Source organism: Ochotona curzoniae, unplaced genomic scaffold, assembly GCF_017591425.1.
Source record: "Ochotona curzoniae isolate NIBS_2020 unplaced genomic scaffold, NIBS_Ocur_1.0 contig_883, whole genome shotgun sequence".
Lineage (NCBI taxonomy): Eukaryota > Metazoa > Chordata > Mammalia > Lagomorpha > Ochotonidae > Ochotona > Ochotona curzoniae.
Window position 1 is genome coordinate 53,176,977 of NW_024466599.1, and position 60,948 is coordinate 53,237,924.

At 45.2% G+C, this 60,948-nt stretch overlaps 1 protein-coding gene and 1 gene segment (V, D, J or C); both read left to right on the plus strand.

Moving 5' to 3' along the window:
- The first annotated feature begins 31,762 nt into the window (after positions 1–31,762).
- On the plus strand, positions 31,763–37,371 carry LOC121165084 (tyrosine-protein kinase RYK-like). Its single transcript, XM_040993556.1, is given in 3 exon segments — positions 31,763–32,693; positions 32,696–33,528; positions 36,849–37,371. Coding segments are annotated over 2 exon segments (1,050 nt in total). The 3' UTR covers positions 32,815–33,528; positions 36,849–37,371.
- LOC121164976 lies at positions 34,080–37,171 on the plus strand. The segment is given in 2 exon segments: positions 34,080–34,137; positions 36,849–37,171. Coding segments are annotated over 2 exon segments (381 nt in total).
- Positions 37,372–60,948: the final 23,577 nt, after the last annotated feature.

The following is a 60,948-nucleotide window of genomic DNA, read 5'->3' on the forward strand; positions in this document are numbered from 1 at the left end:
AGGCAAGAGTGGGAGCACTCACCTTCTCCTTCCGCAGTAGTCTCCTCTTTCTCAAGCTAATGACAACAGCATAGAGCAATATGTTAGGTTCCAATACATTTTGGACCCAGATTTGCACATTCATATCTCACATCTTGATCTTTGTGCCAGTCACCCAGTCTGCATCACTAGAATGGGAAAAGGAAGTCACCATCTCAGTACCTAAGATTCTGGAGACCAGTGAACTGCTAGGTATTACTGAGGCACAAGCACAGGTGACCAAGAGGGCTGCAATCACCTCACAAACTCCTGCCACACACTGGGGTCTGATTTGAAGGGAACCTGATACCAAAGAAAAAACCTGCCAAGATCAGAAAGAGGAAAAATGCCATTCCAGCTGGAATATACACATCATTTATTGAGTAGAATGGTAGGACCACCCCATTCTCTCTCCTTCACTCTCCCTCTGCTGACTCCCTCCACTCCTATCTGAACCGCACTGAGCTCTCCAAGCTGGGCAGAAAGCTCCACCTGCACATGTGCAGAGCACAGGGCCTGGGATGAGCAGCCCTCAGGGAACCCTCTGTGCCTGAGAGCAGGAGGAGGTAGGTGCTAAGCATCCCAGCTCCCTCAGCTCTCAGAGGACTCAACCCTGGGCTAATTCCTGTATTCCATGTGGGCTAACATCTCCTAATCCTCAGCTACAATTTACTGACTTAGGAACCTTTCCCGTCTGTTTTCTCTGTTTCACTTTCCTACCTCATTACTCCTCCACTCCAATGTAAATATACTGTCAAAATAGACTGCGACACTGGTGGACAAATTCTAATTGTTTCAGCACATATTTGGGTGAATTCATGTCAGGTCTCCCTCTAAGTGGTAGGAAGGTTAAGAAAATTTAAAAATTTAATTTCTTTATTCGGTCCATTAGTCTGCTCTAACAGACATTCCATATTTATCACAAAGCCAAAGTGGCTCTTGTCCTGTATTGTAGACAGAACACTCCATTAGAAGCAGCAAATACAACCCCCACAGACAGTGAGGGATTTGATTTCAGATATCCTCCAGCTCTGTGCTCCATAGAACTTCCTTGTGATTTTGAATTCTGATTTAGCAGAAGGCAGTAAATGCATGGTAAGGATATATAAGGAAGGCAGAATAACACCCCAAAATCAGACATACAAGTACTAAGTTCTGGAACATTGGACTGCTACAACAAATATCAGAAGGTTTTTGGCAGATTGACTAGCTAATGACTGGAATCAAGATTATTCAGAATAGTGGCACTCTGGAGCTGCAAGAAACGATTTGGATCCTCCCCCTTGGAGCTGCTGGAAGGAACACAGCCCTGCTGCCTCCTTGGTTTCATCCCAGTGAGGCCTCTGACCTCCTCAACTGGGATGACAACATGTCACTGAGATTTAGCATTTAAAATTGCAATAATTTAATACAGTAATCATTGCCAAGCTAATACAAATGCACATAATGTCTTTCATATCTGTGAGTGAGTGTCTGTCCTGTAAGATCCTCAAATGTCATTTTGTTCTCATTTGGTGACAGTTATAACAGTGCACAGAGAGTACTTTTTTTAAAAAGATTTATTTAGTTTTATTGCAAAGTCAGATATATAGGGAGAAGGAGAGACAAAGAGGAAGATCTTCTTCAGACAATTTACTCCCCGAGTGACTGCAACAGCCGATACTGCGCCGATCCAAAGCCAGGGGCCAGGAGCTTCTTCCTTGTCTCCCATGTAGGTGCAGGATCCCAAGGCTTTGGGCCTTCCTCGACTGCTTTCCCAAGCCACAAGCAGGGAGCTGGATGGGAAGCAGGGCTGCCAGGGATTAGAACAGATGCTCATATGGGATCCTGGGGCGTTCAAGGCAAGGACATTCGTTGCTACACCACCACACCGGGCCCAAGAATACTTATTTATAAAGGAAGGAGCACAAATTCCTCTTAGATGGAGAATCCCTTAAGGGAATACCTTAGTGATCTCTTGTCAGCCAGGAATGTAAAGCCTGAGGATCAGCTTCAAAGAGGAGGTTGATTTGTGTGTGTATCTGTTTCCATAAGGTGGGTAAAGACACAATGACAGAGAATATGAGACGATGGCACAGAGTCCTAAGGATGGGAAGGGACACAGCAGACGAGGGAAGAGTCGGTGATGAGAGATGTCCCAATGCCCACAATCACAACTGACAGCACCTGTGGTGTGTGAAGGATTTGAGAGAGTTGTCTGTGTCAGGCAACAGTGCAGAGAGGGCTGGCTTTAAGATGCAAGTCAAGACGAACAATACAGGGGTAGCAGGAGCCATAGATTCACTTCCTTCTGAATTTGTCTTGTGCCTTTACTGTAGATGACAATCTCAAATATGGAGTGAATGTGGCTATGTGCAAGGAGACATTTAACAATATATTGGCCTGGGTTCAAATCTCATATGTCCACACTTGTTCACCACGAGTCTTCATGCAAAAACAAACAAGCCCTGAGAGTGAAAATCCACAGAAAATAATTTTGTACCATCCATCTGCACCTGCAGGCACACCCATGGACAACGTGAGGATTGGGGAATTCACTGTAGGTAGCACAGCAGCTGGGAGATTCCGCTCCAGGGCAAAGAACCACAGGGATCAGCAGCCTGTTCCTTTTTTGTCAGAGGGACATTTGTTGTTGGAAAGCATAGAGTCCCACTTTTCTACACTCACCATCCCTAACCCCCACAGGTCTTGGAGCCTGAAATCTGGAGTCCTAATAAATTATATGAAGCTATGTTACTGTTTGGAATATCTACAAAACATACATTCTTGCTCTATTACCAATAAAGATTTTGTCACATGCAGTGGTCATACTATTTACTTACCTTTAAAGCAGTGGAGGATTAGTCATGTCTGTCCTGCCATTGTCAAGGAGATCAAAACAGAGAGAGGCTGCACAGGAGCCGCATTGCCCTCCCTCAAACCTTCCAAGGAGCTTCAAGCATTAATAGCCCTGAGAATAACTCCATTATCAAATAGAGACCCAAAGTAGGAGCAGAATGGGGAACACAGATATATATTTCTGCTTTCCTGAGTGACATTCGATCAGGCTTGTAATACTTTGGGAGGGTAACTGCTACTCTGTTTGACAGTAATAAGTGACAATATCTTCAGGCTGCACCCCGCTGATGGTGAGAGTGAATGATGTCCCAGATCCACTGCCCTTGAACAATGAAGGGACCCCAGAGGCTAAACTGGATGCATGATAGATCAGGTGTTTTGGAGTTTGCCCTGGTTCCTGCTGATACCAGGATAACAAATTGCTAGTGCTCTGACTCGTCTTGCAATCGATGGCTATGACTCCCACATTTGTAGACACTGTGGAAGGTGTCTGTGTCACCACTAAGTCACATTTGGCACCTGAGTAGGGAAACACAAACATACACTCTCATCATCATGTCATTACAAGAGAGACAAAATGTTTCAGTCAGAACTGAGCATACTGGCTCAGTAAATTCCTGGTGTTGTCCTTCCTCACCTAGTAGTCAGAGCAGCAGGAGCCCCAGGAGCTGAGCAGGCACACTCATGTCCATGCTGTGTCTTCAGTGGCACGACTCCTGCACAGGCTGTGATCACCTGCTCATAAGTGTGCAGGGCAGTGGGCTGTGTCTGGGCACATGCAAAATATCAGCTGTGCTACAGAACTAGATCCCATTGCAGGATTGTCTTAAGTGAATACCTCAGCAGATGTGCAATGCCCCCTGGGGGACCATATAAGATCCAGTGCCACAGATACAGGTTTTCCCACCAAGAACAACTATACCCTTGGGCCACATGAGACATCAGTCTGGTATTCCATGTATGAAATATCTTATTGCTTGTCTCATGGCTCAGGGCTTGCTTTGCTACCAGTATCAAATCTATGACAAGTCTGCACAAGACAAGAACGAAGACAACCTCCTCAGTGTGGCTTCCATAACTATCATTGAAGCCTGGGAGGCTTACACTTTGCTCTGGTTCCCCAATGCTCTTGGTGTAAATTATTAGAGCAATAAATAAGAAACATGAGGTGAGGAAATAGAATCGTTATGGAGGAGCTGTATCTATGAGCACTAACATCTGTCCATAGCTAAGCAACTGACTCCTCATTTGAATGCTCTGTCCCCTCCTTCCTTCAAGATGAGGCAGTCAAGTGTTTTCTCCCTCCCTAAATGAGGGGTGTGGTCACCTTCCCAGCTCTGCTTCCTACCACACACTCCAAGCCAGATGTTCCCAGAGCCTCAGCTTCTGACTGATGCTCTCAATCACCTGGATAGTGGCACCTGCCCAACAGCTCTGTCTAGATGGAATGTTCCTTTTACCCCAGCATCCACTATTATTTCTGAACATGCCTACTGTTCTATCACCAAATCTCTTTCGGTTCCTCTGGTATCAGTGGCTGATTTTAGGACATAGAGGGCCAGACCAGGCAAAAGCAGAAGCAGGAAGCAGCAAGGCAGAAGGCCAACAAACAGTAAGCAAGCTATGCTGGGGCAAAGCAGCTGTCCTCATATGGGAATGCCGAGACTGTTGATTCACTGGGTGTTGGGGCTGTGGCAGACACAGCCTCACTCCAAATAGAAACTGACATCACCTAAAGGGGCCAATTTATACCATGCCCCACCCAACAACATTCATAGAAAACAGAGCACCATTTCTGGATATAACTGCAGGGATGGGATTAATTATGTCCCCTCAACATTCACATGTTAATGTCACAATCACCAGTTTTGCTGCCAAATCAGAGACTATCGGATCAGCGCCAGTGTTGAGGCACAGTGAGTCAAGTTGCTGGTGACATCCGTACCTCATATCAATCAGGGAATCAATTGAGATCATATTCCTTCACATTGGATCTAGATCCTCACTAATGTGACCAGAGCAGCAGATGGTTACCCAGGTATTTGGGTCTCTATCACACACTTGGATCCCAGGATGGATCCAGAATGGTTTGTCCTGGCCCAGTCCTAGCTGCCATAGTCATCTGGGAAATAAACTCCGGTCTCTCTGTCTCTATAATACTCTGTCTTTAGTATAGGTAAATAAATAAATATGTTGAAAAAAGAGAGTAGCCAGGAAGAAAAATTTTACAAAAGGTAAATGCGAAACACAAAAAGAGACATCCTGGAAAAAAATAAATGAGCTCTGCATTTTAGACATCTGGGGTTAGAGCACTGATTCCTGTTACTGACCTGCAGGTCAGCTGGTTTCATGTGTAGCAACTAGAGACATTTTAAACGCTCTTTTGTCAGTGAGAGGACAACTTGTATGTTGCACCATTAATGAGCCTGACTCTCGGTTCATTTTTCAGGAAGCATAGGAGTGGAACAGCCCTGCTCCATTCCTTCTTCCACTGCCCCTCCCCTGTCCATCCTGCCACAGGAGGATGCACTAGGTGGATGAGGACACACACTGCCCACTGGCCCCTGCAATGGCATTGCTGCAGAGGAGGTCCCTCACACAGAGTAGGGTGGGAGCAGAGGCAGCACATGCGTTGTCTTTATTATCTGTGCTGGCAGCAAAAATGAAAGATGTATGAAATAAAGTATTCCATTTGATTTTCAAGATATTCAACATCTAAGGGAGACTATAATACTGTTGTTTATTTGCAACCAATGATACTATTATTGATGCAAATCTATGAGAATGTTCTGTTTGATTTTGAATTGACTGCTCTACCAGATTGAAAGCTGAAATGACTTCCCTTCATGACCTCCAGGGGGAGCCATTACACCTTAGATCTGGTAGTGAATGGGGGATTAGGGAGAATTTGAGACTTACAGACCTGGTCTACCCTCCTAAAAACAGCAGAATTTTTTTTTTAATTCTTTTATTTTAATCATATTTATATAGTTGATTAGGACACAAAGGGTCAAGGGCTACAGGAAAATGGGTAAAACCATTGTTTCCACATTACTATTTTTTTTTTTTCTGTATACGGGGTAGGGGAGAAATAAAGGGAAAAGCCCTACCCAGCCTCCCTCCCATCCCAGGTCCCCAACATGGGGCATGATCCGAGGTTCCTGCTCATGCAGTTTTGATAATTCAACAGTTCTGAATTGCTGCCAATCTCGCCATTCCAAGCGTGATGACATCTCTTCAGAATCCACTGACTAACATAGTCTCTTCATGGTTGGGGTTCTGAGATCAGCAATTCAGTTGTAGTGATCACCAAAGAAACTTCATTTGAGATGTTCCTAGAGCTGATTCTTGCGTGTGCTTGCCAGTACAAGGTCTGGCACAGTCCATTGCCTCAATCAACTTATGCACATGCTGGTCATTGCAATTGCTGAGTCAGTTCTATTTCCAGCCTTGTCTTCCATGCGAACCAATGGGTGTTGTAGTCTAGCTCTATCCTACCCACTTCATACTTGGTCGTCACGCAGACCAGTGGGAGCTGCAGCCTATTTAGGGTGACTCCCCAAAACCCCCACCAGGCCTGCCCCCTACCCTGGTTCCCATGTTTGCCGGTATGTACAGCAGACCGGTCTAGTCTGTCCCACATTCCATTTAGCTCTCGTACATTTCAATGGGCATTGAAGCCTAGTTTAACCCAACCTGCCCTACTATCCAGCCCACAAGCATGCTGGTGGGTGCTGTTCTTGAACAGCAGAATTTTACTTTGCATTTACTGAATTTTTTATTTAGAGGAAGAATAATATTGGTAATACATATTAAATTCAAAGTATGCCACTACAGAGCAGGGGGACAGGAGGAGGCTTGTATCCCAACCCTGGAGACTCTCGTATCCTCACCAAGGACTATCAGAATAGGCATCAAGGACTACATCCCAACTGCCAAAGAGACCACGAGGAACTGGAGTGCCTTCGGAGGCCTAGAACTCTGAGGTCACCCACCCCCATTTGGATCTACCACATGGGATGAAAGAAGCCCAAATCCTTCCTCACAGGATCCAAGGTCATCGGAACAACAGCCAGGAACCCTGAGCACTCCACAGAAACAGAACAATAAACTTCCTTTGGGACTAGGGAGAGGAGTTTTCTCCGGTCCTTACTTAGTTCCAACTTTGGATCCCCACCCTCTCTTGCAATGACCATCAGGGTCGCCCCGGCCCCCCCAAAACACACACACACACACACACACAAATTAGAATAGATAAGCAGAGAACAACAAGGAAAGCTGAGAAACAGACAGGAAATGGTCAGCATGGACTCACACATACCTTACTAGGTAAGACACAAAGATAAATTAATTATTCCTCACTAAGGTGTTGAAGATTTCTCTGCACACCCCTCCTAAAATTGTTCTGCACCTAAACTGTTGACATATGTCTTGTTAGAGTTATAAACCAGATTAGACTACCCGAAAAAAAAAAGCCAGGTTCAGCAAAATTATGCTTCAACGCTATAAAATGCTAAATATTATAATGAAAATCAACATGAGATGGCTGAATAGTACCCTATAGCCATTTTAAGGGGCATAGCAGCCAGTTCTGTGTATAAACTAAAATTGAAATGTCAATGAAGTAGTCACAGGATGTGGTTAAGAACTTGCATTGTTTTTAACATATTGGTTACTCAATACTATGTCAATTAATTCCATAACATTATAAATTGTCATTGATGTTATGTTGTGGCTTTTAGTTGATCAGGATGATATTCTGCCAGCTCTGCCTTCAGACCAGAGAAGGTCTCCCCAAGAAACCATTGAATTTTCCTGGACAATAAGATGCTGGACTCTATGCTTGGTATATGCTTGCAATGAAAGAATCTCAACTGAACTTGAACTGTGATTATGCAACAAGGTGGAGGAATCCACCAGGGGGGAGGGTACAGGGAGGGGTTGGGGGATCCCCAGAGCCTATGAAACTGTCACATAATGCAATGTAATTAATAATAATAATAATAATATATATATATTATTAAAACAGTATGCCACTACAAAAATTAAAGGAAATTAACAAAGGAAGGAGATATGGATGGCAGGGTAGAGTAGGTAGGATAACAATAATCAAAAAACTATACTAAATAAGTTCCCTTTGTATAGATGAATTTCAAGGTAAAAAAAATTAAATATTGATTTTTTTGTACTTCAGAGTCAAGTTAAGGAGAGAGGGAGAACTAAAGATTTCCTCTACAGAGTCACTTTCCAAATGATCACAATGAAAAGGGATGGGCTGATATATAAGTTGGAGACAAGGAATCATTCCAGGTCTTCTATATGAGTGCAGTAAAACTAGGTTTTGTCCATCTTCCACTGTATTCCCAGTCTATAAGCTTGGAACTGGATCAAAAGTGGAGCACCTGGATTCTAGCCTGCTTAGAAGTAATAACCTGCTATGCCAACACTACAGTCCTGTAAAAAATATTTTAAAAAATTAGTAATTGAGGGGTAGCCTAGTGGTTAAAGTCCTCACCTTGCACAAGCTGTGATCCCAAATGGGTGCCACTTATTTTTTAATTAATTACATTGTATTATGTGACACAGTTTTATAGGTACTGGGATTCCCACCACCCCTCCCATAACCTTCCCCTCATGTTGGATTCCTCCACATCATTTATTGAGTAGAATGGTAGGACCACCCCATTCTCTCTCCTTCACTCTCCCTCTGCTGACTCCCTCCACTCCTATCTGAACCGCACTGAGCTCTCCAAGCTGGGCAGAAAGCTCCACCTGCACATGTGCAGAGCACAGGGCCTGGGATGAGCAGCCCTCAGGGAACCCTCTGTGCCTGAGAGCAGGAGGAGGTAGGTGCTAAGCATCCCAGCTCCCTCAGCTCTCAGAGGACTCAACCCTGGGCTAATTCCTGTATTCCATGTGGGCTAACATCTCCTAATCCTCAGCTACAATTTACTGACTTAGGAACCTTTCCCGTCTGTTTTCTCTGTTTCACTTTCCTACCTCATTACTCCTCCACTCCAATGTAAATATACTGTCAAAATAGACTGCGACACTGGTGGACAAATTCTAATTGTTTCAGCACATATTTGGGTGAATTCATGTCAGGTCTTGGTACATCACCAGATTTAACCACAGCACTGGATTTTCAAGCACTTTTCCTTCTGTTACTCCTTTGCCCTCCAAACAGCCTCTTCTTCTCCCTGTCTCCTAATCTAAATTCACATTGTTTTGCCTGATACTCTTTGTTTCAGAATTGGAAACACAGCTCTGCTCCAGGAATGTTACTTTAAATAACAAAAGGACTTGGCACGTTGCTTATCCAATGACTCTACTGGAGAGAGTATCATGAACCATTTGAGAGTAATAAATATAATGTAATATAATATAATATGATATTCCTCCTTAGAATAGAATGGTGGGTCTAGTTCAAAGAGGAGGTGTGACAGTGGAGAAGGTAGTTAAGAGTGAGGGTATGGGAGGTCCACAGAGCAGGACACGTGGGGCATCCTGACGCTGCAAGAACAGGGACTTGGATCATCCCCTCTTGAGCTTCCAGAAGGAACACAGCCCTGCTGCCTCCTTGGTTTCATCCCATTGAGGCCTATGACCTCCTCAACTGCATGACAGCACAGTGTTTAATTTGACAATATACACATTATGATAATACATAAATCATATCTTGAGCTACACCAATGCAGATAATTTCTTTCACCTTCCCCACTATAAATGACTAATCTCTGAGATCCTTAAATGTCACTTTGTTCTCATTTCATGTGAATTTTGCAAAATTAGACGATAGTTGATTATAAGATGGGAGCACAAATTCCTCTTAAAGGGAAAATCTCTTCAGTGAACTATCTTGCAGATCTCTTGCCAAACAAGTTGTGTGAAAGCCTAGGGCTCAGGTATCAGAGTGTGAGTGGAGGAAGAGGTACTGATTTGTTTGCTTCTCTGCTTCCATAATAGGCAGAGAAAATAAGTTGACAGAGAATGTGAGAGGACAGAGCTGAGTCCAAGGGATGAGAAGGGACTGAGCAGATGAAGGATAAGGGATGGGAGATACTTCTTTCCTATAAATCTGAAATGCTCTGTGGTGGTTTTGAAATAGCTGATACGTTCAGGCTAAATTGCTGAGAAGGCACGATTGAAGATTCAGATCAACATGTTGTCAAGCATGTCAGTGTGAGACTTGGATTTACATCACCTTGGTTTTCCTCTGAGCTGTCTCTAGTTACAGCCTCCAATATAAGGTGAACATGTGACTTAAAATTTTAAACATGGGGGGGGCAATTGCTCCTCCCTGCTGTGTGGCGGCTGTGAGGGTGCCCCTACCAATGCTTGGGACTCAAGCCAAAGACACTGCCAGAAGGCAGTGAACAAGTCCTCGGCTTCCCCCAGGACCCGAGAGCTCTTCCCTAAGTGTAAGTACACCATGAGGGAATTTGGGAAATGATTAATATTCCAGCTCTGCCCTGCCACTAAAATCTTGTGGCTGGGTGAGTTTGGGAGGGGTTCGGGCCTTGGGCTTGGGGGCAACTGCTGCTCCCTGCAGTGTGGCGGCTATTGGGGGTGCCCCTGCCGGGTCGGACCCAATGCTGGGGACTCAAGCCAAAGACACTGCCGCAAGACAGTGAAGGATTCCTCGGCCTTGGGCGGCCAGTGCATCAAGTGGTGCCAGGCTTTACCTGCTGGCCACCCGGCAGCAAACTCTGTGGTTTTTAAAATGTGTAGTTGCTGCCTGGGGACACCCATGATTAAGGCCAGTTTTAGTGTGAGTGAGAGGTGAATATTGGATGATTCGCAGTGACAGGGTCATGAAAGTTTTAGGCATGCATGGGGACTGAGACCAGGTGGTTTGGAGGGAAGTATCCAAAAGGTAATTTGGGTTAGACTGACTCACCAGCCCAATTAGGAATCCAGAAATCGGCTGGTAGCATAGAGCATCACTGATGGCCACACACCAGTCCACACCAAAGCCATGGATGGGGGCCTGTTTGGCAGGGTTAGGTACCATTGTCAACTGTGTGGTGGAGTGGTCACATTTGGCAGGGTCAAGACACTATCCAGCACGCAAGAGAACTTGGCCTGGGGTAGACTCTGTGGGGTTGTGTGGGCCCAACCCTGTGGTAATACAAGTCCCCCTGGTTAGCACGCCAGCTGGGGTTGTGATGGACTAAGCTAGGTGTGACCATGGCACCTGCATCATTCACGGGTAAAGGAACCCACAACAGCCTGGGCAGGTCAAGGCAGCAGCACCCGAGTGTTCATCCTAAAACAGGATGTGGGGTGGGCCGGGCTACAACGGGAAGGGGGCAGAATGGGCAGGGCCGAACAAACCTTAACTCACAAGAAACAACAGAAATCAGGTTGGAGCATAGGTCATGTCAAGTAGGCCCTTGCACCTACTGATATGTGTGAGTCAGGGACGCTAAGCCACAGCATCTAAAGCAGGGGCCAAGACAGGTGAGGGGCTCTGCCAAGCTGAGTCAGAGCAACCACTGGCCTGCGCTTGATCTATGGCCAGGAATAGGCCCAGTTGGGGAGCTAAGGGGACACCCTAGCTGGGTTGAGGTTCCCACCAAGGAGCTCATGGGCTGGAATGGGGGCTGTGTTCTAATCAAGATACAGTTGTAGTCTCCCCTGGCACAAGTGTAGATTGGGACTGGAAGCACCAAACAGGCCTAGACTGCAGCACCATCTTGTGCTCTGGTAGACTAGGGTAGATGTGTGACGGACTAGGCTAGGTCTCAGCCCTTACTTTACCATGTATGAGCTACATGTGGGTATGGATGAGCCGCAGCTGGGTTGACACATCCAACAGTAAGAACCATTTTGGGTTGAAGGCCAGTCAGGAAAAGGCATTGTTCCTGCTAGGACAGGTGGTTAACTCAGTAGGACTAGCTCATGGACCCACTGGTATGCGCAAAATCTGGCACTGGGAGAGGTTCTGATGGAGGAGCCTGGGCAACTTCTCTGGCAGGACACAGTCCCTGCAAGTAAGCACAAGAAGCACGATAGGAAACAGCCCAGAACATGCTATGGAAATTATCCCCCTGGCACACACTTAGCATTGGTTGGGGGCAGACCAGACTAAACCCATTTACATAACCCACTGGCGAATCCGAGCACCAGAACACAGAGTAAGTTGGGCCAGGTTCAGTTGCGACACATACCAGTACACATTAAGGAATGCCAAGGTGAGATGAGCCATACCAGATGTAGTTGCAGCGCTCAAACAGCACATGAGAAAACTGGCGGGGAGGAGGCAAAGCCGACAGGGAAATGTGGGCTCCTCTGCTGAACAACTACTTCCAATGGAAAGCATGAGCTGGGATGGGGGATCAGACCAGACTAGGCAGAGCTATAACATCTGTGGGCCTCTTGTGAGATAGATAAGGGAAGGGCCAGGGTGGGCTGACTGTCCCAACTGGTGCAAGCAAAAATTAGAGTGGGTGAGGATCGGTTGGGCTTAGCTACAGCATCGGCTGGCAGAGAACAGCACTAGGAGCTAATTCTGCCAAGTCAAATGCCAGAACCATCTGGAGAGTACATAATTTGGGGGTGGGTGTGGCCTATTAGGGAGATAGTGGGCACCTCCCTCAGGGTTACCACTCTCACTGGAGCACAAAAACCAGGATCGGGGCAGGCATGGCTAGGCAGAAAGGCATCTACCAGTGTGTGGGCTGGAGAGTAGGGCAGGTTGGGTCGAACTAGGCTTCAGTGCCCATTGAAATGTACAAGAGCTAAATGGAATGTGGGACAGACTAGACCAGTCTGCGGGTACATACCGGCAAACATGGGAACCAGGATACGGGGCAGGCCTGGTGGGGGTTTTGGGGAGTCACCCTAAATAGGCTGCAGCTCCCACAGGTCTGCGTGACGACCAAGTATGAAGTGGGTAGGATAGAGCTGGACTAAACACCCGTTGGTTCGCATGGAAGACAGGCTGGAAACAGAACGGATGCAGCAATCACAACAACCAGCATGTTCATGAACTGACTGGTGTGACGGACGGTGCTGGACCATGTACTAGCAAACACAGGCAAAAATCAGCTCTAGGAACATCTCAAATGAAGTTTCTTTGGTGATCACTACAACTGAACTGCTGATGTCAGAACCCCAACCATGAAGAGTCTGTGTCAGCCAGGGGACTCTGAATAGGTTTCATTGCGAATGGAACGGTGAGATTGGCAGCAATCCAGAACTGTTGAACTATCAAAACTGCTTGAGCAGGACCCTTGGAGCGCACCTCATATTGGGGATCTAGGAGAAAGGGACGCTGAGTGGGGCATTTCCCTTTATTTCTTCCCTGACCCCAGATACAAGGAAAAAATATTAGTGTGGAAACAATGGTTTTACCCACTTTCACCATGTAGCCCTTGACCCTTTGTATCATAATCAACTAAGTAAGATTATTTAAAAAAATAACTTAAAAAAATGAAAAAAAAAATTAAACATATAACAATCTGAGTTAAAATTCCAGATCTCCACAAGAGCTCACCGTGTGTCTTGAAGCAAACAACCCATGTGCCCTGAGATTTGAATGTCAGAAGACAAATCCAGGGCCATCCATCTGTACCTGCAGCCAGACCCATTGACAACGCTGAGGACAAGCGAGCCCCTGTCAGTCTATGGGCAGCTGAGAGCATCAGCTCCAGGGCTGAGGATCACAGGTTTAGCTGACTCTTCCCTCCTTGGAAGAGAGGCACTGGATTCTGGCAAAGCACAGAATCCCATGTTTCTAGGATCACCGTCCCTGATCTATATCCTAGAACATTAAAGTCTGTAACTTAGATTCTAATAAACTGTGTTTAATGTTTCTGCTTGAAATATCCACAATGCTTACCTTTGTACTGCATGCAACCAAAAGGATGCTGCAACATTGAGCTGTAACATCAGACAAAATCACTCTTTTCCTTTAAATCAGTAGAAACCTAGATATGTATATGATGCAGGTGCCAAGTTGGAAGAAAGAGACAGAGGCTACATGGGAGCCTCAGGGACATTTCTAACTACCTTCCAGGGACCATGGAAGAATGACTGACTACATCTGAGAATGATTCTTAGCAGATACAGACATCAAGACAGGCATTTGGTGCAGCCCAAACTCACACTTCTGCTTTCCTGGGTGGTTTTTGTTCAGGCTTGTATCACTGTGACATTAGCACAACTATAAGCTGCATAACAGTAGTAGATTCCAGCATCCTCAGCCTTCACAGGGTCGATGGTGAGAGTGAATGATGTCCCAGATCCACTGCCCTTGAACCTCGAATCGACCCCAGAGGCTAAAGTGGATGCACTATAGATCAGGAGCTTTGGAGACTTCGGGGTCTCGCATGGTTTCTGCTGATACCAGGATAGATAACTGCTAACACTCTGACCCGTCGTGCAAGTAATGGTGGCTGGCTTTCCCACCTCTGCAGACACCTTTGGAGGCTGGGTCACAACCAAGGCACGTGTGGCACCTGAGAAGGGAAACACAAACACAAACATCCACTCTCATCATCATGTTCATACAGCAGAGACAGAATATTCAGTCAGCATTGACCACACTGCAAGAATTCAATTCCTGGTGTTGTCCTTCCTCACCTGGGAGGCAGAGCAGCAGGAGCCCCAGGAGCTGAGCAGGGGCCCTCATGTCCATGCTGTGTCCTGAGTGGCACTGACTCCTGCACAGGCTGTGAGCAGCCTGCTCTTAAGTGTGGAGGGCAGTGGGCTGTGTCCGGGGGACATGCAAATCAGCAGAAGGGGAAGTGATATTCTTGTGCAAAGCAGAGGAGCCAAGCTCATCTCATAACTGAGCACACGGGAAGTGTCTCCAGGCAGCCAGGGCACCCCCTGGATGTACTAATTTACCTACATAGAACATGATCCTCCCTAGACACATTATGTGACATAAGGCATTGGGGGTGGGGGGGAGACTTGACAAACTATAAATGACCTCAAGAACAAGATGGTGTCAATACTTGTATTGCATGGCTATGATTCATTTTCCCTGAGAACAACTCCTTGGTAGAAATGTGCAGTACCATTCTATAGGGCAAGTCTTTCAAATCTTTTGCCTGTCCTCAAATTCTTCCCATGCTTTATCATTTTAGGTCATTTCTGAGTCTGAAATCATTTTATTTACTCTATTTAGAAAAGAGGGAAACGAATTCATATATATTTAGTAATCACAGTATATTGACACTCAGACACTGTTACAATCTGAACACTGAGAAGTAATTTACTGCAGATGGATGCGCCATAATATAGGGGAGGACTCTCATGCCCTGGGACTAAATGTGCTGCCCCTTTCTTGACATTGGAGCTTCTGCAATACAATTTTCTGCCATTTGCTGTCATTTCCTGAACTTCATCACCATGAAGCTGTGACTGCTGATGTGAAATTCAATTAACGCCAACTACCGTCAGTGTTTTCATTCATCTGTAGGTACCTCAGTTAGGATCCACAAGATCCATTAAATGAGTTCACACCCAGAACATTACTATTTAAAAGAAACCACATATGAAGTCTCCTGGTTAGTTTCTCTGAGCTGCAGTATTTACCTCTGGGACCAAAGTGCATCATCTCTGCAACCTGGTACATGGAGAACAGGTGAGAATGCAGCCCAGGGCAATGAAATTTATTGACTCCCTATCTTAGAGGAGGGTACTTGCTGTTTGTGCAGGGCCTTCTCATGCACTGAAAATGACTCATTCCTCTTCCACTGTTTGCTGGGGTCAGAGGAGCGTGAGAACACTTGCCTTCTCCCTGCACAGGAGTCTGTCAATATAGTGCCAATAACATAGACTCAGATTTGCACCCCTGTATCTCAGTTCTTGATTTTTGTGCCTATCACTCAGTCTGCCTCAATAAATGTGACAATGAAGTCATTACCTCAGTGCCATGGAGCCTGGGAATCAGAGAGGTAGTGGGTATTACTGAGGCATGAGCACAGGTGATCATTGCCATGGGGGTGCAGCCACATCACAAAATTCCTGCTGCCAACCTGAGATGTGATTTGCAAGGGAACCTGCTAACAAAGAGCGAAGAGAGAAGGAAACAGCATTTCAAGATGGAATATGCAGACTTTGAGTTCTCCCCTTCCTGGTGGCTTTCTAACCAGCACAGGTATAGACAGCCGAGTGGAATGGCTCCCTGGGGAAGGGAGCCTAAGCAGGCTTTTGGGTTCTCCGTAGTATGGAATCTTTTTGACCGGCACAGATGCATTCAGACAGGCCACATGGCTCACTGCTGGAGGGCCTGGCCAGCCTAGGTGCCAAAGGTGCTGAGGTTTGGATTTACAGGGGCACAGGGCCAATGGCACAGAAGGTAGTAAGCAATGACCTGAGGGTTCATGGCCAGGAGAGGAACTACTACTCAGGGGCTTCCAAGAATAAGGCCACTGCACATGTAAGTAAGTAGGACTGAGCCCAAATGGTTTAGACGGGGAGCAAGAGGGCCTTTAAGAGTCAGGCCAAAGTGGGCCAGACGGCGTGGCCTAGCAGCTAAAGTCATCGCCATGAGCACACCGGGATCCCTTATAGGTGTCATTTCTAATCCCGGCAGCTCCACTTCACATCCAGCTCCCTACTTGAAAAGCAGACGAGAACATCCCAAAGCCTTGGGACCCTGCACTTACGTAAGAGATCCGGGAGAGGTTCCTGTCAATTCACTTCAGATCGGCATATCATCTGCGGTTGCACTCACTTGGTGAGTGAATCATCGAACAGAAGATCTCTCTGTCTCTCCTCCTCTCTGTATATCTGACATACTAAAAAATAAATAAATCTTAAAAAAATAAAAGAGTCAGGCCAAAGTACCAGAACCAATAGAAGACCTAGCTGGGGTAGTTAGCATCAATCAGCACCAAGCACCACTCACTGGCACACACTAAAGCCAAGGCAGGGCCTGCCAGTGAGTCAGAACAGGAGACAGCTGATATTAGGATGGGCCATGACAATAGCTAGCCTGTGAGAGAACTGAGTCTGGTAGCAGAAGCTATGGGGGATATGTGGACTCACCCCTGTGGAACTGCAATCTCCGCTGGCTCTTACAAGAGCTGTGGGTAGGAATAGGCCTAGCTGGGGAGCTAAGGAGATGTCCCAGCTGAGTTGTGGTTCCCGCTGGTAAGGACAAGAGCAGCATTGGGAGCAGCAGGCTGGGCTGGACATGGCTACAGCCTCCCCATGTGTAGGTGTGGGCTGGGTCTGGGTAACAACATATCGAGCTCGATTTCAGCACCCATGTGAGAACCAGGGTGGATGTAGAACTGGCTGGGCTAGGTCTTGGCTCCTACTGAACTATGCGAAAGTTATGTATGGGCACAGCCCAGTTGTGCCTGGGCTGCAACACCCAACAGAAAGAACCAGAATGGGTGTGGGCCAGTTGAGCAAGGCCACTATTCCTGCTAGGATAAGAGAGTAACAAAGTCAGAATGGGACCAAGGACCCATTGGTATGCATGAGATCTTCCACTGGGAGGAGACCCGACAGAGGAACATGGACTCAGTCACTGCAGGTGAGCACAAGAAGCAAGGCAAGGAGCAATCCAGACCATGCCAAGTTACAGCACCCAAAAGCATACATGTGGGTCAGGTCTAGGAATGACTAGACTAGGCCAGTTCATAACATCCCCTGGTTGATCTGAGGAGCAGGAAAGGTAACCCGTGCCCTGCCAGATTCCCCACCCCCAGGGCTCACGATCCCAGCACCCACTGACCCCATGCTGGCGTGGCTCACTTCACCTCAGCATCCACTATTGTGTTGCACAGTATAGCTCATTCTAGCCTGCCCCCTGTTCCAGCTCATGCTGGTGGGTGCTGCAGTCTAGCCCAGTCCAGCCTGAGCCCCATCCCAGCACTAGTGTGAACTGGCTGGAGTTGCAACCTGACCTGGACACACTTGCACCCTGTCCTGATTCTCAGATCTGCCAGCAGATGTTCAGAACTAGCTCAGCCTAGTCTGTCCCCAGACCTGACCCACGTGTATGCTAGCAGGTACTGTAACCTGGCATGGTCCAGGCTGCTCCTTACCTTGGTTCTTGTGCTCATCTGCAGGGACTGTATCCCAGTGAAGGGTCCTTGCCAGTGGGAACCACGATGCAGCTGGGGTGTCCCCTTAGTTCCCCAGTTAGGCCTATTCCTACCCACAGCTCTTGGAAGAGCCAGCGGAGATTGCAGTTCCACAGGGGTGAGTCCACATATCCCCCACAGATTCTACTACCAGACTCAATTCTCTCACAGGCTAGCTGTTGTCATGGCCCATCCTAACATCACTCGTCCCCTGTTCCGACTCTCACTGGTGAGTACTGTGATCTTGCCCTGCCAAGCAGGCCCAGCCTTAGCTTAAGTATGTGCCAGTGAGTGGTGCTTGGTGCTACCCAATCTCAAGTTTCCCACATGTGCTGTTACTTTGGCCTGACCCTTAAAGGCCCTCCTGTTTTCCCCTCCAAGCCATTTGGACTCAATCCCTTACTTACATGTGCAGTGGCCTTTCCTTGGAGGTCCCTCATAAGTAATTCCTCACACGAGGCATAAACCCTCAGGTCATCACTCACCCTCACCTGTGTGACCTGAGGTCATCGCCTAGCACCATTGGTATACAGGCCACCCTGACCCAGGTGGGAGAGGTTTCCCAGGCCTAGTTCAGCAGCCAGAGGTTACCCAAGCAGCCCCCTGACCTGGGCCTTCTCCTTCTAAGGTGTAGGAAGATTTTTTAAATTCAGCAAAACCTTAGCCTCCTTTCCCAGTCTTTGAATGAGCTGAAGCAGAAATTCCAAATCAGAGTCACAAAACTTCTAGTGACCTAGGGAAAGCAGTATGGACCAGGAGGACTTCACTAGGAACAGTGAATAAAACTCTACAATCTTCCATCTCACACGAAACATGGTCTTGAACCCAGGTGTGTGAAATCCTAGGGCTCAACTCAACAGTGAGTGGAGGAATGGTTCTGATTTGTTTGCTTCTCTGCTCCCATAATAGGAAAAGAAAACAAAGTTGTAACAAATGTGGAAGGACAGGATTGAGTCCAAAGGATGAGAAGGGATAGAGGAGATGAGAAACAGGTCGGGGATGTGAGATGTGTCCCTGCCCACAAATCTGAAATGAAATCACCTGTGATTTGTGAAGGTTTTAAGAGAATTGTATGTGCAAGTAAAATTGCAGATGACTGGATTACAGATCTGGATCAATACAAAGTCAAGCAGGGGCAGCAGGAACCACGGATTTAATATCAGTCTGGTTCTGGCTGATGCCTGTTCTGTGGATTAAAGCCTCCAATATGAAATGAGCATGACCATGTGGAAGGTGGACATTTAGAAATATCTGACCTATGCTCAAACCCCAGAACTCCACACTCACCTATCCTGACTCTGGATCACAATATACATTCTGAGGGACGTGAAAGTCAGGAGAATTATGTACACCATTCATCTGCACCTGCAGGCAGATCTACAAACCAGTGAGACTGTGTGCAACTGAGCATCAGCTCCAGGGCTGAGGAACACAGGGCTCAGCAACCTATTCCTTCCATGACTGGGGGACATCTGGGAGAGCACAGAGCTCCATTTTACTTCAATCACCTTTCTACTACTACACTCCTAGCACATCAAAGGCAACGCCTAATATTGTAATAAATTGTATTAAGCTATTTTAGCTTGGAACATCTGTAATACAGATTTTTTGCTGTACAGATACAAAGGAATGTGGTCGTATATAGCATTTGGGCATAACCATATTTTTTCTTTAAAGGTCATTCTTACAAACCCTTCCAGGAACTTCACAGCCTGGATGTACCTGAGAATCACTCACAGCAGAAGGAGTAACTGGGGCAGCCCACACTCACACTTCTGCTTTCCTGGGAGGTTTTGTTCAGAAGGTTTTATATCACTGAGTGAGTATTATCACTATAATACCCAGCACAGTAGTTAAGTTCCAACGTCTGTAGCCTGACCCCACTGATGGTGAGAGTGTATGATGTCCCAGATCCACTGCCCTTGAACCTGTCAGGGACCCCAGGTGCTAAAGTGGATGCCTTATAGATCAGGCGCTTTGGAGGTTGCCCTGGTTTCTGCTGATACCAGGCTAGAGCATTGTTGTTAGCAACACTCTGACTTAACTGGCACTAGATGGTGACTGTGTCTCCCACAAGTGCTGATGTGGATGTAGTCTGTGTCACCATGGCGGCACATCTGGCACCTGAGAAGAGAAACACAAACACAAACATCCACTCTCATCATCATGTTCATACAGAAGAGACAGGAAGATTCAGTCAGCACTGACCACAAGAGCTGAGACAATCCCTGCTGTTGTCCTTCCTCACCTAGGAGCTGAGCAGGCACCCTCATGTCCACGCTGTGTCTTGACTGCCACTGACTCCTGCACAGGGAAGTCTGCAGGGTAATGGGCTGTGCCCCTGGGGACATGTAAATCAGACAAAGTGGAGCAGAGGTGGACATATTGCAGGACTACTTTAACTCAGTCACTCAGCAGACATGCAGTGTCCCCAGGGGTCCATGTCAGGCCCCGTGGCACTGGGTTCCTACTGAGGACGTCTCACAGGGACCACAGGAAAGACATCAGTCTGGTGTTCCGTGTGTGAAATGTCCCATTACTCTTGTCATGGCTCAGGACTTGATTTGCTGCTACTCTCCCACCTGTGACTGGGTCTGCAGGGTGTGCACAATCTCAGACCCTGACAAGCCACTCAATGTGGTTCCCGTGGCTGTTGTTGAGGCCAGGAGGCTTCCTCTGTGCTCTGATTCCCTAATGGTCTTGCTGTGACACACAAGAGACATAAATAGAAACATGAGATAGTGGAGTAGGATTTATAAGAAGGAGTTGTGTCTGTCAGCACTAACGTGTGTTCCTAGCCAAGCAATTTGTCTTCCCTTTTGAATGTTCTTTCGCTGCATTCTTTCAAGGCAGGGCAAGTTAAGGCCTTTCTCCCTCCATAATGAGGAGTGTGGTTATTCCCCGGCCCTGCTTCCTACCACACTTTCCATGCCAGATGCTCCCTGGAGCCTCAGCTTATTGTTGATGCTCTCTACCCCTGTTAGTCCCAGCCAGGCTTTCCCAACAGCTGCTTAGATGGAGTGCTCCTTTATGCTCCTGAAACTAATGCATTTTCTAAACATGTTGGTTACATGGTTCAGTCTTATATCACGTGGATTCAGAGGTAACACCTCCAACAAGCTCCAATGCCTAGCAATTTTCAATGGAGGCATTGATGTGCAATTCATTGTCCATCATAACAAAAAATGAAGACAGCAAGCATTTTCAATTTCTTAAAGAATTTGTAGCTAATTAACTAATCATCATATAGTGGCTGATATGAAAGTCATTCTCAGTATATTTCTCAAGATTTAGCCATTTTTATTGAAAGAGCAAATTTACAGAGAGGACAGACAGTGCCATGGAAGCTGGAAACCAGGGAGGTTGTGGGTATTAATGAGGCAAAAACACATGGGACCACACCACAGACATACAGCCACTTCACAAACCTCCTGCTGCCCATCTTGGGGTTTGATTTCTTGTTCTTTTTTTTAAGACTTTTATTTATTTTTATTGGAAAGATAAGATTTGCAGAGGGAAGGAAAAACATTGAGAAAGATCTTCCATCCACTGGTTGATTCCCCTAATGGCCACAATGGCTGGAACTGAGCCAACCCAAAGTCAGGAGCAGGAGTTTCTTTCAGGTCTCCTATGTGGGTACAGGGACTCAAGGCTTTGGACCGTCCTCTATTGCTTTTCCAGGCCACAAGCAAGGATCTGGATAGGAAGAGGAGCAGCTGGGATATGAACCAGCACCAATATGGGATCTGGCACATGCAAGGCAAGGACTTAAGCCACTTGGGTACCACCCCGGTCCCATCTTTTTTTAATTTTATCACAGCTGGCATCTGTTCTTGCACTTCCTTTCTCTCTCTCTCTCTCTCTCTCTCTCTCTCTCTCTCTCTCTCTCTCTCTCTCTCACACACACACACACACACAACACCTTGATTAATACACTGTTCAAGTTGGTGGTAGAACCCTTTGGGAAAGAAAAGCTATAAAATGCAGGAAATTTACCAGGAAAAAGATTGGTTGTCTTTTCAGAGAATTTCTCACATGGCTTTTGGCCGAGGGATTTATGCATGAATTGAGTTTTTCTTATCTATTATTACTCACCAAGACCAATTAGAGTTCACCCTCCACAGGGATCCTGTTTCTAAGCTTTCTGTATGCAACCAAGTGATTACATTCTAATAGTTCTAGGATTAAATATGGCACTCCACGTATTCTCCTGACATTTTAATAAACATCGCTAAGATAAATTTATTCCTTAGTCTAAAAAAAAAAAAGCCTAAAGTAACCCCATACACACAAACACTCTCAATGCAGTATAGCAGGAAAAAAACTGAAGGCTTTGATTAAAGAGTCACTTGATGCATGCCACATTCTCCTTGGACTTTGAGATATCTTCAAAAACAAACACTTCCTCCCACCCTCTGTCCTCCTCAACTTAACATCCAGGCCAGCACATGCCTGCGTTCTTGATCACCTGACCAACAGTCCCAGGTGTGACCGCGCATAAGGTGATCAGGCTCTGGCCACAGCATCAGGTGGAACAAGGAAATCCCACTGATACACAGGACATGAGTCCCAAGGGAAGTAAGAAGCAAAGGCTCCTGCCAGTGCTTGGAATCAAACAGCTGGAAAATGAGGAATGACATCATCCCAGACCAGGAAAGCCAAGGAAAGCCATCTCAAAAGATGGGCAAAAAGCAGACACATGAGATTTTGGGAATGTTGCTAGACCCCAAATGCCCCCCAAATGTCCCTTAGGCAGATGGACAGGTGCAGTTCTGTGCTCAGGGGAGTCCTCTGGCCTGGGATGTACGGTGAGATCACTAGACAATGGGTATAACAGAGGAAGAGGACTGACTGACCCATAACAGACCTAACATAGACAACAAAGGGATGAGAAGGAGCCAGCACAGGAGACGGGAGTGACCTCCAAGGTAGGAGCTGCACCTAGAGAGAACGACCTCCCAGAGCCAAGACAGTGTTTTAGCGATGACTTTTCAGTTTACAATGTGAAGTTTACATTACTTACAAATATAAAAAAAAAAATTTAGCCTGATTATAAATAAATAGTCCAGGGGTCGGTATGGTGACCTAATAAACTAATCCTCCACTTGTAATGCCAGCATCCCATATGAGTGCCTGCTCTAGTCCCAGCTGATCTAGCTCCCTACTAATGGCCTAGGAAAGCAGTGGAGGATGACCCAAAGCTTTGGGATCCTACACCTATGTGGGAGACCCAGAAGAAGCCCCTGGCCTCAGACCAGCCCACCTCTGGCCATTGTGGCTATTTGGGGAGTGAACCAGCAAATAGAACATCTCTCTGTTTCTCCCTCTTTCTATGTAACTCTGAATTTCAAATAAAATACATAAATCTTTAAATAAAATATGTGTGATGGTTGAAAGCAAAAATAATAATAGTCTAAACATTGTCTCATGTGTAATAGGCAGGTGGAAGTTAGCTTAACTTTGATTTATAAGGAATCAATATCCTCTGTTGGCAAGGTTTCTGTGCTGTTCATCAGCATCCCTGTGTCAAAACAATCTCAATTCAGACATGTTTATGCTTTTTATAATTTTATATACTTTAAAGACAGAGAAACAGACATGCAGAGATGTCCCATTCACTGGCTCGCACTCCAGATACTCACAATTGCTGGGACTTGAAGAAGCCCAAAGAAAGGAACCAGGAACTCAATCCTTCCTCCCGTGTGTGGCAGGGCCCAACTGCTGGATCCATCACCTGCTGCTTCCCAGGAGCTCTGCAATGGAAAGCCGGGGCCGGGAAACAAATCCAGACACTCTGCAATGGAAAGCCGGGCCTGGGACGCGAACTTAGACACTCTGAAATAGACAGCCTGGGCCGGGACGTAAACCCAGGTACCCTGAAATGGGATGCGAGAATGTGAGCATCGTAAGCAGCATTTTTACAGCTACTCTAAATGCCCACTCCTAAAGTCCAAAATTCTCATGAAAATCATGCCAAAATATGAAAAAACACGTGGGAAATCGTCATGTATGTATAATATGTATTTGTAAATGGGCTGCATTACATTTGTATATAAATGTGCACCTACACAGATGTAGAGTTACTGAAATGATTGCTAAAATTAGTTTATAGGCTTCCTCAAGTTTTGTTGGATTTAACTTTTCTACCTGAATTCTCTGTAAGACTTGCATAAATCAGTTGTCATCTTATCAGTAATTTGGAGCTGCTTTTGCTTTTTGTGCTGCGTATTTAATTGTAAAATTTTACTTAAAGGTAATAGTGTCTGACCTAGCTTATAACCACAGTGCTTTTGTTACCACACAAAGTCAATAACCCATTAGGCCCACGTGGGCCTGTGGATGATGAACTCCCTCATTGCAGCCTAACTTCAGCAGAGTTCTCATCAGGAATGGAGAATGTTTCAAGAATTTTCACTTGTAACTGTCACAAAGACATTTAGCCTCATGTATACATGTTATACAGGAATCACCAGCTTTACAAATGAACACTTTCTCAATCTTGCTTGATTCATTAGCCTCATCCCAGCATCTCTTGCAATTCCCTCCCTCTTCCTCCCCTAATGCAATTCCTCCTCTCCTTTTCACTTTTTGTATCTTTTTCTTCTTTTTCTTAATTTCAGATGCAGAAACAGAGAGATTCCATCTGCTAATGAACTTTCCAAATTCCCAGACCCAGGGCAGATGCCAGTAGCAAGCACTCCACCTGGGTCCCCCACGTGATTGGCAGGAACCCCACTACTTGAGCCATTATTATCAGACAGGAGAGGTCTGTCTGGGGTGTCCCTGAATAACTGGCCTGAGGTGGTAGCAGCTCAAAGCAAATCTTTTTTTAATGAAGACAAGAAAGGACTCAGTGGGAGGGCATAGTCAGTGACAGGACTGCCCTCCTGTGTATGCCAGAGCTGTGTCAACCAGAGTTAGAGGAGAGTCCAGGATGCCGAGAAGGCAGAACTGGAGGCCGTTGCCTGCCCAAAAGCTTTCACCTTCACACACTGTGTGTTTCACATTTGGGTTCAGAATGGTAGCCTGCAACTTTTCTTGGTGGACCAGTGAGCTGGCATCCTCACAGGAAACATTGCCTCCCGGGACTGTTGAAAACAAGTGTCCATGTGTAAACTCTCTCATATTCCCTGTCCCTGGTCCTGTGACCATCTCCTGCCTCAACCAGCACTCTTTGTTACTCCATCACCACTGCCTTCCAGATCTGCTTAGTAGGAGGCTGTAATTGGGAGCCAGAGTCTAGGTATCTAAACCCAGCTACTCCTTTATGGGATACAGTACCTTACAGTGCCTGTGTTAACCACTAGGCCAATTCTTCCCATATGGGTTAGTCTTCAGTGAATCCATTCATACTTTGATAACTGATGAGGGCTTTCTAAAAATGACCCCAAGTCCACTGTGGTACATTCCCTAATGTCATCCATTACCCAAACTCTGTTCAGATTCCTGGATAGTGTCTCTACAGTTAGTCGATTTAAATCAAGCTCCAGGTCCAGATAAACCTGTGGCTAGGATTCACTAAACCCCTTTTTTAAAGCTACCATTATTCAGAAACATAAATTATGGTACAGAGCTAAGTGAGTCTTAAAGAAAAAAATGGAGACAGTGAAGAAGAAAGGTATGGACCAAATTCACTTGTAGATTTCAATGCAAATCCCAAACAGCCAACATTTGGAAGTATTTCCATCTTCATATTAGTTCAGGTCAGTAGTCACTTAGCTACCTGCGATTTAAATCTATGTAGAGAATCCCAGTTAGATAGTGGGGTGCTTTTTTTCTCTGAGAATAAGGAGTCTGGGGTGAGCCATTCAGGGCTAGGATGGTTGCCATGGCCCAGGTTCCTTCTCCCACCTGCTTCTCTGCTGTGGGTGGCTGATTCCAAGCTCTCATCCCCAGTGCAAGAAGAAATTCAAGTACAGCTGGAGGTAAATGTCAGAGGGAAGCAGAAGTTACTGGCAGGTGAAACAGAGGTACACTCAGGAAGGAGCACAGGTGTGACAAAAGTGCTCTAAGCAAGGTGTGGGTCCAGCTGGGGGCATATAGGGACGTGTCTGAGGCAGAGAAGAGTTGCCTGCTTAGACGCACTTGAATTTGGGGCGGGACTTGAATACAGCCCATTTCCTTGCCTTTCTGTGGAAAACTCAGAAATCTCATGGCATCAGGTGCCTGATGGAAGTAGTAATTTCAGCCATAGTAATTTTATTAACTGAAGGTCACTGGAGGAATGTAGCTGACAACCATGTTGTCGAGTTTTAGTTGGATCCAGTCGTAACTAGTGAGAATACAGAAACTGCAGTTTTCTAAGTAATGGAAGGAGTTGGGAGACATGGGGAATAGATGCAGGTGAGCTGCAGTGCAGGCACGAAAAGGCTACAGACAGGTGCTGGTGATCTCATCTCCTTCTTGCTACTTCTCCATCTATATTACCTTTGCCCATTTATACATTTTCATCCCTTTGGGAAGTTGAGGTAATAAAGACCATCCTCTCATGGGTAATAAAGACCCTCTCAACTATGCAAACATCAAAAATAACATAGATGTATTATTTAAAAAAAAACAATTAGAAAGTCCACCTTCTAAAAGTTAATCACATTAACTGCTTGCCTAGCCAGGAAACAAAAATTCCTTGCTAATTGAGCTACACTTTTTATTGGAGGAGCTAAAGGTTAACAACAGGTCATTGGTAGTGACTTGAAACCTTGCATAATCATCTTGTTAACCTGAAACTGTTAAATTCTGGAAGAGAAAAACTTGACTGTTCGGATGAATATGCATTGGTCAGAAGGGAACATGAATAGGAGCCATGTCAGAGAAGAAAAATTAGATTACTGCTTCACAGAAGGAAGAAGTTGAAGTATTTCACTTACAGAAATCATGGAATCTCTTGACTTACCCAAAAATTTATCATCTTCTTTTTCACAAGCCTGCTGTTGTTAATCTAAGTGCAGCAGGTTTTATTAATCACTGCATTTATTCTACTTTGTCCTGAAATAAATAAAGTGACAGGCTCTAAGTTTTCTCCAGGCCAGATTCTGGTTTTAATGGCCATCAGGTGAATGAACCAGTAGAAGGATGATTTCCTCTCCTCTTCTCTTCTCCTCCTCTTCCTCTTCTTCTTCTTCTTCTTCTTCCTCTCACTCTCTCTTTCTCTCTCTCCCTCTCTCTCCTTTCTCCCTCTCTCTCTCTCTCTTTTCTCTTCTCTCTCTCTCCCTCTCTCCTTGTGGCATGTGTGTGTCTATCTCTTTCAGCCTCTCACAGTTATTCTGCATTTCTGCCTACCTAATAGATACATGAATAAATATGAGAACATGATAGAAATCAAGATAGAAAAGGAGTGGATTTGTGACAACTCTGTCAATGGTCCCAGCCCTCTGGCATCTCTGGGTCCTCATTTGGTCCTTCAGCACCTTGGACAGCCACCAAGCGCCGCCAAGTGGACTGCTTTAGAACTGCATCCCACGTCTGGAAAGATTCACAGGACCCAAGCATCCTCCAGCCTCCTTATTTTTCCCAGATGCTCATGGCCCCTAGGACTTTCTGGGAGGAGTAGCTGCCACAAGAGACTTCAGTTTTACTGTTTAATGAAGGCAGTAGCTGGTTTGGTGCTTCAGCTACAGCCAACAATGATCCTATAAAACCATTGAAATAATACTGAAAGTTACAAATCAAGGCATGGAGAAAGTCCTTTTTCTTTTTTTTTTTTCTTTTTTTTTCCCAAAGAATAAGTAGGGACTTTTGAATGGGATCGTCCTTAGAGCAAGCACCAGTCATGTCTCAGGACTATACTTAGACTCCTCATTCTGGGTGCTGCCATGGAGATGACAATATTGTACCAAATGGGAAAGAAAGCAGAATCCTAACATGAATGAGAGTGTCAGGGTTGTGCAGGTGCCATTTGACAGCAGCCATACACTATAAGATATTCTTCAGGGAAAGTCATGGTACCGACCATAAGTATACATGCTTATAGCTTGGAGATTAAATATGTCACTAATATGGGTTACAGAAGAGGCAATGAACATTCCATCCCAGAGAACAAAACAGCCTGAGCATTTAAAAGGCATAAGCAAAACAGAGGTCAGGCAATGTGGAAAATCCATGGTCAACTGACAATTACAACAAGGAGATCTTCTGGCACTGTGTGGCTTGGGAGCAAGTCCCACACACAAACATATAAATCTTCACAAAGGACCAAAGGCTGTGTGATCTACACAATGTCTGCTCTCCACCTACCCATCTCCAACAGTCACTGGGTGGAGCAGACATGTCTGTGCTTAGAGGCAACAGAAACCCAAAGTCTTCAAACAGCAGGAAGGGAGGACTTCTGTCTACAGAAAAAAACCCAGGTTTATTTCTGGGTGGGACTGCAATGCTCATTTTCTTGCCTCAGCACCTCTGTCTTAAAATTGGTGACTTTGAGTAACAGAGGTATAATTTAAGTTCACATCAGAGCCTAGGTAATAGTACAGGTACAAGACTTTCTCTAGTATTCAAATCTGTTCTGGCTCTCCCACGACTGAGAATCTAAACAGCTGAACTCTAACAATGCTACCACCAATCCTTAATGTTTCAACAAAGGTTGTATGCCTCATTTCGGTGGTTCACTTGGATAGAAAAATCCTGGAGAATATAATGAAGTTAAATCTGTGATTTTCTTTGGCAAGAATTTTCTTCTGATAGCACCAAACGAGATTCATTCATTTTTGCTGTCATATTTATTTCTCTGCAAAGGGGACTCGGAAAGACTGTGAGTAATGACTAAATATATTGGACATACTTTTTCTTAAATCTGAATCATCCCTTGTTTCAACAGGGTTGTTGGTGCCTTTGCTTTTCAAATGGGTTGTTGGTGCAAGCTACCAGCCTTTCTTCTTAGACTGGGGACTCTAGACTCCTGTCTGAATTAGCAGAGTGCTGGGGGCTGTGAGGAACCAAACCTAAACCCAAAGATTTCACCACTGCATTCAGAGTAGTCAACCCAATGGGTTCTCTGCTGTGTAGTCAATGAGGTTAAGGCTGGGTGACCAGCAGGCAGAGGGGGCAGAGCCTGACAAGCTCTTCATTCTGCAAAATGACCCAGAATCCACAGCACTCAGTATGCAAATCTTGGTGGCTGAGCCCACTGGAAGATAGCCATCCCTGGCTCTGTGGCTGGACTTTCCTCTTTCACCCCAAGAAGCACCTGCATCCTTCCTGTGCTCCTGGAAGGAAAGAATCTGCAACAGCAACACAATGGGTGGTGCTTATGGCACACACAGATTTGCACATAGCTGAGGACTTTGCTTCTGCCAGCAGCTCTTTCTCCAAAGAGAGAAGAAACAGACACAAAAGCTCCAATTCTTCCTGAAGGCACTCCCTCTCTTCCCCTTTCCCAGGGAGCCATTAGGCTCTCCATGCCCCTTACCCCTGAATCTAGGATGGATATCCGTGCATGCTACTCCAGCAAAAGGCCAATCAACCAAGTGCTAGGCTAAACACCACTGGATGTGGATTAAGAACTACTAGTCTGCTTGTGGGGTTTCTACTTCCATAAAGGGAAAAAAAGAAGTAGTAGTAGAAGAAGAAGAAGTCATGATCCTAGGAGGAGCCAAGCAAAAACAATCTCCTGTTTGGGACTCTACCACGCCAGCCTGATGAACTGGGAAACAAAAGGCCTGCCGTACCCAGGCTTGAAGAGGAACAACAGACAAGTGTTCCAAAGCAGGTATGGAAGCCGCTGAGAGGCTTGGCTAGTGTGTCAGGGGTCCATCCAGAATGGCATTTCATGAAGTGACAGAGCTGGGGAACCCTGCTAAGACCACTTATCCACAGTGTTCAGGATGGTTTGTGTGCATTTGTATGCGTTCTCTTTGAGCCTCTCTCTCCCTCGCTGACATTTTCTCTCTCCACTCCTCTTTCTCTTCTCTCTTTTCGGCAAGTACAATGTAATTTAACTGGAGCTCAAATTGAAAGTATCTTTCAAGATGAGTTTCTGGAATCCATCTGCAGGAACTTTTGTTCCCCTCATTCTTACACATTAAATCCCAGCACCTCACAGAGCAGGGTAGCAAAGCTTGCCTTTCCACAGTCAATTGGTCTTGTCTTCGCACATCAGGGGCATTTGTGAAAGAAGCCCCTCACAGAGCCTCATGGATGCCACTCAAACACCCTCCTTCACAGGATGAACCATATGTAGGTTCATTCCTCAGCCAATTCTCAGTGGCTACTGATCAACATCATGATCATGTTGATACATCAACATCAATAAAATACCTGTTGTCACCAGAATTCTTATGGAATCACTCTTGTTAGGAATGAATACAGCTTTAGAATGACCATCCAGATGTATTCTTCATAATAAGTCTCCATTTACTCAGAAACAGACATCCCCGTCTAGCCTCATCTTTGCCAGCCCCACTCTCCAGCCCACCTCTCCAGCCCACCTCTCCAGCTTCTGTCTCCTGTGCAGAACCAGAGAAGCCCCTGCAATGTGTGCTCTTCAGTTCTGAGATTACAGAAGAGAATTTCATCATGCATGTGTGTCTATCACTCGAAAAATAACATGTTGAGACCCCTACAAAGGGAAAAGTTTGGTATTAGTTCATCCTAATTTCCAGGAAGATGTCTTCCTCTTACGAACCAGTTGTTTCTAACTATAACTAAGGTAACACATAACTACAGAGCCTGCAGGCTAAGGGTTTACTTTAGCTCATGTCATAGCTTCCTTTCTCATATAAAGGCATTGATTTCATCATGTACTTTATCATGTTAGTAAATTTGGTTTTTGCTACACTCTCCACATGTACAGAAGCCTACTTTATATTATTGGTGCTTTGTGCATCATCATAAGGCACAATCATGACTCACTTTTTTATTTCTATTTATATTATTTCAGTTATTATGCATTTTTTCCACATTTTCAACATTTTGATGCACTTTTCATTCATTTCCAACTGTGAGACAGGCTGAGGGGTTGACCATCCCCCTTCCTGCACTATCATGCCTGCTGCTCCAATGGGCTAACTGAACACCCTGACTCCCATCTGTGGCATAGCTTAGCTACGTCCACTAGCTCTGACCATACTGCAGAGCTTTACTTATCATCATAAAACCAGCTCTGGACCTCTTTGAACTCAGGTTGGCTCACCTGTGGAACAACAGGAAATGTCAGGTTTTAGCTCACAAAAAATGGGAAATCATTAAACGTGGTGATCCATGTACAACCTTGGGCACTTTGTAAATGTCCTATACAGGACAACCTGTTTGAAAGTCACTTTCTTTCCTCTCTAGGACATAGTAACTCTGCTGGCCACCAGCTCTTCCACTCACTTCCCTTGTTAACATCGTCCTACTCTCTATCTCCAGCTTCATTCGTTCAGCTTCCCTTGCCTCCTGGCAAGACCCACTGCCCAACTCCACTATTCCAGGCAACTAGCAAAGCTTCCAGGGACAGAATCACAGAAATATACCCCTAATCTGGGGATTATACATACAATTAATGCTGTAAAACTTTCTATTGCAATAAACAGTACTGCTCTGTGGTCTACTACAATTTATCATCTCTGATCTCTGATTCATGTTCAACTACTCTTCTTTTTTTAATCATTCTCATGTGAAAAGTGATGATGCTGGGGCGGTGGCGCGCACAGGCTCGCCCCCGGGAGCAGGCCCTCCTACCCCGCCGGCTCGCGTCGCTCTCCCGGGACGAGGTCGCCGAGGAGGCGGCGGCGGCGGCAGCGAGCTCTGGCGGTCTGAAGCGGCGGCTGGCTGCCACGGGCCGGCGGCGCGATGAGCAGGGCGGCCGCCCCCGGCTCGGGGCTGTGAGGGGCTCGAGGCCGGGGGTGGTGGGCGGCGGCGCGGCGGCGCGGGCCATGCGCGGGGCGGCGCGGCCGGGGCGGCCAGGCCGGGGCCGCGTCCCCGGAGCCCGCGGCCTGAGGTCGCCGCCGCCGCCGTGGCTCCTGCTGGCCCCGGCCCCGTGGCCCCCTGCCCTGCCGCCGGCGGCCGCGGGGCCCAGCGTGAGCCTCTACCTGAGCGAGGACGAGGTGCGCCGGCTCATCGGTCTTGATGCAGAACTTTATTATGTGAGAAACGACCTTATTAGTCACTATGCTCTGTCCTTTAACCTGTTAGTACCCAGTGAGACAAATTTCTTGCACTTCACCTGGCATGCGAAGTCCAAGGTTGAATATAAGCTGGGATTCCAAGTAGACAATTATGTGGCTATGGACATGCCCCAGGTCAACATTTCTGTTCAGGGGGAAGTTCCACGTACTTTATCAGAGTTTCGGGTCGAACTTTCCTGCACTGGCAAAGTAGATTCTGAAGTTATGATTTTAATGCAACTCAACTTGACAGTAAATGCCTCAAAAAACTTCACAGTCTTAAATTTTAAGCGAAGGAAAATGTGCTACAAAAAACTTGAAGAAGTAAAAACTTCAGCCTTGGACAAAAACACTAGCAGAACTATTTATGATCCTGTACACGCAGCTCCCACCACCTCTACACGCGTGTTTTATATCAGTGTAGGGGGTTGCTGCGCAGTGATATTTCTTGTAGCAATAATATTGGCTGTTTTGCACCTTCATAGTATGAAGAGGATTGAATTGGATGACAGCATCAGCGCCAGCAGTAGTTCCCAAGGCCTTTCTCAGCCATCCACCCAGACGACACAGTACCTGACTGCTGACACACCCAACAATGCAACTCCCATCACCAGCTCCTCAGGTTATCCCACCTTGCGGATAGAGAAGAACGACCTAAGGAGTGTCACTCTTCTAGAAGCCAAAGCCAAGGTGAAGGACATACGATATCCAGAGAGAGGATCACTTTGAAAGATGTACTCCAAGAAGGTACTTTTGGACGTATTTTCCATGGGATTTTAGTAGATGAAAAAGATCCAAATACAGAAAAAGAAGCACCCTAGGAGAAACTTCAAACAAGTGGCAAGTTCATTCATTCATTTTTCTTGGAATTCAGATTGAGCTTACTATACAATAAATAAATAAATGCCAAGCATTCTATATGTGGTAGGCTGTGGCAGAAAGGGGTCTACCAGAAGTAACATACAAATATCAATATTATGTGACGTCTAGGATCTTAGATCTCACCTGAGACAACAAATACTAGCATCTGAGAAGTCCTGAGGCTTCTACACCTGTTCAGAAAGGCAGTAACTGCTCTTGTAATGAGGTGGGCCTCTGTTCCTCTTCCCTGAGAAGAGTTTTGTACAGTTTTTGTACAGCAAAACACCCAAGAGCTATGGTGGACAATCAGACCTGGGACCAAGCTAGAACTCAAATGTGAGTAAAACCCAAACCTTGCCTCTCCAGTTGTCTGTGTCTTTTGGTCTCAGGCTCCGTGTCAGGCTCTGCATGCTGACTCTTGTGAGGAACCAGGCTCAAGAACCCTCCAGGCAAACATGAGCAATCACTGTGTCTTTCTGTTGAGACCAAGAATCGGTCCTGGAGGGAGAGTAGTTTGTCTGCCAGATCCAGAAATGTCCTGGGGTACATCCTAACATGTTCTGGGCAGAGTTTACCCAAGCTCAAAAGGGGAAACTCAGTTTTTGTAAAGGAGGGAAGTTAGAAGGCACCACTGTGTGAAGGCTTTGGCGATGGGACGGTGCTGGAGATCATTCGTAAGTGGCCTTTGAACCCATTCTTCGCTGCCTCTGTCTCTGTGGTTTGCTGTTTTGTTCAATTTTGTGTGTCTTTGTTCGCTGGAGGTCAGGCTTGTCATGAAATATGTTCCAGGATTTGGTGCCAGGGAGGGAAAATGGTTCCTCAGGAGGCTAGTCTTAGAGATTTCTGAGTCGGACTAACTTCACTGAGGGCAGTGGGTCTTGGTTGCCTTTCCCGGGAAGTTTTTGTAGATGGAGAACTTAAAGGAATTCACTGTGATTCACGGTTGGCCCGGGGGCCAAAGTGGAAATTAAATGTAAGTACCTTTTTGCTCAATTTTCTGTGAAGTTTTAGTACCATGGCATCATTTGTGCAAATTTGTGATGTGTGGTGAAAGTCAGCATTCGTGGTGACTCAAAAGTAAGTAGAAGAAAAATGATCAAAAGCTGAGAGAACAGACAAAGTGGAGAGGGTTGTGAGCAGAACAGGAGGAACAAACAGCAGAAGTTTCTCTGCCTCTGCCTGTTTGTCATGACCGGCATCAGAGCAGGTTTTGGTGGAGGGGAGGATGATGGAGTCCTCACTGTGGTATCCTTTTGGCCCCGGGACCGAGCTGGAGCTCAAACGTAAGTGCACTTTCCCAATCCTTTTCCTTATGGAGCTGTGAAAGTTTGTGATTTTTGTGTTGGGAATGTGAGTTGAGGTCAGTTCAACAGAAAATAGAATTCTTAAAAAAAAAAAAAAGGAATTAAATGGAGAATGGATGAACAGAACAGAAAATCTGTTCTCCGAGGCAAAGAACTTGTCCGTACTGTTTGACGTTTTGCTGTCATTGCCCAGATAGACTCTTCTAGAAGCAGAAGTAGGAATTTTATGAAAGTGGGTCAATGAGTGTGTTCCAGACGTGGCATCTGGTGTGAAAGCTGGATGGATTCAGAGACCATAGTATTAGATGGCTCTATGCTAGATCACTCAAAGGGGCAGAAATCAATGAAGTTAAACAGGGACTCTATGCTCTAAAGAGCAAAGACATTCATTTTTATTGAGCTTTATCAAATAAGGCAGTGCTATTTGGCTCATTGCGTATGATTCATAAAGGAAAGAAATGTATTTCTTAATCTGCCTTCTCTCTTTGGTCTGAGGAATTAATTGATTTTTGACAGCTATAATGATCACTAACTTGCATTTTAAAAATCAGTAAAAAGTTAGAAAATAATACCTATTTAGTGTGCTAGAGAACTTGGTAGCAGTGTAATGTTAGAGCCTAAAATGAGTGATGTGGGTCTGTAGGAATTAGGCTGTTACAGGCTGCGTCTTTTTTAAAAAAAAAAAAAAAATCCAATTTTCACATGAAACCACAAAATGGCCTCTAGTCACAATAATGCAGGGACAGAGGTTCAAACGATCTGTTTCAAAGAGGTTTGCTTAAATGATGGAAAGGCATTGCGTTGTTTAATGCCCATGGGCTTGAAGGAAAGTACCAAGTATTTTACAGGTTTGGAGGGAACTGTAAGTTGTTTCAATTTTCCTCAGTTACTTATTCCTATTCTTGTAGCACCATGGGGGCCGTGGCACAGCTAGCATGGTCTGTAGCTCCTGTGGTGGTCGTTTTTCATGACAGGATGACTTGCTTGGCCATTCCATTACTCTCTGTGGCAGTGTGCCTGGCCGCTAAAGGCCACAGCAACCCTGACGGAGCCGGTTCAACTCTGCCATGGCCAGGTGTTCTGACACACCGTGATACACATAATGACAATAACATAAATAAAATATGGTGGACCTTCAGCTAGCATGACCAAGAGTGATTTATTGAAAATTTTAGAAACAAAATCTATGCTCAGTATTTTAACCTCTTTTTAACATTTCCCTGTAGGGGGACGATACAGAACATAAAACGTTTCTTTTATTGAGTGATAAACAAAAATTCCAGTGTTATTCCAATATTCTCTTTTCATGTTTATTTAATTATGAAAGCTCATTTTTTTTAAAAAAAAAAAAAAGGAGCATATTTAGAACTTTCTTTGTGGTAAAAATCCAAACTTACAACAAAATCAAGTTTAAGAGCAATGATTCAGCCACTTGGATCTCAGTCAATGCACAGTTTATATGAATACCAATAAAACATATAACTAACTAATAAGTGCCAGGCAAATATGGGGCAAATTGCTAATTTCAATAATTTATCATCACGCGCAGTATTACAGTTGTACAAAATATCTAATCATTTATGAATGTAATTAATAAAATCAATAGAATGTATTTTCTCATATTTAAGTCTGTGATAGAAAAATTTGAATGTAGATATTTTAACTTCATAACTTCTAAAACAGTTTAATGATTTACCGCTCTTGCTGTTGACCACCCCAGCTGATTTCAAACCTGATGATTAGAGTAGATTATCTTAGACCACAACTGCTTAATAAGACTATTTTAAGACACTTTTAAAGCCCTTTGAAACTAATTTAAAACCCTGTAAGATGACATCAAACCTTTTCAATTATTTTAAAAAATGTTTTATGTCCTCTTAAAAACCTTTAAAGACTTTCAGACTTTTTCAAAAGGCATAATAAAACATCTTCAAAAACCTTGCATTTAAAATATGCTAATTGTTTAGTATGTTAAATACCAGATGGAAAGCTTAAAGCCATCAAAGAGTCATTTGCCCAGGTGGAGGTTCTTCATAAAACATTTTTTCCTGCTTAGTTTCTCTGGAGAGCACATTTAGCTGCCAAGTCTACTTTATACAATTATGGGAGGGGACTAATAATAACATTTAAAGAGGAACAGCAAACAAAAGTATCTTATATTGAACTATTGGATGAACCTTATGGTTAGCTTTGTTAAATCCTGTTCAGCTATCTGTTGATTTCTCCCAGGAAAGGATTCTTGATTCTTTTTATTATGATTACTATTTAACTCTGCTCTCCTGCCTGAGGCCCTGAGTCCCCACTGAGGTGGGGGTTTCCACGAGGCCATCTGGCAGCTGCTCAAGGTCAGAAATAAAGCTCTGGGCACCACTTCCTCCTGGGCAGGTGGCCCAGCTTTCAGTTGACCTTTCCTGGAAAATACTGACAGAGGAGAGGAACACACCAAAGGGGCCTCCTGGTTTGGGTTCCCATAGAATTTATACAATACTGAGGATTCTGAAGGGGTAGTGGGATCCAGGGCAACACCCCAAATCTTCAGATTCTACATCTGCTTGCTGGTCCTGTTGCAACAATTGTACTGGCTGCTGTCTGTATGTCTGTCCCTAATTGTTCTGTGTTCATTCCCTATGCCCCCTTGGGGAGAAGCTCCCTGGTACTCAAGCCCCAAACCTCTGTGTTTCCTTCCTCAGGTGACACAGCTGCACCAATTGCCTCCATCTTCCCACCAGATAAGGGAATGCTGAACTCCGGCACAGTCTCTATTGTCTGCATAGCGGATAAATTCTACCCCAGTGAAATCGTTGTCACCTGGAAGGTGGGTGGCGTCACCCATACAACTGGTATCCAGGAGAGCAAAACACCACAGAACTGCTCAGACAATACCTACAGCCTCAGCAGCATTCTGACGCTGAGCACTACACAGTACAACAGCAACGATGTGTACACCTGTGAGATAACACATGCAGGCCTGACCTCACCACTTGTCAAGAGCTTTAACAGGAATGAATGCTAAAGCCAGACACTCACCCAGCACCATCAGCGGATCCTGAGGCCCAGTGTCGATGCTTCCCTGCCCTCGGTGGACCCAGCCCCCACTGCAGTGCAGTCCTCCAGCCCCTCACCTCCTGTGCCCTCCCCACCCCTTCCTTGGCTTTGATCATGCGAATATTGGTGGGGGAAATGGATAAATAAAGAGAATCTTTGCACCTATTATTTCTCTCTCCTTCCTCATTTAATGGTTATCCTACATTGTGCATCCAGTTGCGCTGTTTCTCTTCTAAGAGACTAAATATTAGTTGTCCCATCCCGACTGTTGCATCCTCCATCCCACCCAAACCTGCAGTCATCTAGGAGACACCACTCCCTGAGAATCCACAAGCCCCTGTCCTGTCTTCACACCTCCATCCCCTGGACCACAAGGCAGACCCTTGTCTCTCCACTTTCTCTCCCCTCATTGAGCCCCACAGTCTCACACAGTTCAATCCAACGCACTCCACAGGTTTACCAAAACACAATCTTTCAACATCAAGCAACTATAAAAGAAAGTCATTTATTGCAGCATGATATAAAACAGTGCAAACAACCTAGATGAACATGCAATACCAAACTCTTTAAATCCATCATGGAGTTTGGACTTCACAGAATGTCATACCTTTATTATCATTTTAAACATACATATTCAAGAGTTCCTGTATTCCAAGGATTATGCTGAGCACTTTACACAGCCTAATTTGATTTTTCATTACACTGTGAGGTTAAGAGCATTTGTTAAAATGTTGGGCATGCTCCCTAAAGCTAACAAATGTTCACATTCCATAACCCAGCAATCATTAGATGACTTGGTTGTTGCCCAACATAAACAGTCTTCCTCTTCCATTTCCTCTTCCTTTTTTGGTGGAAGTACATGTGATTGGTGCTCTAGTAATGTGTACTGATGAATCCTTAAGCTGCCTTCCCTATCATAGTGTGTGCTTAACTTCCAAGAAAATATATTCACTGCCCATGATGGCAAGTTCCTTCACCATTGGGTCTTTGTTTTCCCATCTGAAGGTGGGAGAAGTCTAACTTGTAAAATTGTGAAAATTAAGAAAAGTAATCCAGTTTAATTAAGGCTAAGTATCTGGCCACATATATACTAAGGAATTTAGAATTGTTAGCCATTAAAAAAAAAAAGGAGTAGCTCAATTTGACTATTGCCTGTTTTACTCCTTGAACATTTGCTTCAGTCAGAATCTGTAGCACCAAATGGCTGATCCTTCAATTAGCTCCCGTATGTTCTAGACCTGTATCCAGAACAGCTACCACTAGAACATGGAGCTAAGGAGCTTTGAGAATGAGACTACGCCATCCTGAGATGTGCTGAAAGTCTAAAGGCCAGCATTAGGAGATGCAGTACCACAAATATGTTTATATTTTCTATTTTGATTGCATATTGGGATGGTAATATACTTTGGATATAGTGGGTTAAATTGTTTTGAGACTAATTTCACAGATTATTTTTTACTTTTTTTATAAGGTTTATTTATTTATTTGTAAAGAGAATTACAAAGCAATGTGAGCAAGAAGTGGGGAGAGAGAGGAGTGTTCCCACCCACTGGTTCGCTTCCTGGATAATTCCCCTGGGTTAGGCCAAGCTAAAGCCAGGATCAGGATCTTCTTCCCTGTCTCCCATGTGAATGAAAAGGGCTCAAGCACTTAGGAAATCTTTTGCTTCCCCAGGAGTGTTACCAGAGAGCTGGATTGGAAGAGCCAGGACTCGTGGAACAGCCTGGACTCAAACAGCTGCCCACAGGGAATGCCAATGTTGCAGGCAATGACTTTACCTGTTGTGCCACAATGCTGGTCCTATTTTTTTTTTTTACTTTTTCAAAAAACACATTGAGGTTCCACTTAACCCAGTGAAAATAACAATCAACAGCTGCTGGCAAGGATGTGGGGGAAATGTATCCTAGTCCACTGCTGGTGGATTGTAGAATTGTGCAGCCACTATGGATGTCAGTATGGGAAGTGCTCAGGCAACTGAAAATTCATCTAACACATGACCCAGCAATCCCGTGCCTGGGAATATATACAAAACAAGCAATAAATACATATGAAAATAGCAATATAAGTTGGGTTTCTAAATAAGCTCACCATTTCATCCCATTCTTATCCCAGGCAACACTGTCTGATTACCGGAGGCTCAGAAGCTTGATTTTAGACATGCTAAGTCTGAAATGCCTGTCAGACAAGCCAAGATGTGTTAGGTGCTCAGTACAATGCCAGAGACCTGAATGTGGTGTCCATCATCACACAGATACGAGTAAAGCCCTGAGACTAGGAGAGAGTGCCTAGCATGTGAGGACAAAGAACTCCAAGAACTGAGCTGGACACTACTCAGTTATTAGGAAGTAGGCAAAATGAGGATAAAGCAAAGCATGAAGGGGATTGACCAATGGAGAAGAAGGAAAATGAGAGGATCACCTCTCGGCCTTTTGGCTAAGATCAAGTGTAGGAAAGTCAGAAGAATGATTTAGTCTTGGACAACAAGAGAAGAAAAATTACAGAGGAAAGAGTGACCAATGGGGTTGATTGTTAAGACTGGTCAACAAAGGGCTAAAGTCCTTGCCTTGCACATGCCAGGATCCCATATAGGAGCTGGTTTGTGTTCCGGGGGCTCCATTTCCCTGCATGCAGCCTGGGAAAGCAGTAGAGGATGGCCCAAAGCCTTGGGACCCTGCACCCGTGTGGGAGACCCAGAAGAAGCTTCAGGCTCCTGGCTTTGGATTGGCATAGTTCTGGCTGTGGCAGCCACTTGGGGAGTGAATCACTGGACAGAGAATCTTCCTCTCTGTCTCTTCTCCTCTCTGTATATCTGACTTTCCAATAAAAAATAAATCTAAAAAAAAAAAAAGACTGGTCAACTAAAATAGAGAATGAAAATGGGCCATTGTATTTACCAATGCAAGTAGTCACTAGTGAACTACACAGAGCAAAAGTCTGATCAGGTAGGTTCAAACAAGAGTGGAAGCAAAAACTTGGAGACTGTTCCTGGACAATTCTTTCAAAAAAAGAAGTAGAACAGAGGAAAGAAAGGAGACAAGAAAGAGAAGCAGATTCTACAGAGAGCATACATTAAATTGGGAGAAAGGGCAACCCTTCTGAACGCTGATGAAATGATCCGGCAGATTGGGACACATAAGAAAAGTGCTGGAGTGACAAGCAGGGAGTGGGAGAGTCACAGATGGAGGTGGAGCTGGGAGAACAGTGAATCCACAGTCACAGAAGAGAAAGGAGTGTTCAGGTCAGGTGCACAGAGAACCACAGATGTGCTCAGAATGGCTCATGGCTCCCAGCAAATGCTTACAGCACAAAGTCTTTAACTATCTTGCAAATTAGGAATATGCCATCCAAAAAATAAAATACAGAGTTCAAAATATGTATATTGCTGAGATTCAGGTTGAGAAATTCAGGAAGACCTTGTACACTGAAGTAGGCACATGAAGGCTGTGGGCAGGATGAAGCTGAGAGAAGAGAGAATCAGGAGGCAAAGTGGCTCATGAGGGAGACTCTCCCAATCACCCATCAGGTCCTCTTCCTTCGGCTCACCTTCCCAACCACTTCTGTGTGTGTGTGTGTGTGTGTGTGTGTGTGTGTGTGTGGTCTGTTTTTCCTCTCTGTAACTCTTTCAAATAAAAATAAATCTTTTTAAAAAAAATGTATATTTCTTGAGAAAGATTCTTACAGATTCTTTTAGAAGAAAGTCTTTATTCTTATTCAATACCACTTTCTCATTAGTTTCAGAAGAGTTTACTAAGATTTAATTGTGGCTATCATATATGAATGTTATAAAAACACAGAAACTACCATGTGCACAACTTTGACAAATATAAGACATTCAGGTTTGAATCCCACTTACTTTACTTCCAATTGGATTCCTGTTAATGTACACCTTGGAAAGCAGCAGGTGATGGCTGATACTTTACTTCCTGCGCTCATGTAGGAAATCTGGATTAAGTTCTGACCTTCTAGTTTCATTCTGGACCAGGCCTGGCTATTGTGGACAACTGAGGAGTGAAACAGTGGGTAGAAGGTATGTCTCGAACCAGTCAACCATCTCAGCTATATGTTGGCAGTGAAAAACTGAGCAAATGGAGACTCTATGATGGACTATGTCAATCAGTGGAGCCCTCAACGACCTCATCATGCTTGGAGTGGCGAGAGTGGCAGCAATTCATAACTGTTGAACTATCAAAACCACTTAAGCAAGACCCTCGGAGCATGCCCCATATAAGGGACCTGGGGCATGTGGGAGACTGGATGGGGCTTCTCTCTTAAAATCCCCTTTTACATCAGATATATTGAGGAAACAATAAGTAACTAATTGTCTTGACCATCTTCCTGAAGAGCTTGAACCCTTTTTACCCTGTTTATGTAAAGATTGTCAAAATAAATAAATAAATAAATAAAGATCTGTCTCTTCCTCCCTCTTTCTTTCTTCTCCTTGCAAATAACTAACAAGTAATTTTTTAAAGCAATAACATGTTAGTTACTCAATAATTACTATTTATGGGTGTCAGTTTTAGGACCACTGCATCAATGAATCATAGAGTTGAGAAAGTTTAGAAATAAAGCATTTTAGTTAGCAGAAAAATTACTCAAGATCAGAGACTACATGATCTGATCTGGTCTCTTAGTGACATGTCTGAGACTAGATCCAGTATTCTTTCAACCTGTTGGGTTTCTATCAGTTGCAGTAAGGAGCTAATTATGGGCATCTTCAAGGAGCAATCATTCAACTTCTGTAAAAATGGAGAATCAAACAAGCCCACGGCAATCAAGAGGAGTGCTGGGATCATTTAGAAAAGAAACACTTTGAACAAAAGTCCCACTTGATACCCCAACATCCTCAACCATCACAACAGTTTCAGACCCCAAACAAGCTTCCAGCACTCCACCCTAGAGTAGTTACTACTGAGTTTCATGGTGACTGGCCCAAGGAGATTAAAAAAAAGTTCTGCTATCTTAGCGGGAAGAGTCCCAGGGACCAAGATAGCAACTGTCATAGCAACGGTCACACTGCTTTGGTCAAGGGGAAAGCCCTTTGGGGAACTGAAAACAGAATCTTGGGCCCATCTGCTGCTTTCGCTCCCATCCTCCTCCAGAAGGCTGGGTGGAGCGCTCCACGCCCTTTTAGAAGTTTCCATTGCCTCATGCACCTGAAGACCCACTACACCTAGCCAAGGCTGTGCCCAGTACTGGGATGGAATAGCAGCCCCAACTGCCTTTGGTATCGCTCCACGTAAGCCCACTGCCCCATCTCCAGTCCTCAGATTCTCCCTCTGGAAAACATCAGCCTGGAATAGTCAGTGACCTTGAAGAAAACTGACATGGCAACAAGACCACATAGACTGCATGTGGAAGGAAGTTGTGAGCAAGAAGGTGTTTCCAAAAACCCAGGAAAGTCAGGAAAATATTTGAGAACAGAAAGAAAGGCTTTATGTAGAACAATTAGGTCATCTCAGGGATGGGAGGCTGGGAAGGGTTAAAATGAACCATATACTAATATTTCAGAAGATATTTTAGTAAGCCTCCCAGAGGCCCTGATAGAAGCTTTCTTCTACCATATCTCTTTTCCATCCATACATATGATCAGCCACCTAGCTATTTACCCTCGTCTTCACCAAAGTCATAGGATTATCTGTCTGCCCTTTTATAAAACATACATAAGTACTATAGAAAAATGTGCTTATATGTTGGACATATAGATACTTGACTCCATTCATTCCTGGGCACTTGTTAGCATCGCCACGTGCCTGGCTCTATATTTTGTCCTGCAGACAACATGGCTGACAAGACTTCTCTGGGGTAAGAATAAGTAACTAGAAATTGTAACAAAGAACAACGGATGGATGTCTATTCGTAGGCTAAGAAACACACAAAGAGACACCTAATGCAAGTTGGAGGGAAGGGAAAATACATGGCCTCACCTGTCTACTCACACATTAGCTATCTGACACCGAAGCTGACCTCATGGCCCTCTGAGAAGTATGGGTTAGCAGGCTCCCACACGGAAATCCACCACTTAGAAACTTACATTCTTTTTTAAGATTTGTTTATTCTGATTGGAAAGTCAGATATACAGAGGAGAAAAGAGGCAGAGAGGAAGATCTTACGTCCATTCATTCACTCCCCAAGCATCTGTAATAGCTGGAGCTGAGCTGATCCAAAGCCAGAAGCCTGGAGCCTCTTCCAAGTCTCCTATGCGGGTACAGGGTCCCAAGGCTCTGGGCTGTCCTCAACTGCTTTCCTAGGCCACAGACAGGGAGCTGGATGGGAAGCGGGGTTGCTGGGATTAAAACCTGTGCCCATATGGGATCCTGCTGTGTTCAAGGAGAGGACTTTAGCTGCTAAACTACCATGCTGGGCCCAGAAACTTACCTCCTTTTTGTCTTGAGAACTGTCTACAACAAAGCAATAACAGTAACACCTCTATCTCATCATTACTGTGAGCAATACATGAACTACTGTGTATAATTCAAGCAGTACAGAGCATGGCTTACAGTATGTGCTTATTCTGTGACCTTCTCAAATTCTTAATCATCAACAGGTTCTTGAGCCTGGGCCTGCACCCAGTGGATATTTCCCCTACAGTAATTGCACAAAGAACCCTTCTTTGGTTTTTTTTTTTAATTGCTTCTTCCAGCATGCAATGATATAATACAGACCTTCTATTCATAATTACCTGATTTCCCATGAATGGATAAGAAAAATCTCTCCATCTGAAATATGAAGAAACTGAGGCACTATTTGCTGGTTACTGTATTTTATCCAGAGTCAGAAGGATCCAGCTCAGCCCAGCTCATTTCCCATCCCACCCTACCCCTATCCTGCTCTTTAGACACAATGCAACTCACAAAATGTTACAGAATTAAGGTGGAAGATACATTTTTTCGAACAAGCAGTATTTCATATTGAAAAAAATGTACTGTCTAGATATCAGCACGCATACTTTCAAGTGATTCAACCACACAACTTTCTTTCCAGCTGAAGAACAGCTGTATTTCTGTGGGGAAAGAGACTCCGGAATCAAAGAGATCACAAATTCATCTCAAGCTTTGTGGGCCCACATTCCATCCAGCTCCCTGCTTGTGGCCTGGGGAAGCAGTCGAGAACAGCCTAAAGCCTTGGGACCCTGCACCCATGTGGGAAACCTGGAAAAGCTCCTGGCTTCTGGCTCCAGATTGACTCAGCTCTGGTCATTGCGCTCACTTGGGGAGTGAATGAATGGATGGAAGATCTTCCTCTCTGTCTCTCCTCTTCTCTCTGTATATCTGACTTTCCAATAAAAATAAATAAATCTTTAAAAAGATTCTCACCAAAAAGGAAGCCCAATCTGTTCCCTGGATCCAACAAAAACAGAAGGACCGCCAACCTACTCCAATTCTCACTACTCTACAGACTCAAGTCCCACATATCAGTTCCCAATTTATATTTTTACTTGTCATCTGCCAGAGATAATTATCTAGACATGATAAAATTTTGCATTGAGGACCACTGATGCAAACAAGTAATACGCCGCAGTCCTCTATGTTCTTTTTAATTTTTAAGATCATCTTACTTTTTTTAAGATTAGTTTTTATTTGAAGGGCAGATTTACAAAGAGAAGGACAGACAGAAACTGATTCACTCCCTAAGTGCCTACTGTAGCCAGAGTTGAGCTGATCTGAAGCCAGCATCCTGAAACTTCCTCCAGGTCTCCCTCGCAGGTGCAAGAGCCCAAGGCCTTGGGCCATCCTCGACTGCTTCCCAGGCCACAAGCAGGGAGCTGGATGGGAAGTGGAGCAGCCAGGACACAAACTGATGCCCATATGGGATCCCAGCACTTGAAGGGGGAGGAGTAGCCAACTGAGCCAAAGCATCAGGCCCTTTCTTACATTTTTTTTTTAATGTGTGATCTTTTTATTGCTTTGTAATGATTTAATTCAAAAGTAGGAAAATGAAGTAATCCCACAACACATTAAATCCCTTAACAAACTTCCAATTAAATTATTACGCATTGCCTTTTCTTGAAGCTCATTAAGTAGTCATGTTTTTTAAAACTGTGTGGAAAATAACCATAAATTGTTAATGTTAGTATTGAATATGGTATGCTTTTATCCAGCTTGGAAGGTCTATATGAATATGTCTTAAAGTTGTACTAACTCATCTAAACAATATCTACACTTACTAAAACTAAACATGGCTGTGCTAGCAATATGGAAAAATCATCTTCCCATACTGCTAAAAGGCAGAAATACAAATAATAATGCATCTTATATCAGCAGATTTTATCTTCCTATTAAGAGAGATAGACCAGGGCCTGGTGGCATGGCCTAGCGGCTAAAATCCTCTCTTACATTTTTAAGGAAACATTCTATTGGTGTGCATGTATGCCGCAATTCGTTTACCAAAAAAAATGTAATTTAATTCCATCACATGGACAATAAAAGTAAATGTCAGAACGAGTTAAAGGAGGTGAAATAGTAAAGAGAACATGAAGAAAAATAAAAGATAATAGAGACAGAATAAGGAGGAAAGAGAAAAGAAGACAGAAATAGAGTGATCGACAGCAGCCTTTCTGCAGGGTCCCTGACTGGAGACTTCTGAGGATTGTTGAGATGTTCAATGGCTGGCCTGCTGCTCACTGACCAGAGTTCCACTGCTTAACAACACAGCATGGAAACACTGACTGTTAGCCGGAGCAGCCCACCTGGAGATGGAAAGGTACTCTCAGATTGCAGCAACAGCAAGGAGAGCCACACCGGCAAAAGGACCAGAACATTCTGGGGCTCATGCCCTGCCTTCAGTCATTCCTCACACCACTCATCCTTTTAACATGGTCAATGCTCATGGGCACAAACAGGAGCTCCACAACTAACTTTAAAAACCAATGTTCATGGGGCCCAGCATGGTAGTCTAGCAGCTAAAGTCCTCACCACGTGCCAGGATCCCATAAGGGTGCTGGTTCTAATCCCAGCGGCTCCACTTCCCATCCAGCTCCCTGCTTGTGGCCTGGGAAAGAGTGTCAAAAATGGTCCAAAGCCTTGGGACCTTGCACTCGTGTGGGAGACCTGGAGGAATTTCCAGGCTCCTGGTTTTGAATCAGCCGTTGCAGTCACTGGGGAGTAAATCATCGGATGAAGGATCTTCCTCTCTGTCTCTCCTCCTCTCTGTGTATCTGACTTTCCAATAAAGATAAATAAATCTTTTTTACAAAATACAAAATAAATCTGGTTACCAATTTAAGAGCAGTCTTAAAAAAAAATAGGCAATGTTCATGTAACACAGTTACCTATGTATACATAGGTGGATAATGACAGAACACGATGCTTATGGTCCCTGAGCCAGAACACGCATACGCGTGCGCACACACATACACACTCACACAAACACACACACAGCTTCTGTTTGGTTATCACCCCTGCTGCTGGATCTACTCAACCTGTTTAATTTCTAATAATATTGGTCAGAAGCATAATTATGTATTAATTATATAAGAAAGGATGTTGGGCAGCTGAGCCCTGATGGTAGGGGAACCCGGCAAGGCCCAGGCCACCCCGGCCATGGATCTTTCGGACCCCTGTAGCCCAGGAGCCAATGGAGCCAGCTAAGCTCTTGGGCAGCTTGGCGGCACACTCTGGGGGTTTGGGAGACTGGGCTTTCCTGGGTTCTTGGGGATGGCATGGGGAAGAGGCCATACAGGGATGTGAGGGCTCACGTCCAGGTAAGGAATGACTTCCATGGACAAGGCCACTGTACTTGCAGGTAAGTGTGGGGGCTGACCATGCAATTTGGAGGGAAATGGGAGGACCTATAAGGGTCAGACTGAAGCACCAACACATATGGGAGACCTGAGCTGGGCTACTTAACATTGACCACTGTTGAATATCACTCACTGGTACATTAAGCTACGGCTGGGAGCCCACCTGTCAGGGCTAGATCACAGTACCCGCCAGTGAGAGTCAGCACAGAGAACAGGTAATGTTAGGCTGGGGGCAGATTAAGTGCAGGGGTATGTGGGCTCATCCCTGTGGAACTGCAACTTCTGTTGGTTTACTTAAGAGCTGGGGGTGGTGATAAGCTGAGCTAGGCATGATCACGGAATCCTCCAACACTCGTGGGTACTGGGGTTGGGTACAGGCTAGGCTGATCCAGGATGTAGCACCCACAGGTGCACACAAGAATAGGGCGTGTGGGCCCACCACGGTAGCCTAGTGGCTAAAATCCTCACCTTGCACATGCCAGGATCCCATAGTGGCACCTGACGGCCCCACTTCCCATTCAGCTCCCTGCTGTGGCCTGGGAAAGCAGTCAAGGATGGCCCAAAGCCTTGGGACCCTGGACCCATGTGGGAGACCCAGAAGAAGCTTCAGGCTCCTGGCTTTGGATTGGCATAACTCTGGCTGTGGCAGCCACTTGTGGAGTGAATCACTGGACAGAGAATCTTCCTCTGTCTCTCCTCTTCTCTGTATATCTGACTTTCTAATAAAAATAAAATAAATCTTAACTAAAAAAAAAAGGGTATGGGGCAGTCTGCGCTGTAACATTCACCAACTCGTACAAAGGCCAGGCTGGAGGGGTCAGACTGCTGGGCAAGGACCTAGTATCCACTGGCACAACCCACACCATGTGAGATTTGAGTCTGGGAATGGGCCTGGTGGGGAACTTGGGAAATTCCCCTGGTGCAGGCCATAGCTCCTGCTAGTGAGCATGTGACTCAGGCCTGGGTGTTGGTCAAGTTTGGTAGGGTAGCTCCTTGCATTGGCAAGTGTGTGGGTTAATTTCAGAGTGGGAGCAGACTAGGCAGGGCCAGGACAGCCTTAGCTCACTGGCAAGTGCAGGAGCCAAGCTTAATTATGGGTCATGATGGGCTAGGCTAACACACTAACCAGTTTGCAAGAGGCAGGGATGGGAGCAGACTGAGCAGGGCCAGGCTTCAGCACTCACCAGTGAGAGTTGGGACTGGGGACAGGTCAGGTCAGGCCAGGCCGAAGCATCCAATGGCAAAGGCTAAGATGGAGGATGAGCTATGCCAAGCTCAGTCTTGGCTCACACAAGATCTATGACTGGGGATAAGCCTGGTTGGGGAACTAAGGGGACACCCAGCTGGGTTGTAGTTCCCACTGGTGAGCTTGAGGGCCAGAATAGCAGCAGCACTCTGGGCTGGATATGACTGAAGTGCCCCTCAGCACAGGTGTGGACTAGGTCTGGGGTGCACCAGATTGGGCTAGACTGCAGTACCCACTAGTGCTCATGAAAGCCAGGGTGAGTGTAGAATGTGCTGGGCTAGGTCTTGGCTCTCACTGAATCACACAACAGTGGTATCAGGGCATGAACCAGGTGTGGTTGGGCTGTAGCACCCAACAGCAAGCACTACAATGGGTGTGGGCCAGTTGGGCAAGGCCACTGTTCCTGCCAGCACAGAACATAGACTAAGTCAGGCAGGGCCAAGGACCCACCAGTGTCTGTAAGGTCTGCCACTGGGAGAAGACCTGATAGAGGAGTTGGGGAACTCCTTTGCCGGGACATAGTCCATAAAGGTGAGCTCAAGAAACAAGGCTGGGAGCAGCCCAAACCAGGCCAGGTTACAGTACCCACTGGCATATGTGTGGGTCAGGTATGGGGGCCAGACCAGGCTGGGCGAGTTTATAACACCTACTGGCAGATCCTAGAACCACGGTATGGTGCAGGACAAGTAGGGTCAGGCCACAACATCAGCCAGTTCACATTTAGGGTCAGGACTGGGAGCTGACTGGACCACATTAGGTGGCAGCACCCACCAGTACAAGCTGGAACTGGAGGCAGACCAGACCAGGCCAGACTATGGCACCTACTGGCATATGCTGAAGTGAAAGGGGCTATGCCAGACTGGGCCACAGAACCCACCAGCACACACAAAACTCAGAGTGAGAGTGACATGAGCCCAGTAGGAAAGCTATGGGGACTCCCCTACTGGGCCACTACTCCTGCTGGTGAGCATGAGAGCTGGGACTTGGGTCAGACCAGGTCAGAAAGGGGATACAACTCCTGTTGGCTTGCATCTGAACTGGGTTAGGCAGAGGGCCAAGCTGGGCTGACTGTATCCACTGGTGCAGGCATGATGCAGAGTAAGTACAGTCTGGTTGGGCTTTGCCACAGGATCAGCTGACAAGTGCTGGGACTAGGGGCAAGTCCTGACAAGCTAGAATGTAGAACCACCTGAAGAGTGCAAGATTCAGGACTGGGAGTTGACCCAGTAGGGAAATTGGGCATTTCTATGATGGCTGCAGCTGCCACTGGTGAGCATGAGAACCAGGACTGAGGGTGGGCCTGGCTAGACAGATGGTGGCACCTGCTGGCATGAGTGAAGGCTAGAGGGTGGAGTTGAATGGGTTTAATTAGGCTCCAATGCCCAATGATGTATAAGAGAGCTGAATGGGATATGGGATAGACTGGACCAGTCCACTACATACGCTGGCAGGCACAGAAAACAGGGTTGGGGGCTGGTCCAGTGGGGGCTATTGGGAGTTGTTCTGACTGGGCTCCAGCTCCTGATGGTGTATGTGAGGGCTGAGTGTATGATGGGTAGGGTTGGGCTGGGCCACAGTATCTACCGGTTTGTGTAAGAGACAAGGCTAGAGATAGTGTGTGTGCAGGCTGATGTGAGTGACAGAATGAGCTGGACCCCGTCCTGGCAGGTGCACACAGGGGTCATGTCTGGGATCATCTCAGATGAAATTTCTTGGAGGGGGCCCCAACTAAGCTTCTGGACTCAGAACTCCAACCATGGGGAGTACAGCAGGGCCTGTCATCTGACTGTGGAGTACATGTGTCAGAACTGGGCCTCCTCACTTACTGAAAATGGTGCAATGGGCAGCATAACCAGATGCACATGGAGAATTTGGCAGTCCATTGGAGCCTGTGGAGCACCTGGTACCATAACGGAAAACAAATTGGTTAACTACCCCAGCAAAGCTTGAAGTAAATTTCAGGGTGAATGGAGACTCTAAGGTGGATTATGCCAGCCAATGGAGCTTGGAAGGATTTCCTCATCATTGGATCTGTGAGATCAACAGCATTTCAGAAGTACTGAAACCACTTGAACAGAACCCTCAGAACATACTCCATATCGGGGAGCCTGGGATGACATCAGGTGGCTGTTCTCCATCCCTGCATACTGAGGTGGTTGGGAGTCTGGGTGTGGCTTCTGCTCTTATATCTCCCCTTCTCCCATATGCAGAGAAAAGAAAAAGGAAATGTGGAAATAATGATCTCACCCACTTTCCCTTTATCCTCAATCCCTGCCACCCTAATCAACTAAACATTATCAGAAATAAAACTTTTTTAAAAGAAAAGAAAAAGAATGTACTTTTTCAAGAACTATATTCAGTAATATATGAACAGGTTCCTAAAATTTAGCTGTTCTATAGATAAACCTGATAGGCGGTCACAAATCTCAGCGTCACTCATGTTGTAGGATTCATGACATTCCCCAAAATAATGAGGTTTGGTAACTGTAACACAAAGTTGATAGACTTCTAAATTTGAGGAGCTATTTATCTAAAGACGTGTCTAAAAATGAATAATAGACTGTTTCTTTTTCAGTTGGCCTAAGGAAATCCCATGGTCTGGGGCCAGCAAGATGGTTGAATTGGCCAAGCCTCTGCCTACAGTGACTGGGCATCAGTAACTGTCCTGGCTGTTTCACTTTCGATCCATTCCCCAGCTTACGGTACTTTGGTCTTCATATATTTTTAAGCATTCTTTTTCTTTAATTGTAATGTCAGATTTACAGAGAGAAGCAGAGACTGAGACAAAGATCCTCCATCTACTAGCTCACTTCCCAAATAGCTTCAATGGCCAAAGCTGAGCCAGTCCAAAGCCAGGAGCCAGGAGCTTCTTCCAGGTCTCCCATAAGGTGCAAGGTCCCAAGGCTTTGAACGATCTTCCACCTCTGCTGCCTTCCTAGGCCACAAGCAGGTAGCTGGATGGGAAGTGGAACAGACAGGACATGAACTTGCACGTGCATGGGATGCTACATCTACCAGCCCCTGAGATCATTTGAACTGAGATAGTTTGACCAGAGGCAAATGCTTATTGAGTTTCCCTGACATAGAATCACTACTTTTTCACAGCTGGGAAGGAATTCGTGTATGTGTATCTTTAGATTAATTTATTAGACAATTTGATTTAGTTAAAAGAATTAATCTTTCCAAAGCAAAACAAAGCAAACAATCTGAGGCTTGCATTGTGGCAACACCAGCCAATTCATATCCCAGCTGCTCCATTTCCAATTCTGCTCCCTGAAAAAAAATGCCCCTGCAGCAGAAGGTAGCCCAAGCCCTTGTGTCCCTGCCACCCATATGGAAAACCTGGATAAAGCTCTTGGCTTCTGGTTGTGAGCTGGCCCAATCCCAGCCATTGTTGCCATTTGGGGAGTGAGCCAGAATTGCAAGATTGCAATTCTCCTTAACTCCACTTTTCAAATAAATAAATAAATCTTTTTTTTTCAAATCTTTTGGCAAAATGTCTACAACATCAGCCCAAAATCATATACTAGATCTATTAAAATCCCAGAATTTGTTTAAAATATTAATAACCTTTTACTCTTGAGTTATGACTCCTTCACACATATGAAAGCCTAAAGCAAAGACAAGATTATGGTGACGCAATACAGCAACTGACAAGGGTTTGACAAGAATCCCCAAGAATGTGGGGTATAGGGATTAAACAGCTTAGGAATATAAGGAGCCTATGTGTAGAAAAAACAAACAAAAATCTTTGCCAAAAAAAATTTAAAAAAAAATACAAACCAGGAAAAACTATAATAGTACAAACAGCACTAATGCTCTGAGAAGATCCAGGTAAAAGTAAGAGTGATTGAGGCTAGATTATAATCAATCAAAAAGTTGGATGAAAGAGCAAAAGGTGAATTCCATGAGCTCTAAAACAGCACCCAGCAAAATCAGAATACCTCCTTCATATTGACAACCGAGGCTGGAAGCAATCGACTGGCAGCGCTATCAGTAGCTGAACTTGAACAAAGACTACAGGTCAGGTCTTGAGGTTTTTCTGTCTGGTTCTACTTCCTCTAGTCTACACTGTGAAGCAAACCCAGGGGAAAGACCTTGAGAAGCAGGCACACAGACTGAGACAGGGCCCAGGCTTCCCTGAGGTTGTAGGGAAGAGCAGGGAACGACATGAGCCATCCTGTTCTAGCTAATGCAAAGGGAATGGTTTAATCGGCAGATGCACTGGCACACGTACCCAAGTACCACTTGGTCTGGTTGTGCTAAATCAGACTGCTCTGGAGTCGTGCTTGTACAGGGCTGAACTGGTGTGGCTTGAATCAAATTGAAAGCTGCAAGATGCTGCATCTCATGAGATTATTTCCACTTCACAAGAACTCACCTATTTGAGCCATGGAAGGACCACCTCTAGGAAGGCATTACCACCTACTTAGCAAGTCACTGAGTACTGCTAATGTTTCCTCTGAGATTCAAAACATTTTTTAAGGAAGTTCATACAGAGTTCTTTTTCTTCTTCTTCTTCTTTTTGATGGCACATAATAGTTGTACATTTCAATGATCAGATCGCCTCAAAAATACATCATTTCTTTGTGCTGAGAACTTTCAAAAATTTTTAAGATTTATTTTATTTTTATTGGAAAGTCAGATATACAGAGAGGAGGAGAGGCAGAGAGGAAGAGCTTCCATCCAATGATTCACTCCCCAAATGAGTGCAACTCTCCCACACGGGTGCAGAACTCAAGGCTTTGGGCTGTCCTCGACTGCTTTCCCAGGCCACAAGCAGAGAGCTGCATGGGAAGTGGAGCTGCCGTGATTAGAACCGGCCTCCATATGGGACCCTGGTGCAATCAAGGCAAGGACTTGAGCCACTAGGCCATGTCACCAGGTGAATCAGTGGATGGAAGATCTGTCTCTGCATCTCCTACTCTCTGTAAATCTGCTTTTCCAATTAAAAAAATAATAATAAATAGCCCCTGGAACTGGTATATTATTCAACTCAAGTCATTATTCAAAATAAAATCATTTAGAATACCTAACTTACTTCAATTATTAAAAGTTAAAGTCTAGGGCCCGGCGCGGTGGCACAGTGCTTAAGGTCCCCGCCTTGCACGCCCGGGATCCCATGTGGGGGGGTTCTATCCCGGCAGCGCTGCTTCCCTTCCAGCTCCCTGCCTGTGGCCCAGGAAAGCAGTCGAGGACGGCCCAGAGCTTTGGGACCCTGCACCCGTGCAGAAGACCCAGAAGAGGCTCCTGGCTTCAGATTGGCATAGTATCGGCCATTGTGCTCACTTGGGGAGTGAATCATCGGACGAAGATCTTCCTCTCTGTCTCTCCTCTCTGTATATCCGCCTTTCCAATAAAAAAATAATTAAAATAAATCTTTAAAAGTTAAGGTCTAGGGCCCGGCATGGTGGCCTGACCTTGTATGTGCCAGGAACCCACACGGGCACCAGTTCTGACCCAGCAGCCCTGCTTCCCATCCAGCTCCCTGCTTGTGACCTGGGGAAGCAGTCAAGGATGGCACAAAGCTTTGAGACCATGCACCTATGTGGGAGACCTGGAAGAGGCTCCTGGTTCCTGGCTTCAGATTGATTCAGCTCTGGCCTTTGCGGCCACTTGGGGAGTGAATGAAAGCATGGAAGATCTTCCTCTCTGTCTCTCCTCCTCTCTGTATATCTGCCTTTCCAATAAAGTAAATAAATCTTTTTTGAAAATTAGAAATTTCAAGAAGGATATTTACTATTTTAGCCAAAAAAGAATTACTGTCATGGGAATAACTTTCCATGGTGTTAAATTAAATTATCTATGGTTTTCTGTGACTTTCAGCACACATAGGATTAGCTCAAGCCTGTGAGTGACACTCCCAGCACAACAGAGGGCTGCTGGGACAGAGTAAATCTCAGGTCAAAGGGGTATAATGTGCTCTATCCATTAAGAATAGTCTTTATGCTTAGATACTCCTGCTAGAATAACATTACCAGAAGACTTAGTGAAATAGAGATGGTGGATTCCAAAATCGAGCCCTAATCAGAAATAAGAGCACAGACTCTCAAAACTAGGAGAGACCCTGAGATTGTCAAGTCCTTTTTTCTTTTTTTATCAATAAAAAAATCGGAAAAAAACTCAATTGATAAATGAACGTCACACAGAAGTCAGGAGCAAGCCATGATGAAGAGAGAGACCATTTCTTTAACCTGAACAACAGGTGAAGAAACTAGGGGATTTCCATAGTGCCACATCACACGGAACAAAGACTCTATTTTAGGAGTCCACCCCTGCACCTGCTCTGGCCAGATGGGCTTGGCAAAAGAAGAAATGAAAACAAGCCTTTCTCACTATAGGGCTGGTATGAGTGTCTAGGTCACAGGTCTCTTGTGCAACACCGGAAGAACTGAGTGAAGCTGAGGCCGCCAACCCATGGGGGTGGGGAGCCTTCCTCCCAAGATTCCCACTCAGTTACTCTACTTGTTCCCATAACACAGAGTGGAAACAGAAGGTCACGGCATAACAGGGAACTGTTTTAAATGTAGTCCCACTGTGTGCTGGTTCAGCAGGAGTGGACCATCTGTTAGAGGCAATGGTGGGTTAGGATCCCATGCCTCCTACCTAGCAGGTCCACACACAAAAAAAGGAAGTGATCAGACATTGGAATCAGTTATCAAAGAAGTCAGAAAAGCATCTTAATTCTAATTACTCCACAATATTAATAAAACTGTGATGGGAAAAGAATAGGCCTCCGAATTAGGAAGACCTGACCTTAAATCCAGCTCACCTATGTGTCTTGACCTTGAACCAATTATCGCTTCATGCATAATTCCTCATCTATGATTTCTGCAGATAACACAGTAACTCTCTGATGGCTCTTGTAAGAATAGGGACAAGGTGACAGCATCTAAGGAAGGGCCTAGGCAAAGGTAAGCTCCACCAACCTAGGGGTGAACAATGTGTTACACTTTGCAGCCTCCACACAGGAAGCTTCACCTCTCTGTCCCTTGTTCACAGAACACAGGCAACCAATCTTCTCCTTGAGCTCCCACCCGTGACATCCAGGCCCCTGCCCCAGAATCTGTCACTCAGACTTAAGGAATTTTGCAATTTTTTTCATTTTTGAATGACATCACTAGATTTTAAATCTGTTCCATGCGGTTATCAAACTCCCCAAACCAGGGTGGGTGTTTACCTTCGTGGTTAACACATGAAGCACGGTGCCCGCACCCCACACAGAGTACCTGCGTTTTTATCCTGACTCTGCTTCCTGCTGGTGTAGACCCAGGGAGACATCAGTGATGACTCACGTAACTCAGTTACTGACAGACATATGGGAGATATGGTTTACACTCCTAGCCCCCACTTTGACCCCTAGCCTTCGCAAGCATTTGGGAGCAAACTATCAGATGTCAGCACTCTCCCTTCACCTTGCCATACCTGTGTGTGTGTGTGTGTGAGTGTGTATGTGTGTGTGTATGTGTGTTGGCACCTCCCAAATAAGATTAAATTATAAAAAGCTTAAGGGCCCAGTGTGATAGGCTAATGACTAAAGTCCCCACCTTGCAAGTGCCAGGATCCCATAAGGCCAGCAGCCCCGCTGACCATCCAGCTCCCTGCTTGTGGCCTGGGAAAGCAGTCGAAGATGGCCCAAAGGCTTGGGACTTCGCACCCATGTGGGAGACCGAGAAGAGGCCCTGGGCTACTGACTTTGGATCATAACAGCTCCGGCCATTGCGGCCACTTGGAAAATGACTCAATGGACAGAAGATCTTCCTCTTTGTCTCTTCTCCTCTCTGTATATCTGACTTTGTAATAAAAATAAATAATAAATCTTTAAAAATAATAAAATAAAATAAAAAGCTTTTAAAATCTGAAACTTTATTTCTTTAGCAAAGGTGAAATTAAAATATTGATTGTAGTGCAAAAGAAATGGATAAAAATTGTTAAGGAAGCTCAGGAAATTCCATATTAGCTTTACTTAAGGAATGAATCATTCTAGTTAAATGAAATATATTTCAAAATCGTCACTGAATTAGATAAAGCCAGAAGTGCTGTCCTTTCCTCAACAATTGAATTCCTCTGATCGTTCATGTAAGTAGCTCTCAAGTTACTGTAACACTACCCAGGGGCAAATATCATGAATTAGACTCTGCTTCATAAAACAGCAAATAAGCCTTATCTTCCATATTCATGCTTCTATGTATTCAGAAGTTTAAGATTTATTTATTTTTATTGCAAAGGTAGATTTACAGAGAGAAGGAGAGACAGGTCTACCATCCACTGATTTACTCCACAAGTGGCCACCACAGCCAGAGCTGACCCAATCCAAAGCCAGGAGCCAAGAGTTTCTTCAAGTCTCCCATGTGAGTGCAGGGCCCCAGAGGCCTTCATCCATCCTCCACTGCTTTCCCAGGCCACAAGCAGGGAGCTGGACATTTAGTGAGGCAGCAGGGACTTGAATTCACACCCACATGTGGATGCTGGTGCTTATAGGCATAGGATTAGAAAACTGAACCATTGCACTGGCCCTCCTATTCAGAAGTTTATAAACTGCAAAGGACCTCCCAGTTGTAAGGCACTGCTGTAGTTCTTCTTATTTGCCTCTGATTCCTAAGCCAGGGTCTTCCTCCCTCCGTCTACTATGGCACCCTTTTGAAAAAGAGTTCAGATCAGAGGCTCAATGTGTAGCCGCAAAGACAGGCTGGAGGCCCTCCTCGGCCAGGAAATTCAGTGAGCTTTAGTTTCCCCATGTAGAACAAGAGAGGGTTGGATCAGGCGAATGCGAAGGTCTTCTTCAGCTCTGAAAGGTCACCACCTCCACATGGCAACAGAAGCATTTTTAAGGTTCTTTCTTTGAACATGAGTTGCTACCTGAAATGTGGAAATAATCACAGTACCATGAAAAGCGGCCTTGCAGTAATCCTCCTGGAGTAACACTGAAAGAAGAGCTTCTCTGAGAAAGACAGACGGCCAAAGAGAAACTAGAACAACAGAGACAGACTGGGCCCACCGTGCAGCTTGCCCTGCCGCCCAGGGTTCAGGTCTCATGCCAGGCCTGCACCCATGCCCGGGTGCTCATCCCCACACATGCTGAGCATGCACATCCACACTCGGAGGAATGCGATCGAGAGAAGATGCAGGCTACTGAGGCAAGCTAAAATTAAACCCAGAGACTCCTAGGCACCCTGGTTTAAATGCCAATGTTGGACATATCTGCCAAGGCAGACGAATCAGTGTTTCCCTCCTGTGCTGTAATTGTCACTAGAGAGCATTTGAGATGGTGTCTTGATCGCATGTTAGAAAGTAGTGAAGTGGCCTCAAACAGAAGTAAGTACCCAAACGTCAACACTGGCTTTGAAAACATTCGTCCTGGTTTACTCTGTCCCTAGCTGACACTAAGATATTCCCCCGTCTACAGTAGGCCTCACTGTGGAACTGCAGACAGGATTACCTGCTTACACTCTGTGGTTGAGTACTATTTACAAGAGCAGTGTTCAGGAAATGCTTTGTCAGCTTAACACATGAGACCTTTGGAATGCTCGTTCTGGGGAAGGGGAGCAGAATCCACTTCCAGGATGGGAACTCGGGGACCACCCCCTCAGTCCCTATTCCCTCCGAAGGAGAAGGGCCAGCAAGCCCACCCTGCCACTCCCTGCTGAACATTGACATGGCCCCGCGTAACTGGACCCGCGGGAACAGCTTCCCTCCACTCCACACACCTGCAGTCATCGAAACAGAAACCCAGAGCTTCCAGACCACTGTTCAGGGTCTGTGACAAAAACATTCAGAACTGGATTATCAAATAAGAGCAAAAAAATTGCAGACTTGAGACTGGAGCTAAATTGGTTCTTTCTGTTTCCCAGTAAGACACTATTTGCAATACGTGAACAACACGTGCACGCAGACATGTCTACTGTCCTCGCAAGCACTTTTGTTTTGTTTTGTTTTGTTTTGTTTTGCTGAATGGCGGGGCAGAACAATGATGTGTGGAAATAAACTGCAAGATAATGCCTACATGGTTAAAAATAGCATTTGTGACCACTGAATTGGCATTTGTAAGTCAATCTATCCTTTAGAAATGGAGTTTAGTAACAGCTCTCAAAAAGCGTTAAAATTTCATCCTCCTCAACTCCCTAAACTGAAGAAGTCTAAACATCAAACAATAGAAATATCCTCAGTGCCCAAGATCCAGGAAACAGCCACGGAAACCAAGGGAAACCAACTCCATGGATTGACGTGCAGTCAGCTGAGGGGTTTCTGACGTCTGCTTGGCAACACAGAAAGCTGCCCACTGATATGGTACCTGTAAATAAATAAGCTCTGTGCAAAAATGGTATGCCATGAAAGAAGACTGGAAAAGGGGTAGATCGCTGCTCCAATCAAGTACAAGATTATGAATTTCCTTCCTTTAAAACTTGTGTTGTTGGGCCCAGAGCGGTGGCCTAACTGCTAAAGTCCTTGCTTTAAACATGCCGGGATCACATATGGGCACTGGTTCTAATCCTGGCAGCCCTGCTTCCCATCCAGCTCCCTGCTTGTGGCCAGGAGAAGCAGTGGAGAATGGCGTAACACCTTGAGACCCTGCACCCACGTAGGAGATCCCAGAGGAAGCTCCTGGCTCCTGGCTAATGGCGTCAGATCCGTGCAGCTCCAGCTGTTGCGGTCACTTAGGGAGAGAATCAACAGATAGAAGATCTTCCTCTCTGTCTCTTCTCTCCTTGTATATCTGACTTTCCAATAAAAATAAGTAAATTAGAGAGAGAGAGAGAGAGAAAACAATAAAGCTTTGCTTCTTTTCTGATTGAGGTGGAACCAGTCACTCCCTGCCTGGTCCTGAGTGGTCATTCCGTGGCCATGGGGATCCACTCCAGCCCACAAGGTGCCGTCACTTAAACAAGCATCAACACCTTCTAACACGAGTGATCTGAGAGGTAAAATTTACCGAATCATGAATTATCTCCTTCTGGCAAGTGGCATGTGAGCCTCACAAAGAACCTTGACCACTGCGGTCTGGGAACTGGAATGACTTTAGATTTAGACAATCATCTAAAGCGAATTAGCAGTCTATGTCAGGGTAGACGCAGACTGTGGAGCAGGGCACTCCCATTGCTCACACGCCTTTGTTTAGTTCTGTTCTTGAGAGTTTTCAAAAAGGCCGAGTATGTGCAAGAAGAGAAAGCTCAGATGCATCCTCTGTTTTACTGCCTTGATGACAGAAATTATTCTCACTGAATTTTTGGAAAAGTAATCCATGCATCTAGTAAAATAGTGGGAAAAAAAAGAAGTACCCACAGGAAGTAACTCTCTCAACTAGTCCGTATCCTCCACGCCGAGACATCCTTGATAACGTCTTTAAGCTATAAAGCATGTCGGGATTTTCTTAAAGGTGGACTGAAACCAGAAAGTGGTGTGTCAGGAACCCCAGAACAGCAAGTGAAGGCTCAGAGGTATGAGTTGCATGAAGGCAATTCAAAAAGTCTGTGCGAAGTGGAATTAAAGATGTTTACATTGGTGTAAAAAAATTGAAATGCACAGTTTTTTTCACAATACACGTATTTTGTGAACTTTGCAAAGATGCCCTCATATCAGGTCTTCTTGTTGAGGTAAAATACTTCTTTAATTATAAAACCAAAATTGGGGGAATTTGTTTAGAATGACTCTTACACTAAAATTCAGATTATAAAAATACTGGTCATTTGCAGCACAGAAAGCTTTCAGGAAAGTGGGGTTAGAATGCAGTCTTCGTTTGGGTATGTCTTTGGATCATTTACTCACTGCCACAATTATACTCAAGTGAAACCCAGAATTACAGTCAGGTGGGCTTCCTAAGGGAAGGAGTACCCAGGAAGTGTATGTTGTCCCTAAGTGACATTATAACTATAGAGCACTTATCACCTGCACGCGATTAAAAACCAACCCCACGGGGTCGCTTACAAAGGGAGCACTCCTTTTATTCTCCTTAGCATCTTTGAACATAAATATAAATGTTTGCACATATATCTTACAAATACAGCACTCTACATAAGACAGCACAGTGAGAATCTAATTGCACATGAATTATATCCTAATCTGACAAATAAAAGTGCAATACACAAAACCCAAGAAAATGTGCTCAGGGAAGATCCAGTCTCCCGTGGGCCCAGCTCAGCGCACCCCCTCAGCCCTGCTCCGTGCTTCAGGAATCTCCCATGCCAGGATAATGGCTCTCTCTGGCACTCAGCTTTTCTTGCCTGAAATAGTGCACTTTGAGGAAACTCTGCTTCATTTTCACAATTAAGACTGCACCCTGAGCCCTCTTTACCCAGAGCTCGGCTAACAGCTTCTTTATGTTCCTCCACAGTGTTTTAACTCAGGCTCAAGCGGTTTTAACTCATGTTCCCAAACAGAAAGGCATGAAATAACAACACAATCTACATTCACTGAGGGACAAGACACCCAAATAAGACCTGCCCTAATTGAAGAGGTGGGAAGAGGGCTACTCGGAAAAGCCAAACTGTAAAAACTACACGAGTCTCATCTTGTATCCATTTCCCTTGGATTTCCAGCAACAGCCCAATACACATGCACACCCACACACAGAGGGTGAGGGACTCACAGCCCCAGGGTGCTCAGGACACATGTACACATACACACACACACGGGGTAAGGGACACATGGCCCTGGAGGTGCTCAGGACACACACACACACATACACACACATACACACACACACACATACATGGTGAGGCACACATGGCCCCAAGGACTCTCAGGACACACACAGATGCACACA